This window comes from Lissotriton vulgaris, chromosome 4_1 (assembly GCF_964263255.1).
Source record: "Lissotriton vulgaris chromosome 4_1, aLisVul1.2, whole genome shotgun sequence".
Taxonomy (NCBI): Eukaryota; Metazoa; Chordata; class Amphibia; order Caudata; family Salamandridae; genus Lissotriton; species Lissotriton vulgaris.
The window spans coordinates 613,921,517-613,993,605 of NC_141691.1; positions in this window are offsets into that span (position 1 = coordinate 613,921,517).

The window sequence follows — 72,089 nt, forward strand, 5'->3', positions numbered from 1 at the left end:
CACATTTAAAATACTATGCCTCACCCACAAAGCATTATACAAAACAGGTCCAACCATCCTAAAAAACAGAATTAATTTCTATGTTCCACATAGAAATCTTCGCTCCCAACACACAGCAAGAGCGACAACCACTAGAATAAAGAAGGTTAGGGCGGGAGGCCGTACCTTCTCACACTTAGCAGCAAATCTGTGGAACAATTTACCAACAGATCTGAGACTCACAGTTGACCATCTTGTCTTCAGGAAAAAACTTAAAACAACACTGTTCCCTAAGACCCATTAAATCACAATATTCCCATCAACAACCACCAGTTACACGTACACTGTCAATTTTAGCGCCATGATATCCTTCCCGGATGAATGTTAGCGCTTTATAAATACTTTTACCATTACCATTACCAAATGCATAATAATTTTACAAACGGGATGTAGAGTTTATAGGGGATAAGGGTGGGTAGTATTTTAAAAAAAGTATAGTGTAATTATATAATAATACATTTTATTTAAAATCTAACATTCTAAAAATAGAAATTTCTACGAATTATTAATAAATTGCGAAATAGTATAGCAATTTATGGATTATGGTTTAATGTTTTAATTAAATGGTGATTGGAGTTGGATTAGTCATTTATTAAGGTTTACTGTCCAGCACTTACCCTAATTAAATGGTGATTGGAGTTGGAATAGTAAATTAAATAGGTTCTGTGTCCAGCACTTACCCTAATTAAATGGTGATTGGAGTTGGAATAGTAAATTATATAGGTTCTGTGTCCAGCACTTACCCTAATCAAATGGTGATTGGAGTTGGAATAGTAAATTATATAGGTTCTGTGTCCAGCACTTACCCTAATTAAATGGTGATTGGAGTTGGAATAGTTATTTATTAAGGTTTACTGTCCAGCACTTACCCTAATTAAATGGTGATTGGAGTTGGAATAGTAAATTAAATAGGTTGTGTCCAGCTGGAGTTGGAATAGTAAATTAAATAGGTTCTGTGTCCAGCACTTACCCTAATTAAATGCTGATTGGAGTTGGAATAGTAAATTAAATAGGTTCTGTGTCCAGCACTTACCCTAATTAAATGGTGATTGGAGTTGGACTAGTAAATTAAATAGGTTATTTGTCCAGCACTTACCCTAATTAAATGGTGATTGGAGTTGGAATAGTAAATTAAATAGGTTCTGTGTCCAGCAATTACCCTAATTAAATGGTTATTGGAGTTGGAATAGTAATTTATTAAGATTTAATGTCCAGCACTTACCCTAATTAAATGGTGATTGGAGTTTGAATAGTAACTTAAATAGGTTCTGTGTCCAGCACTTACCCTAATTAAATGGTGATTGGAGTTGGAATAGTAAATTAAATAGGTTCTGTGTCCAGCACTTACCCTAATTAAATGGGGATTGGAGTTGGAATAGTAAATTAAATAGGTTCTGTGTCCAGCACTTACCCTAATTAAATGGTGATTGGAGTTGGAATAGTAAATTAAATAGGTTCTGTGTCCAGCACTTATTCTAATTAAATGGTGATTGGAGTTGGAATAGTTATTTATTAAGGTTTACTGTCCAGCACTTATCATAATTAAATGGTGATTGGAATTGGAATAGTAAATTAAATAGGTTCTGTGTCCAGCACTTACCCTAATTAAATGGTGATTGGAGTTGGAATAGTAAATTAAATAGGTTCTGTGTCCAGCACTTACCCTAATTAAATGGTCATTGGAGTTGGAATAGTAAATTAAATAGGTTCTGTGTCCAGCACTTACCCTAATTAAATGGTGATTGGAGTTGGAATATTAAATTAGATAGGTTCTGTGTCCAGCAATTACCCTAATTAAATGGTGATTGGAGTTGGAATAGTAATTTATTAAGATTTAATGTCCAGTATTTACCCTAATTAAATGGTGATTGGAGTTGGAATAGTAAATTAAATAGGTTCTGTGTCCAGCACTTACCCTAATTAAATGGTGATTGGAGTTGGAATAGTAAATTAAATAGGTTCTGTGTCCAGCACTTGCCCTAATTAAATGGTGATTGGAGTTGGAATAGTAAATTAAATAGGTTCTGTGTCCAGCACTTACCCTAATTAAATGGTGATTGGAGTTGGAATAGTAAATTAAATAGGTTCTGTGTCCAGCACTTACCCTAACTAAATGGTGATTGGAGTTGGAATAGTAAATTAAATAGGTTCTGTGTCCAGCACTTACCCTAATTAAATGGTGATTGGAGTTGGAATAGTAAATTAAATAGGTTCTGTGTCCAGCACTTACCCTAATTAAATGGTGATTGGAGTTGGAATAGTAAATTAAATAGGTTCTGTGTCCAGCACTTACCCTAATTAAATGGTGATTGGAGTAGGAATAGTAAATTAAATAGGTTCTGTGTCCAGCAATTACCCTAATTAAATGGTGATTGGAGTTGGAATAGTAATTTATTAAGATTTAATGTCCAGCACTTACCCTAATTAAATGGTGATTGGAGTTTGAATAGTAAATTAAATAGGTTCTGTGTCCAGCACTTACCCTAATTAAATGGTGATTGGAGTTGGAATAGTAAATTAAATAGGTTCTGTGTCCAGCACTTACCCTAATTAAATGGTGATTGGAGTTGGAATAGTAAATTAAATAGGTTCTGTGTCCAGCACTTACCCTAATTAAATGGTGATTGGAGTTGGAATAGTAAATTAAATAGGTTCTGTGTCCAGCACTTACCCTAATTAAATGGTGATTGGAGTTGGAATAGTAAATTAAATAGGTTCTGTGTCCAGCACGTACCCTAATTAAATGGTGATTGGAGTTGGAATAGTAAATTAAATAGGTTCTGTGTCCAGCAGTTACCTTAATTAAATGGTGATTGGAGTTGTAATAGTAATTTATTAAGATTTAATGTCCAGCACTTACCCTAATTAAATGGTCATTGGAGTTTGAATAGTAAATTAAATAGGTTCTGTGTCCAGCACTTACCCTAATTAAATGGTGATTGGAGTTGGAATAGTAAATTAAATAGGTTCTGTGTCCAGCACTTACCCTAATTAAATGGTGATTGGAGTTGGAATAGTAAATTAAATAGGTTCTGTGTCCAGCACTTACCCTAATTAAATGGTGATTGGAGTTGGAATAGTATATAATTAAGGTTTAGTGTCCAGCACTTACCCTAATTAAATGGTTATTGGAGTTGGAATAGTAAATTAAATAGGTTCTGTGTCCAGCACTTACCCTAATCAAATGGTGATTGGAGTTGAAATATTAAATTATATAGGTTCTGTGTCCAGCACTTACCCTAATCAAATGGTGATTGGAGTTGGAATAGTAAATATATAGGTTCTGTGTCCAGCACTTACACTAATTAAATGGTGATTAGAGTTGGAATAGTAAATTAAATAGGTTCTGTGTCCAGCACTTACCCTAATTAAATGGTTATTGGAGTTGGAATAGTAAATTAAATAGGTTCTGTTTACAGCACGTACCCTAATTAAATGGTGATTTGAGTTGGAATAGTTATTTATTAAGGTTTACTGTCCAGCACTTACCCTAATTAAATGGTGATTGGAGTTGGAATAGTAAATTAAATAGGTTCTGTGTCCAGCACTTACCCTAATCAAATGGTGATTGGAGTTGGAATAGTAAATTATATAGGTTCTGTGTCCAGCACTTACACTAATTAAATGGTGATTAGAGTTGGAATAGTAAATTAAATAGGTTCTGTGTCCAGCACTTACCCTAATTAAATGGTTATTGGAGTTGGAATAGTAAATTAAATAGGTTCTGTTTACAGCACGTACCCTAATTAAATGGTGATTTGAGTTGGAATAGTTATTTATTAAGGTTTACTGTCCAGCACTTACCCTAATTAAATGGTGATTGGAGTTGGAATAGTAAATTAAATAGGTTCTGTGGTTAGCACTTACCATAATTAAATGGTGATTGGAGTTGTAATAGTAAATTATTAAGATTTTTTGTCAAGCAATTACCTAAAGTAAATGGTGATTGGAGTAGGAATATTAAATTAATTAATTCTGTGTCATTCACCTATTTATATTATATGTATATGGGTGTATGAATAATAACTTTTATAGGTTCAGTATATAGTATGTACTCTAATTACATGTGGTATATAGAAATAGATAGAACATTACATTTATAATACATTTGAAAAAGACATAAAAATGATTTTGCAATAGGTAATAGAAAATAATTACACAATTATTGTTGAAAACAATTTTATTTATTCAACATTTGAAAATTACGACCAGATATACATTTTATAAAGCAATGTTTGGTATAAATATTACAAAATAGAAGGACAATGTTCGTTGAACAATCACATTTTTGAGTAGTTGTTTCGAAAAGTACTTTTAATTTATAGAGAAAAAAGGGTTAGTTAACATTATGCAATTTATGATACTATACATACATAATAAAAATATTGTTTCTTAATAAAACATAAAACATGTGTAATGAAATACATAAATCACAAATTTAAAAAAAATATAGTGTTATACAGATGATGATATTAACATATGAACATCTTTAAAAGTATAATATAATATTAAGATCTTGATTAGAACATTTTGATCATAATCAATGATTTTTTTAAGTATACAATATTGTTATGTATAATTATTATTATTATTAAATAAGTTGTAATAATAATAATTTTCACATATTAGTCATATTGTAAAAAAGTTATTCACAAAAACAAATACAATATTACACATTTAGCAATATACTTATTTTAAGAAATATTACATTAAATATTTCCATATTTTAATACTTAGTGTAATAAATATTAAAAGTATGTAAAATATACAATAATATATCGAAAAATAAGATATTTATCTCACAATGTAGTATACAATTTTTAGTACATTATACATAATTTCTAACCATATATATAACAACAATGGACATTTATAGTAGTACTTTTCACAGTTAGACATAATTCGGTTCTTTTCTTTTGTAACCACTCTTTGTCTTTTTGCGTTTTTTTGGGAAAGGGAAAGTCGCGGTTGGAAGCATGTTCACGTTTGAGTAGGTACGATTCTAGTTTTATCTTTTTAAAGTATTGTAACTAAAAATTAAAGGTAGTCCTTTGTTATTTAGGGGTTGGTAATTTAAGTATGACTATTTACATATTATGGAGTGGACTCAATACGTATTTCCGTTATCGAGTTTTTGTGGCATTTGAAGTAGTTGGAGTTAGTGAGTCTGTTGTATGATTTAATTTAAAATTAAAAAAGTAGGGATGTTATGTTTATATATTATGCTATATTCGTTAGTGTTATGTCGGTGGGATTGTTTGGATTTTTTTTTCTCGTATTTTGAAACAGTTATTTCCGTTTCCGATTACTGATTTTTTTTGGGAAAGGAAGTGTGTTTCAGTTGTTAGAACGGAGATGTATACCATTCTCCCTTTATTTTTTGAGTTCACTGAAATCTTTATCATAGTTTAAGATTATAGTCGTCATTTTCAATGGCATTTCAAGAGTCGTTTTATTTGGATGATGGATATTTTTAGCACAGTTAATTGCAAAATATTTAATGATTTGTTGTATTAGGTCTTTGAGATTCACACACTAAATTGTCGGTAAAGGATTAATCGTTATGATGTTGTATTTAAAGGTAAGTTATTCATTTATATTATTTTATTTGGATGGAAACAGTATTTAAACAAAAATATTTTGATATAATGGCATATTTATTTAGTCTATTTATAATAGTGTTAAAAAATAAATTAGACTAAATAAATATTGAATTGTTATATTATAATATGTGTGGTATCATATTAAGGATATTGTCTGATGTTTATCCATTTATTTACTTATTACAATTAGTTTAATGTTTTGGCTATCATTTTTAGATATTCGAGTCCTCTTGTTGTAGGATAGAGTTGGACTTGCTGTTGAAGATATAGATACATTTGAGCAGTTTGTCTAGAGAGTTTTGGTTTTAGTTGTATGACAAGTTGCTCCATACGTAGTTCCTGAAAGCTTTGCTCTTTTTGTATAGCTGTGAGTAGCTTGTGTAATGTGGGTGTTGTACGTCCAGTAGAAGAGAGGAAGGCATTGTGCCAACCTTCAACAGCATTGTTCGTTTTAGCCTCTTGGTTCAGCGTTGGTAGATATACATTCCACCAGGGAATTAAAAATGTAGGCTGGCGTCTGTGGCCTGACCTATGTAGTCTCCCTACCCAGTTATCCTCAAAGTAATCTAAAAGTGGGGCAAGTCTTTGCTCATTTTGGGTGTAGAAAGGACTTTCAATTAATAGATTGTAATGTTCTGCCACGTCAGTTACTGGTACATATGTCAGAGCAATGAGATGTTTAATTTGGTATGCAAAAGTTATATTTGTTGCATACTCAACACTAAGGGCAGATTTTTGTAAATGTCTCCAGAGACATTGATTGAAATGAAAATAACATCCTTGAATGGATGTGTGTGGGTAAGTTTTCAAAATAGAATGAATCATAGCTTGTTCAAAGTCTATGATTATTTTCATTGGGAAGTAGTCAGAAGTTTGTTCTTTTATTTTTAGCAAAATTTCTGTATAAGTTGTGGCTTGTTTGTTCGGTAACAAACAGTATATGAATGGGATACAGGTATTATGATATTGCCCATGAATTGTGTATCATTGGTAGAAAGGTTTTGGGCATATAGAAAAAGTTCCATCCATCATCCAAGTAGCACTTTCTTTCAATTTTTTAATGTTGTTATTTGTTGCAAACATGATTATTCTTTTGTCTTTGCTATGATTATCATAAATGATAAATGGTTCGTCATTATGAGTGATTACAAGGTCAGGTAGAATTATGACTTCCTCAAAAGTTCTAGGAATTGGTATATTGGGTCTACTTGCTTTCTTTGTCCTTGCTATTGTTCTTTTAATGGAAGCAATAGATGGTAACTGACCTCTTGCTTCTCTGGGAACTTTAGGTAGTAATTCTTTCAGAATTACGCTGCAAGGTAGGTCTGATGTGCTACTTAATTCTTTGATATTCTCGAGAGTGGATCTCACTTCGATTTCCGAGATGTTTGGTGGGTGATTATGTTCAGTAGTATTAATAACACTTGTTTCCCTGGTTGTAGCACGCCCATAGCATTTATTGGAGTAATATTTCGTACATTTCCAATTCACTTTAAGGTCTTTTTGTTTCTCCTGAGTATGTGTAGCCCATATAGCATAATAAAAATGTGGCTTTCTGAGATATAATAAATCTTGCATCATCAGTCATTCTTGAGTTCTGGTATCTACAAAAGTTAATATAAAAATATTATGAAAATGTGTAATTTATAAAACATTATAAATTAAGCAGGTACTATTTCTAGTATCTTACTTACCAGCAGTAAAGTTGTATGTATCGAAAGTAGGTGTAGTTTCAGTCAGATGTTGTAGTCCTATTGCCACGGTCTGTTGAAAAAAAGTGAAGTATGTTATAGGATATGTTTAAATGTGTTTTTTGGTTACAGTTTTGGTAGTTTCTAACGTCACTAAAAAATACTTAACTTTATTTGGATTTTAAAGAGACATTTGCAAGAGAATAGTAACAGAAGCATAAAAAGAGTCAATTTTAGTTAGAGTATATTCTATAGAGTTTATAAAGACTTGTTATGTTTGATTTTTGTACTTACCAAGAGATTTAGAGTTGTAGCAGAATGTTTGTTCTTTGATGTGAATTATCTGTTTTCAGTTGCTTTGAGGTCTGTTTAGAGAGAAAGTTTCAGAAAATTACCAATGAGTTTATATGTTGCATAAAGAATAGACACTTGTTATAAAGCATTGTTATTTATTTGGTGAAAAGAACCTGGGAGGACAAATGTATTATGAGTTAAAGCAGAAGAAACATATTTCAGAACATGAATAGAATTTTTTTTATAAAGCATTGTAACTTATTTCGTCCTAAAAAACCTGGGATCACAATATGTATTATGAGTTACAGCAGAAGAAACACATTAGAGAGCATGATTTTAGGACACTACTTGTCTAATTACTTTAAGTAAATAATTAAAATATGTAGATACTTTTTTATAGTCAAAGTGTCGAATATCTTGAAGTAGAAGTAGAACTTGATTTGTTTGTAGAGTCTGTTTTAAGGAAAAGTACATAGAGAAACAACCTTTTAGTTTAAAAATCTTGGTATATAAGTAATAGTTAATAAAATATTAGAAATTATTAACAGAGCTATATGATTACTTACTTGTAGTATTAGGACGAAATTTCTGGCACAGAAGAATATAGATGTTGCTCCCAAAACTGGCAGTATGTGGTCACGAAGAATATTCCCTGCAAGTTATATGGCTGTTTGTGACTGGTTTATATAGGGTATGTGTAATTAGGTTTGCTATCTGATTGGTCACATATGTTAAGACGAGTTACTATTGGTTAGTTTGAATTTTTTTAAGTAAAAAAATTAAGATATATCGGATTATATTGTTTATATAGAGGAAGAGAAATGATGTATTTATGTAATAAAAAACCCTTGTAATAAATATAGTATATTTATAATGAGTACAATCTATAAAAAAATGTATGTTTACAATGAGTGTATATAAAAATATCTTAAGCGAGAGAAAAAAAAAGTTATTAAAAGTAAATGTTACTTAATAATAGTAAAATAGATTAAAAGTCAAAGCAACCCATAGCATATACTTTTTAAACATAACAAACATCTTTATAATGCGAAATCAAACGCACAGTAGATCAAATAGTTAATAAGAAAAAAAAGGTAAATAAGACGGGAAGCAAAAAGAAACACAGTATCAAAAAACATAATCAAATATTCAACACTTGGTTTCCACTTTCAATATTATACCACCTAGTAATAGGCTCCCACAGCTGTTTCCCTATTGCCCTCATTTTCCTACCTCTTGTGGCATAAATTGCAATTTCTTGTTTATAGATGGCAATAAAACGACTAAGCCACATATGAAAGGTAGGGGGCTCTGTATCTTTCCATCTAGCTGCCAAAATTATTCGAAGCACGGCATATCCCAGAAAGAGTGCCGCCTGTTCTTCGCTGTTGTGATCCAAGGAATCATCATGGCCTAATAGGAGCAATGTTATAGAGTCTTTTATTCGAGCCCAAAGATTTGGGCCCAGTATTCCAGTATCATAGCTTTGACTGTTGCCAATGCAGGGCATTCAGAAAACATATGCAAGAGATTTGCAAGTGGTTGATTACATCTAGGACAGTTATCATCAGTCCTGAGCCCCCAAGCAAACAATTTGGCTGGCGTATAGTATAGGTTATAAATGGTTCTGTAATATTGAGCCTTTAAGTTAGAGGCTATGAAATACTTTGCTGAGAGAGTTAGTGAGAGATCTATATCTACATTGGGGTTAACTAATTTCGAGGCCCAGGATTGTTCCGTGCGCTCAAGGTCATCAGGGGCATTGGCCATAAACAACTGATATAGGACCCTATAATATCCAGTAATGGTATATTATCTAGTAGAATTTTTGGTATAGTATTACAGATGCTGGATGAGATTTGATAGAATTTTAGAAAATCACGAGCGGGAATGTTGTATCTTTCTTGGAAAGACCCAAAGGATAGTGGAATACTGTTACCCAAAAAATCGCCTATTGTTCTAATACCTAGGAGCTCCCACCTCTAAAATTTAATGTCGTTAAGAATGGGAGAGAAAATTTTGCATTGCCATAATGGTGTATATTTCGTAAATGTAGGAATATCCAGATGTTTACAAATAGCTTTCCATACTACTCGAGCGTCTAAAACTGTCTTTAATTTAACTTTTTTGTACTATGATGATTCTACCTGCCTTAAAAACAGTCCCTTATGTTTCTCACCTAAGCTAAGCTCCTATAGTGATGGAATATATGGAGCTATAGAGGTTAAAACTCCAGGTTTAGCAGTCAGAAGAGGGTCCATATGTTGTATTAGTGTTGCCCAAAAATATAATCTCAAATTCGGTAGAGCTAATCCACCTCTATCTTGAGGGAGCGCTAACAGGGGAAGGGCCCGTCTTATTTTACCATAGCTCCACATAAACTTTGCAATAAGGGAATCTATAGACTTAATAAAGTGTTTTCCAGGCAGTAGAGGGATTGCTCTAAAAAGATATAAAACCCGTGGGAATATGTTCATTTTAACATAATTGGCCCTGCCTATTATCGAAAGATGCAAGCTGTCTATCCTTCTAAAATCACTTTTGATTTTATCAATTAGGGAAGAATAATTTAATTCGCTAATCTTGATTACCTCCGCAGAGAGGCATACTCCTAGATATGTAGCCTGTTTAACCCTAAGTATACTTTCATACTGGATGTTATTAGTGGCTAATACCACTGTTTTGTCTCTATTCAAAGAGTACCCTGAATACATCCCAAATGCCTGAGTGATTGTCTCAATTTCAGAAATTGCTTCAGACGGATTGGTGGTTATAACAGCGACATTGTCAGCGTATGCCATGACTTTAGTGGAGAGAGACCCAGTAATAACTGGTTGAATTGCGGGTGAGGTTAATAACTTCTGAATAAGGGGATCGATATATAGGGCGAATAGGACCGGGGAACATGGGCAGCCTTGCCTTGTGCCTCTTTGAACCTTAATAAACTCCGACTCATCACCAGCTATTGAGATTTTGGCCGTGGGGTTGATGTAAATGGCTTTAATGGCTTTAATAAAGTTGTTTCCAAAATTTTTACTTTCCAAGATATTCCAAAGAAACTGCCATGATACTCGATCGAATGCCTTTTCGGCATCGAGGAGGATCATCGATATCTCGCCCCCCGTGGCGCCCATGATGTCAAACAGGGTTATGGCTCTCCGAGTATGGTCTGTAGTACCCTTGCTGGGGATAAAGCCATGTTGCCACGGGGACACAAGATGTTCGACGACCCCGCTCAGTCGGTTTGCAAGTATTTTAGCATATAGTTTTGAGTCGGAGTTAATCAGGGATATGGGCCTATATGAAGAAGGAAGGTGAGGTGGTTTGCCCTTTTTATGAAAAATTATTATATTTGTTTGCTTCCATGACTCTGGAGGAGTTGTGTGGTATTGCACCCCAAGAAACAAATCAAGCAGGAAAGGGGTTATTTGATTACCAAGGATTTTATATAGATCCAATGGGATTTTATCCGGACCCGCCGCTTTACCATTGGCCAACTCGGCTAAAGCAATCTCCACTTCAGTAAGCGTAATTTCTCTATCCAGATTAGCCTTAGTCTCATCATCAATAGCTTTATGTAAAGCCTGATCTGGAAGCCAATTATTTAAGAATGTTAATATTTCGTTATTAGGATGTGAGATATCACTATCATAGAGTTTTTGATAATACTTTTGGAATACTTTAACAATCTCTTTAGGAGTTGTATGCTCATTACCCTCAAATTCGATCTTCTTAATACTACCCAGTGATTGTTTTTGTCGAGTACATAATGCTAACTGCTTCCCCACATTTTCTCCTGATTCATACAGTCTAGCCTTATTAGCCTGATAAGTTTCGGCAGCTTTTTGAATGAGCATACTATTGATCTCATTTTTTAGGATCATTATTTTGTTTAAAGTTTTCCCAGGATCTAAGGTAGAATCGACTTGCCCTCTTTGAGCCTGATTTATTTGGGAGGCATGATGGGTCTCGAGATTGGAGAGTTCTGCATCAGTTGTATATTAATATGCTTTTACTTCTTTTGTTTATTAGCTACAAATGAAATAGTTTCTCCCCTCAATGCTGCTTTAAAACAGTCCCATACTACTAAACGGGATGCACTAAACTGGTTACAATCAAAAAAAGACTGAGCCCATGATTTAATATAGGTTATATATTCCTGATTAACCAGTAACCTCCTGTCAAAAGTCCATTGGGTCGTTGGTTTAACCAAGTTGGCAGTATCGAAGATGAAGGTCAGCGCATTATGGTCGGATATTGTTTTCGAGGATTTAGTTATTTCTATAATGTCCCCCTCCTCTATAGATGACATAATATAATCGATTCGGACGTACTTATTGTGGGGGAAAGAAAAGTAAGTAAAACCATCTGCATTTGGCCCCCGGAGTAACCCCCAGACGTCCGCTAGATTAATAGTTTTCATCATCTGACCTAGTGCGCTGTATACCTTCGGTTTACGCCCTTTATAATTTAAAGATAGGTGATTCCCTATGGGCAGCCCTATATCAATATTAAAATCCCCGCAAAGAACCAGAGAGCCAGACCAAGAGGCCAATTCAATTTCGAGCTCCCGAAAAATATCAGGATCGTCTAGATTTGAGCCATAAATTGCACAGATAGTAATACCCACCTGTAGCTGAATTATGACCCATCTACCATGTTTGTCGGCCAATTTACGAATTGGGGAGCCTATTATAGGTTTAGCTAAGATGGCTACCCCTCTGGTTTTGGATGTTTCGGATGTAGTTACCATTAGATTATAACCAGGTAATTTGAGTAAATCTCTGTCAGCATACGCTTTATGTGTCTCTTGAAGGCATATTATGTCAACTGGGTTTTGACGTGTTAATTGAAATAACTGGGCCCTTTTATTTTTATGATTGAGTCCTGCCACATTCCACGTGCATAAACTTATTCTCCCCATTTATTAGCATGAGTATCTAACCCAGGTTTAATGTATTGAAACCGAAAACCTCAATTTTTCTTGAAATGCATAATACAGTTTTGCTTTTTACAGTTTTGTTTTTTGTTTAGACTATATTGGTTCACATCATACCATGATCTTTTTTTGCATCTTAACTTGCGACTGAATTTGCCAAATTATTTTTTTGCATTTCCTCACCCCCCTCTCCCCCCCTTACCCACCATACCCCTCCTCGAGCCCCTCCCCAAGCCCTTCCCCCCACACACCACCCTTTGAGGCATATAGACTCTAGCTAGAGTCTGTAGTGATGGAGAGACACCCCTGTGCCGGGCCATATTGTTACTTCCATGTTCACCTAATAACACATGTGCGGACTATCAGAGAGGTATAAAGCAGGAGACAGATAACTCTAGAATAGAATAATCAATCTAGGGCCCTATGGTACCCACTGAGCCGAAAAGAGAACCCATAAGTGCTAACCAATAAATCATTGGAGCAGTGATAGAAACAACATATTCATATTCTAGGTGACTATCAGAAGGAATAGGAGTTAGTATCAAGCTAAGGACTTCATAATTCTATTAAATGTACTTATTCCTCCTATGTCATTAAGCATAACCGACCGTCCGGGGGTTATATAGTAATCATAATAATCACTGTGATTAAAGTTCTTGATGAAAAGTACTATTATTATTTCATACTTAGGTCAGGCTATCTAAAAAGGCCTTCGCTTTGATTTCAGAGGTAAAGAATGTTACCCGACCATTATACAGAACTTTGAGTGTGGCAGGGTTGTTCAGATAAACCTTGGCCTTTTTGTCCAGAAAGGGTTTAATTAACTGTCGGAGCCGCCATCTCCGCTCCACAGTTGTGTGGCAAAAATCCAGCCTAACAAAGTATGAAATGTCGCCTCGAGACCGATGAGCATCAGGCCTCGCTTTCTCTGCAATAGCTTGACATAACAGAAAGTTACCGAAATAAACCAGTATCGCCCTAGGATATTTGCTTTGCGAGTTAATAGCCTGTAATGTAGCCGGGGTTCTGTGGACACGCTGAACTTCTAGCTACCAATTCCATGAGGATAACTCGGGAAATGTATCTTTAAAGAGTTGAATCACAAAAACGCGTATGTTGTCCCCTTCACTTTTCTCCGGAACCCCCAGTATTCGGAGGTTATTGCGGCGCATGCGATTTTCCATCTCCTCGAGCTTCCACCTTACATCAGTCAGTTCTGCGTCATGGGCATCAACCTGTTCTTTCACCACAGTTGCTTCAGCCTCGTTAACCACTATTCGATCTTCCATATCAGCCAGTCTTGCGTTGGAGGCCGCCACTGTTTTGGAGAGCTTACGTACCACGCCTTGTACTTTTTGTAGAGCTTGCTGAGCTTTCCGGCCATCTTTAGAGGTTTGTTCCCTGTGGGATGCGATCGCCTGCAGCACCGTGTCCATTACCGCAGTTAAGGTAGTGTTTTGCTCCTTCAAGAAAGAGGGCCCCTGAGAGCTGGAGGTTGTTGCAGGAGCACAATCCCGGTGGGGACCTGCCGCGCCGTGATGACTTCTTTTTTTTTTAATCACTGTATGCCTTCCCAATGTAGTTTCACCCAATAGTTCATCCGCATCACTATCCTGTGTGCTGGTGCTGGAACCTGTATGCAGATCGGATAGGGGATCTAAATCGGAATCTAAATCATGGTGCCATCCTAGGTCCTCGCTGCCTTCAGAAATAGTATAGAATTCTAATGGCTCCAAGTCCGTGTCAGAAGCGATCCCAGCTCCACCAATATAGTCTGGTATAAGCGATGTTGACCCTTCTTCATTTTCCTTCTCCATTAGTGTGGTTGATGCAGGAGTGCCTTGTGCCTGAACCAGTGTTTGTACTAGAGGGGGCGATGTTAAGTTGCCCCTCACGTTAGCCAGGTTAAGTAGTGCAAAATGCGTTTCAGAACGTGGCTGGTTGGGCATATTAGCTATGTTGCTTGTGCCAATTGTAGGGGCAAGTGTAGTTTCAGCCTGTGACTGTGATTGTGATTGTAGCTTCGGTTGTATAACCCCTGCTTGCAGAGACTCATTTATAGTAGGTGTAGGTGCTGTAGGCTCAGCTATTATTGAGCCTGGTTCTTGAATCAGCACATTTGCCCCCGCTACTATTGCTAAAGCTTGTGCTTGTGTTTGTGCCGGTATTGCCAAAGTTTTTTCCCCCGCCGCTGTCTCTACGGTGGAGCCCCCTGGGCCTTCTGTTACGGCTGCTAAGCATTGCGGCGGTATGGGCAGGTCAGCTGTAGCTGGAAGACTTACTGTGAAGCTTGCTCCCTCGAGTGGCTCAGAACGGGCTGCTGCTGACACCAACGAATCCGTGCTGGAAGGCGCCGCCGGGATTGCGAGCGGCGCTGCAATCAGCGGTCCGCTTGTTGCGTGATGAAGGGAGGGGGAGGGAGCAGCTCCAGCCGGCGTTTTTCGAAGCAGATCCACAACGGAGGGACCCGGACCCGGGGTATTGAGGATTCTTGCTGCCTTGTGCTGTTTCAGCTGGGGCTGAGCCTGTCCCCCATCGGAGCCGACGGCTTCATCCGTCAGGGAGCCAGCGCGCCTTGCTGCTAGTTTTTGGTCACAAAGCGCTTGCTTGGCTGCCCGGCTCTTTGAGGCGGCTGCCACCGCTGCAGCATTTTTCGGAGCCATCTGCGTATTCTGTAGTTTAAGGTCGTTAACAGGGGCACTTCTGGGCTTGTCTTGAACGCCAGAAGGTTCTGTGCTGGCACGAAGTTGGAAAAAGAGCCTTAACACCGTAAGGCCGAGGGCTGATGCGATACAGTGGAGTAGCGGCCGCGATTGCACCGGTGAGAATGACGAGTCTCCTGATGCTTCAAGGTAGGCGCCACTCATTCTTCATTCTTTAAACCTTGTATGCCACAGTAATCTCAGCTCGATTACTTTCTGATGTCGTTTGTCGCTGTAACCGCTTGTATTACTTTCATCGTGCCTCAGTAAGTGCAAAAAGGTCCTGACCCTTCTCCTAGCCCATTAGTTAGGCTCGGCATGAGAGAGTGTCTCACAGCGGTCTAGTGAGCCGCCGCCATCTTGCCCACCTCTCCATTGTTTAAAAAGTATATGCTATGGGTTGCTTTGACTTTTAATCCATTAAGATATCTTTAATTCATGGATGTTCTATATTCTTTAGGTATTATATTGGTTACTCACTTCAACATATTACATGTTCCTACGCTGTAATCCATACATATCGTACTTATCTGCATTGTTTATTTTTGTGTACTTGTTTTGTTTGTCTGAATTTGCCAATGAATAAATAAAAAAAAATAATAATAATAGTAAAATAAATTAGTGAAGTATTTTCAAATGTGTGTATTACTAAGAGAATAGATGTATTGGTGTTATATATCAAAAAAAGAGTATTTTTAAGCTATCGATATTTTCATGTAGACGAAAATAGTGCTATCGATATTTTAGTTTTCGATATTTTTGTAGTGTGCTATATGTAGTATTGAGTGTCGATATTATGGTAGTCGAAAATAATGTTAACGATATTTGTGTAGTCAATATTTTTGTGCATCGATATTGTTTGATCGATAATTTTGTAGTTTTCATGTTAAGTATAGGGTGTCGATATTAGTGATATCGATGTTTGAGATTCAATGTTATAGTAGGTCGATTTTTGTGAAATCGAAATTCTGTCAGTGATTCACTGGAAATATTATAGCCTTATAGCCCGCCGTAGAGGGCTTTACGGCTATTAAAGGCCCTCAACGAGGGCCATTAACACGCAAGAGGGACTTTAATAGCTGGTATAGCCCAGCTACGAAGGGCTATAAGGCTATTCGAACATTCTGCCACTTGAGGGCAGAATGTTCTAACAAAATGGAACAAAGCCTTATGGGAGCGTGAGGGGATTGGAATCCCCTTAGGCTCCCTGAAGCCTTTGCTCACAGCCAGAGCTATGAACAAAGAAACATTGGAATGTTGGAACTCCAGGCTTATACCAGCCATTATAAGCCCGGAGCACTCCATTGTTTTCAATGGAGCACCCAACATTCCAATGTTCTAATGTTTATTAAATGATGTAGCTGAGTAGGTGTTCAACCTTACTGAAAATATGGTTTGTTAAGTGATGTGGCAGAGCCCTGCGGTGTAAGGATTTACCGCTCCAATGCTGGTTCATTCTACAGAATCTTGTTAATACTCTGTCCATGCTAGTCTTCACATAAAACCATCACTGTCACAGAGATTCAAGGAGTTCCAAAAACTACTTTTTGTGGTATTAGGTCAGCTTCAAGTCAGTTGAACCTTTGTAAATAGCTGCAATGAATCCATTACACAATATCGTAGCAAATAATATCCTATACTTATAATGGTAAGTGTACAAATATCAGAAACAAATATTGTAGTGATTAATATTGTCCAAAAACATACATAATTTTGATTTTGTAATATATATATATATATATATATATATATATATATATATATATATATATATATATATACAGGTTAAAGTAAATAAAATAGATATCATAATATATATAATATATTTAATTAGTATAATATAAATTAAATATATTCCACTAATATTTAATAGTATATATACCTATGCACACACATGTATGTGTGTGTTTATGCAAATAATATCTATACATAATTAATAAAAATAGATATTTTACAAGATATATGTATTTAATATTTTCAATTTAATAATATAAAAAGTATATGAATATATATGTATATATGTGTATATATATGCATATAAAATGCACACATACTTTTTTTAAACTGTATTAATATAAGCAAATAATGAACACAATATAGATAGTTATTTAGAGAATAAATCCAATATAAAAAATTAAACCCCCCCAAAACACGGTTATTCAAAAGTTATGAACCTTTTTTTAAAATAAGATTAAACACAAATAAAATAAAATATCACAAACAATACTATAAAATCTATTTAACTAATGTTAGGAAAAATCTTGAAGTCTGAGAATATTACATTTAGTATTCCTACTCCAGTCTTAGGAACAGTAGGGACATTTAGAGAATAAATCAAATGTAAAAAATTAAACTCCCCAAAAACACGGTTATTCAAACTCTATGAATCTTTTTTTAAAATAAGATTTAAAACAAATAATATAAAATATCACAAATAATACTATAAAATCTATTTAACCAATGTTAGGAAAAATCTTGATGTCTGAGAATATTAAATTTAGTATTCCTCCTCCAGTCTTAGGAACAGTAGGGACAGTAATGGGCTTCGGAGGGGTTAGATCAGAGTTCTTCAAACTGTGGGGCGCGACACCATCTCAGGGGGGCGCACACTCCACCCTTAAATCTCACTTTAGATTGTTTCCTGCTGTACCAATCGATGGGGCACGACCTGCCCATACTTTTGTATTTTTGAAAGAAAACCGGGAGCAATTGTCTTTTGGTTTCACAGCATAGGAGGCTCCCAGCCTCTAACAACAGCTGAAACATTTCAGTTCTTGGAATTAACCATCCGGGAGGGTTCGTTTTTCAAAGAAAGGAGGCAAAATTTCTTTTAGAATTTCATAAATATGAGCATCCCATGCACTCACCATTTTATTTAAAAATTACAAAAGTGCATATGTAATGTAGCCATTGTTCAAGCTTGTTTAATACATCATGTACTCTGCAGGTTGGTTTGGCAACTTACTCCATAGTAATTCATATTTTGTACAGTTAATAACTTTTTCCTCCGAGCAGTTTGCTGTAAGCCATGGGTAAACAGCATTCAGTGGGCAGATGTTCAAATGGCTCAGAAATTATAATGAGGTGGGGGTGCACAACCTTACACTTCCTCAAATTAACATGGGTTTTTCATAGAAAAGATTTGCCGTGCATAATTCCAAAGCCACTAAATTAAAAGTCCAGCAAATTTTTATGGCAAAGCTGCATTTCGACCATTTAGTGTTCATTCAGTTCTTGGTTTGGTGAATTTTTACTTAGCTTTTTTGGAGTTGTAAGAAAAAATGTAATTCTCCACGGCATGTGCCCAAACTATGTTTAACATCTGATATGGTTCACCATCACTGGAAAAACAAGTTTAATGGGTCTCGCTTCCATGGTCTACAGCATATTGCTACTGATGAGGAGCAGCAGGCACCTCACTGTTTGCAATTTACACCTGGTTGCAGTGAAAGCTGGTAGTTCCACTTCTCTTTGGTTTGTAAAATCCTGTGTGCCCACTGGACCCGGGCACCTGGCAGCTCTCCAAGTGCCCTATTTGTAATTGTGATCTGGGCACTGGGTCCACTCACTCCTCCACAGTTCACAGCACATGGTGAAGAAAAATGTTAAGACATATACAGCCAGATTCATGAAGTAAAATTGCGATCGCAATAGCTGCGAAAAAGCTATTGCGAGCGCAATTGTCTAAAACGGTATTCTTGAAAATAAAAAGCGAATTCGCAAACACAGAATAGCGCATTCTCAAAACTATTCGCAGAATCCCGGCAGTAGCCCAATAGCGATTCTGAAATTGCGAGAAACCACGGATTCTGCTAATAAAATTGTGAAATCGCAATAAAATCGCAATCGCTATTCAAGAAAAATCGCAATTAGCGAAAAACCGGAAAATCGCATTTTGCGAGGCGCAATTTAAGGACAACCCAAAGCAGGTGGTAACCATCAAAGCAAAGCAATTTTTTTTAAAAAAAACGTTACCCAATCAGTAACAGGTGCTGGCCTGAGCAAACACACTGAAGGAGATGCAGCAGCAGCATTAGGAGTCTCACAATGCCAGGACTGTACATGGTGGTCAGGCGGCGAAGGCTACAGAGAACAGCACGGATCAGACGTAGGATCCAGGAGAGGATATTCCGCCAGCGGGTCACCCTGCTGGGCCAAACCAGAGAGCAAATATACGCAAAGTACCGCCTGAATGGGCCAATGATCATCAAGCTAATTCAGGACCTTGACCCTCTAATGCAGCACCCAACAAGGCGGACCAATGCCGTGCCCACACATGTCCAGGTATTGTGCAGCCTGCACCTTCTGGCCTCCGGGAGCTTACAGGGGATAGTTAGCGCTGCTGGGGGGATATCCCAACCCACCATGTCCCGCTGCCAAAGGAGTTTCCTAGATGCAATGCTGACCCAGCTACACCACCACATCAAATTTCCCACCAGCCAACAGGACTTGGATGAGACCTAGCATCAATTCTACAATGTAGCGCAATTTCCACATGTGATAGGATGCATTGACTGTACCCACATCCACATCTGCCCACCAGCTGAAACGGAGTACATGTACCGCAACCACAAGTCCTACCACTCCCTCAACATCCAGATGGTGTGCAATGCTAAGACATACATCACGGACATAGTGGCACAGTACCCGGGGAGCACACATGACTACTTCATATTCCGGCACTGCGGCCTCCCCACTTGACTGGCCAGGGGAGACTTTGTGAAGTACACCTACTTGGTAAGTACACTTGGCCCACAATGTTACACTGCGATGAAGTAGCTGCGCTGCACAGGCACTGACCCTCTGCTCCTCTCATTCAGGTGACAGTGGCTACGCCCTCCTTGAATACCTCCTCACCCCCTACACCACAGCAACGGCGTTACAATGTAGCACACATACGCACAAGGAATTGCATAGAGAGCACATTTGGGCTACTGAAGAGCAGATTCCGCATACTGCACAAGACTGGTGGGGCCATGTACTACAGTCCTGATGTGTGCTGCCGCATTGTGGCTGTGTGTGCAATACTACACAACATTGCTACCAAGCGCCGGATACCTGTAGAGATCTCTGGCAGTGAGTCGGAAGGGGACGACCGGCCACCTGCACATGTGCGTTATGCTCGCGGAGAACATCCTGCTGAAGGACATAGATGGCGCAGCAACATCACAATGAACTATTTCTAGTGCACCCACTCCCCTCACCCAACAAATCACAAATGCATGGCAATGGAAATAATGACAGGAGGCCGATGTACGATGCTTGAATAAATATTATTGTTGAAGGCACAATAATAATGGCATTTTGAAATTATTAACATGTGAGCAGTATTGCGCCATACTGCTCTAAGTCATAAGCACGACATGCTTCTGTCATCAGCATGTCCCTGCCAATGGATAGTAATGTCAAGTGCGCCTCCGGCGCGCGGCACCTAATCGCCTCTCAGGCTCATCCTCAGGGAGGGCACGTGAACCCGCAGTGGGCCTGCTGCTGCGGCGCAGGACACCGACCTGTGAGGCAGTCAGGCTGCTGACACTCAAGGTCCCCTCACTAGTGTCGTCCCCACCACCATTGGCTGGGGCAGTTGGATGTAGTGCCAGTACAGCACTGGTGACCTGCCCCAGTACACGCGCCACATCCTCGCAGCATTGCACCATCTGCTGCTGCATTGCCAGGTACCGACGTGACAGCTGGGAGGTGGCCTTACCAATCACGTAGTTCGAGCGCGTGTAGGCAGATAGGCGCGTAAGTAGCTGGCGGTGGCGGCGGCGGGCGATGTTGCGCTGCGAGATGATGGCCGCAGTGTTAGCCTCCATGGCAGTTGTCATCCGCTCTATCCTATCCGACACATTTGCTACATTTCTGCCAATGTTGTGGAGCTAGAGTTGGATTGCCCCTTGGCGTTGTGCCTGCAATTGATGGATGCGCAGCATCCAACGCTCTATGCTGAGCCCTGGCACACGCACAGCCATCCCCCTCCTGCCGCTGCGTGCTGTGCTCTGCTGCCGCTCACTGCCATGCCTGCTGTGCTCGCTGGCCACAGTGGGTGTGCGCAGTGTCGCCGGTCTAGCAGCACCAGATGTTGAGGGTGCCGCTGGTGGTGGTGTTGCGGTTGCCAATGGTGCAGCGCCTGATGGAGCTGGCGCTGATGGTGGTGGTCGAGCAGCTGCCAATGGAGCAGCGCCTGATGGAGCAGGTTGTGTGGCTGTTAGCACCTCCTCTGCATCCTCTGCTGCCTCGTCTATCAGCAGCCTATCGCTGTCGCTGTGGTTGTTGTCTGCACCACCTGTGAGGGAAAGTGGACGTAGATTAATTGCATGTATCTTTCACATGTGCAGTTGCTACATGCATGCTGGCTTCCATTCCCTGACTGGCTGTCGCATTGCGTACTTTGGGACATGTCTGGCTGCATTGGAGTTTTTGTACATTGTGGGCAGACTACATGTCCCACAATGCATTTGGGCATATCCTAATGTGCATGGGTTGCATGACTGGGGTTGATTATGGGAGGCTATAGGGTCATGGCCATTGTTAGGGGACAGGGTCGCAGTCGCATGCCACTTACCTTGGCTGTCTTGGGTGGGTCGGGATGAGTACAGAGTGACCCCTATACACGCCTCTCGCTGAAGTGTGTCCTCCACACGATCCTCCATGGGGGTGTTGGGAGGGACTGTTGGTTCTCCACCTCCAGTTGCCTGGCTCTCGCCCAGCCTCTCTGCCACCCTTTCCTTGGCACGACCTCGGAGGTCGTACCACCTCTTTTTTAGGTCGTCTATCGACCTGTGTGTCACCCCCACAGTGTTGACTCTGGCGCTGATCCCCAGCCACAGTCGGCGTTTCTCGGCCTCTGGCACCCTCCTGGAGTCCTTGCCGAATAGTTTGGTGTGGTTTTCACACACTCCATCTATTAGGTGCTCCAACTCCTGCTCGGAAAATTTCAGCTTGCGCTTGCGCCCGGTGTCACTGGGCCCTGCTGCTGCATCCTCTGCCATTGCTGCAGTCTCAAAAGTGAAAGATTTCAAAGTCTGGAGGTGTTCTGAGAGGTGCTCTGTGTGATGCAGCTTCGATCTCTGCCTCACTGTTCTAAATGGGGGTGGGAACTGCCTGCTTCCTGGTTGTGATGTCATCACTGGGCTCGAAATGCGACTTCCTGTTTTTGCGATCTCGCTATTTGCGAGATCGCATTTTGCGATCTCGCAAATTGCGAGATCGCTATTCCTACACGAATTTGGGCGGAATTTGCGATTTTTCTGCGATTTTGAAAAATCGCTATCGCCTTTTGCAGCCGCTTGCGATTCGCTTAATTTTATCACAGAATTTGATGAATGCCGTTCTGCGAATTCTAAATTGCGATTCGCTGTCAATCGCAATTTATAATTCGCAGAATTCGGTTTTTATGAATCAGGCTGTTATTTCTGTATAATAGGCTGAAAACAAATGACTTTGAGTTGGCTCAAGCTACTGTCCGGTTTCACAGCCTAGGTTCCCTCACATGACAGAGTGTAATCAATTAAGTGACTACCATTTTATTTTTACTAAGTGAATGGAATTAAAGTGGAAATGGTTCTGGGAGTCTCAGAAGGCAAATAAAAGAAAGTGAGAGCTATGAAGAAGGCCGTTCTTTCTCTTCAATGAGCATGTGGCCCCGAACTTAAGTATTTGATACAATATTTGTTTTGCATTTACATGTACAGATTGTGTCAGTTCGCTAAATTTGCTGCTGTCACATTTTGCTCCCAAATCAATGCTTCATTGTGATCCCGCAACAAAGGGCTTGGAAGGTTAGGTGTCTCCAGTCTTGCGAAAAGGTGGAAGAGAGCGTTTGATGATAGGAAATTTTGGCAGCCTTACAATGCCTGTGTTAAACGGAAGGCTTACTAGCAATGTACGTAACTAATGCGTAATATTTATGTCTTATTTTAGGACCTCTGTAAAGCGCCACTTGTCGCCTGACTGAATAATGCCTGCACCTTATGTGGCATACAGTTATATAGTAATACAATCGGAAGTATAAAGTCAATGGACACAAATGACAACATGATTAACATTATGACTCACCTATATCAGTAGAAACCTAGTAAAAATTATTTGCACACATTTTATCTTGGAAATTTTTGATTTGTACTCTGTAATAAGCTTCTGTCATTTAAACACATCCACTCATAAACCTGAAATTTACTAAACATTCTTACTGTATTTAACAATATTTGCCAAATATAGCTTCGGATATGCTAAATGCAGTCGATTATGTAGTGTACCAGAGTCAGGTAGTGGGGGGGGGGGGTCCCGACATCTAAAAAAATTCAGCTGCGGGGGCTCAACCGAAAAAAGTTTGAAGACCTCTGGGTTAGATTTACTATCCATACTCAAGTCATTGCAACAGTAGAGAAAGGGTTGGCCTTCGGACGGGTTAAATTTACTATTCCTACTCCAGCATAAGCAACAGTAGGAAAAGCATTGGACCTTGGGGGGGATAGATTTACTATTCCCACTACAGTCTAAGGAGCAGTAGGGAAAGTGTTTGACTTTGAAGGGGTTACATTTACTATTCCCACTGCACTCAACACAACAGCAGGGAATATGTGGCACTCAAAAAGGATAACATCTATAAATATATATCCTATTAAATGAGTGAAAACTTTGAACACTTACTATAAAACATTATCCTATTAGTATATACAGACATAAATATATATACATATACGGATACATATATATATATATATTCACTGAAAAAACCATAGGTTTCACACCAGTTATAGTTAGCTGGAAATTTTACTGATATAAAACCATTGAAATTCCCACGTTATAGTTAGTCGGACTCACTATAACTTGCGCGTGCAATGCACTGCTGATGACATCACATATTACATCACTCATGACATGGTCAGTGACATCACTCATGACACCATCCTTGTGACATAGTGACAGACCTCCTTTCACTATAATGTAACCCTTGAGACACATATTCAAAAATAGAAACTGAAATTTTTAATAAAATGGAGATACCTATATCAGTTACAACAAGCAATTCAGTAATTCCACTATCTATATACACATCCACTCATTCACCAACAGTTCTATATAGTCACTCATACATATACTCACTCATCATATGAAGTGATACACCTATACATCCTGTTACACACCGACATTCATCCAAAAGTTACTCACACACATATTCACACGTGCAAATAAACTATTGGACATCCATTTATTTGAATATAGAGTTATACACACACTTCCACCTTACTTCTATTTAAAATTACACATATTTATTCTCTTAAACAATCACTTATAGAAACACATACTTATTTAAACAGGAACTCTTACAATCTCTTACTCTCACATATACTCACTTATATACATCAATATTCATATATACTAGATTAAAACATATGTAGTTACTGATAAAGACACTAGTGAGACAGTCATTCACTCACTAACAAACACATATAGACACTCATCCACCCATACAGTCCTGTACATATGTTGTCTTCAAAACACATACAAACAAAGAGTCAGTCACTCATGCATCTATGTGCTAAGTAATACCCCCACCAAACCATATAGACACTCATACTGATACTAATAAAAATATCTAATAACCCATATACATACACATGAGTGGATGTGTATTAGATGGTGATATTACTGAATTGGTTGTTGTAACTGGTATGGGTATATCCACTTTTTTGAAAATATTAGTTTCTATTTTTGAATATGTGTTTCATGGGTTACATTACACTGAAAGGAGGTCTGTCACTGTGTCACAAGGATGGTGTCATCAGTGATGTCATGAGTGATGTCACTGACCATGTCATGAGTGATGTAATATGTGATGTCATCAGCAGTGCATTGCACGCGCAAGTTATAGTGAGTCCGACTAACTATAACGTGGGAATTTCAATGGTTTTATATCAGTAAAATTTCCAGCTAACTATAACTGGTGTGAAACCTATGGTTTTTTCAGTGAATTTAATAGGTTTTTTAAATGCTAATTCCTAACTATAACTGGTGTGAAACCTATGGTTTTTTCAGTGAATTTCATAGGTTTTTTAAATGCTAATTCCTAACTATAACTGGTGTGAAACCTATGGTTTTTTCAGTGAATTTCATAGGTTTTTTAAATGCTAATTCCTTTGTATATCGAGTTTCTAACCTTTTTTTTTTTTACAATTTGCTGTTTTTTTTTAAGTATTCATTTTTTCTTATAATTTTTTTCTTTTGCGCTCTGGGTGCGCGCTCCGGGAAGCTTTCAGCTAAGCTCTCCTGTAAGCTTCTCCGAGAGCTCATCTGAAAGCGCACCCAGAGCGCAACTGTCGTTCGTGAAAAAAAAATATGAATGAAAAGTTAATAATAATGCAAAACATTTCGTACCATACAAATAAAATTAGTTTTTTTTAATATGGAAAATGATTATGCATTTCTATAAAAGATTGATGACGTCACTTCGGCGCGCAACGTAAGTGCCCTCGGAAGCGCATACGTGCGCGGCGCATAAACGCACGGAAAAGCGCCTACGATCGCGCCACGTTTGCGCCCCGGAAGCGCCTACGATCGCGCTGCGTAAACGCACCCGGAAGTGCTCCGGAGCGCGCAGCGTAAACGCGTCGGGTCATGTGACCCTCAAATAACACTTTTCATTGGTTGCTAACAGTTTTTTTTTACAATGAATGAAATCCCCACCCATTTCCTTCACTTCTTCTTTCACTTTTGTGACTGAAAGACCTGCCTTTTTTGCTGCTCCATATTCCTGGATTCATCATGGCTGCCAGACCATCCAGCAGTGAAGATGACTTCATTGATGAAGAGCCTCCTACCCCAAAGGTGAAGGAACATTTCATTTGGAAATTTTTTAAGTTTCCAGAAGGCCAGAAGAAGGTGAATGCACCAAAAGTAGAGTGCAGGATCTGCAAACAGGTCCTGTCACGGGGTAACCCCCAAAAAAAATACTCTTTTGGGAACTTTACGATGATCCGACATGTGGAGAGGAGGCACCCCCAGAATTTTGCCCGGGAAAGTGTCAGGGCTCTGGCACAGGAGGTTCCCAGAGATGGGGCCTCTACATCAACAGGAGGAGCAACTTCTTCTGGAAGAGAACAATCTCAGGGGCAGGTAGCAAACATTCAACCTGCATTCAACCATGGGGTCGTCAAATGCAGATACTGCAATCAACTCCTCACCTATGGGGAGCAAAGTGTCCTGCTCATGGTTCGGGCATTGGAGAACCATCACTGCCCTTCCCACCCCTAATTTTTTTCTTTTCTTTTTGCTCCTGTTGAGCAGTTTCTATTCCCTGTTTTTGTTCCTCTTCAGTTAAAAGAAGAAAACCAAAAGTTCTTTTCAGAACTACCTCCAATTCTCATCAAAGAGCTATAATCTTAAAAAATGAAGAGTAAGTGAAATATAGTGCATTGATAATTGAAAGGAGAATGAGTAAGAAAGAACAGAAAGGTATGAGAGGTGAAAGGAAGTGAAGTAGGAGGAATGAAAGAAGGTGAGTGTTAGAAAAGAAAGTTATGACACAGTGAATAAACTGGAGTATTTCTGACATATCTGTAAACACAAAAGTAACGCATTGCAGGAGTGCGTCACAAAAGTGACGCAACTCCAGTAATGTGTCCTTTCACATGGAAAAAGCACCATGTGAAAGGTTTGCTGTGAAGCAGGCGCAAGATTTTGGCGCAACTGCATCCTAAAAGTGACGCACTGCGTCATTATTACCAAGCTTTTTGCAAGGAACACCCCCTCTGCATGCATTATACCTGACACTATTTTTTAAAAAGTGACGCATCTAGGTACATGGGTCACTTTTTAAAACTCTGCGCCATATTGTATCTGCATCAGGTATATTGTATGCAGAGGGGCAATCCCGCGCAAAAAGCTTGGTAATAACAACGTACTGAAATCTATGAGATTTCCCTGCGTCACTTTTAGGATGCTATTGCGTCAAAATTTTGCGCCGGCCTCGCATCACTTTTATGTTTACACATATGTCAGAAATACTGACGTATCTGTAGCTCCTTGCAACATGATTCGTCATACATTAAATATGACACATCTGGAATGTCATAAGGACTGTGGACAGAAAAGTGACGCATCACACCAGCAGTGTAATAAAATGTGCCTCGTTGCACTATATTTAAAGGATGCAACAGCATCCTAAAAGTGACGCAGTGAAATCTCAAACATTTCACTGCGTCGCTATTACAAAGCTTTTAGTGGGAGAACACCCCCTCTGCATGCATTATACCTCACGCAGATATAATGTGGCGCTTGATTTTAAAAAGTGACCCATCTACCTAGATACCTCACTTTTTAAATATAACGCAACGCGGCACATTTTTTTACACTACTGGTGCAATGCGTCACTTTTCTGTGCGCACTCCTTATGACATTCCAAGTAACGCATTGCTGGAGTGCGTCACAAAAGTGACGCAACTCCAGTAATGTGTCCTTTCAAATGGGGAAAGCAGCATATGAAAGGTCTTGCCTCAGTCTAACACCTGCTGTAAAGCAGGCACAAGATTTTGACGCAACAGCATCCTAAAACTGACGCAGTGAAATCTGAAAGATTTCACTGCGTCGCTATTACAAAGCTTTTTGCGGGAGAACACCCCCTCTGCATGCATTATACCTGACGCTATTTTTAAAAAGTGACGCATCTAGGTACATGGGTCACTTTTTAAAACTCTGCGCCATATTGTATCTGCAACATGATTCGTCATACATTAAATATGACACATCTGGAATGTCATAAGGAGTGCGCACAGAAAAGTGACGCATAACACCAGCAGTGTAATAAAATGTACCTCGTTGCACTATATTTAAAAAGTGACGCATCTAGATAGATGCGTCACTTTTTAAATATTGCATAACAATGCGCATTTTTTTACACCGCTGGTGCGTCACAAAAATTGACGCACAGGAAGCGCAAAACTAACAGCGCAAGGCCTTCATAAATATAATCCTGGATTTTCCCCGTGCTTCGCCGGTGCGCGTACCATGCGCTTCCCCCGCGCAAAACGAAAAAAAAATTTTAATGCCCTGCAGGACCCTATTTTAGTCCCTACATCAAACCTAGGGGGTCAGAGGGGGTCTACTCTTCCCCCTTATGGTCATTTGCCCCTTTTTTTTTCAAACCCCTTGTGTCTCGATTTTACCGAGACACAAGATGGCGGCCGCTCCGGACTGTTTAGAATGTTTACAGACAACTGAGAGCCAATCAGCTTCCTGCGCGCAAGTCGCGTGCCGCGCCTGGAGCGCACTCGGGTGCGCGCACGGGAGAGCGCCTATAGATATATATATTTTTTTGAACCTAAATTACTCAAAATCCACTGGAGCACATATCTTGAGACATAGCAAAGGCACATCGGGCTACCAGTCCCTACAATTTTGCCAAGTTTGGTGGAAATCCATTCAGCCGTTCGGGCTAAAAGTGAAATCGACCGCCCTATGGAAATTAACATGGGGAAAACGCGTTTTGGGACCCCCCTTTTATCTCGGCCCCCGCTTGACGAATCCCCCCCAAACTTTCAGGGAAGGACCGGACCGCCATGAGACCATTTTCCTGAAAATTTCAGGCAGATTCGTCAACCGGCGCCAAAGTTATTCAAAATAGAATGTTGAGATTTAACATTGAAAATTATCCTAACTATAACTACCTACTGGCGACCGCCAGTAGGTAATATATATATATATATATTTATATATATCACAAAAGTCTCTCTCTCACAGAGGAAGTATTGAGACGCACCTTTCCGTGTTCTTTTTCAAAAGGCTTTAATTAGCACAGTTTACAGCAAAAAGCACCTCCTGATGCATTTCGGTCTCTTCTAGACCTTTTTCAAAGGACATGGGTGCTGGCGGCGTGTGCAGGATGTAACCTTGTAACAGGTGGGCTGATTGTTTTAAAGGGGTCTGGCCCTCTGGTGGATGCCTCGGGAGGCTCACAGTCTCTCTAAGCCCGCTGGTATTTGTAGTCACTTAGTGTTACTCCTATGCTGTTTCAGCAGTGCCGGTTTCTTCATGCTGCTGCTTGTCACGGAATCCCCGCAGTCACTTTAAAACTGTGAGGACACATCCAAGGTCCAGTCCTTGGAGGGCGCTCGCTTCCCGGATTTGCTAACGCAGCACAAGTCTCAGTCCAAGTTCGGGCAATGCGGCGCTCACTTAATGGAGGTGCAGTCTCGAGGCAGGACCACGCCTCTACATAGCACAAAAGTCTCTCTCTCACAGAGGAAGTATTGAGACGCACCTTTCCGTGTTCTTTTTCAAAAGGCTTTAATTAGCACAGTTTACAGCAAAAAGCACCTCCTGATGCATTTCGGTCTCTTCTAGACCTTTTTCAAAGGACATGGGTGCTGGCGGCGTGTGCAGGATGTAACCTTGTAACAGGTGGCCTGATTGTTTTAAAGGGGTCTGGCCCTCTGGTGGATGCCTCGGGAGGCTCACAGTCTCTCTAAGCCCGCTGGTATTTGTAGTCACTTAGTGTTACTCCTATGCTGTTTCAGCAGTGCCGGTTTCTTCATGCTGCTGCTTGTCACGGAATCCCCGCAGTCACTTTAAAACTGTGAGGACACATCCAAGGTCCAGTCCTTGGAGGGCGCTCGCTTCCCGGATTTGCTAACGCAGCACAAGTCTCAGTCCAAGTTCGGGCAATGCGGCGCTCACTTAATGGAGGTGCAGTCTCGAGGCAGGACCACGCCTCTACATAGCACAAAAGTCTCTCTCTCACAGAGGAAGTATTGAGACGCACCTTTCCGTGTTCTTTTTCAAAAGGCTTTAATTAGCACAGTTTACAGCAAAAAGCACCTCCTGATGCATTTCGGTCTCTTCTAGACCTTTTTCAAAGGACATGGGTGCTGGCGGCGTGTGCAGGATGTAACCTTGTAACAGGTGGGCTGATTGTTTTAAAGGGGTCTGGCCCTCTGGTGGAAGCATTCAAGTAAATGTGTATGAACACTGAACCTACTTAATGGAACTACTTTCTCACCGTTTAAGTACCACAGTTACCATCATGCCTGACGGCATTACCTGTAAGCCACGCCCATTGTGGGCGTTTGTCAATAAATAAAAGTATTGTCACACTAAACGGCGATCTCTCAGTATCTACACACAGCAGCCCATGATTACGAGGCGGAGTGGCCTCGAAACGCGTCGGGCATGGAGTAAAACAAAGGAGACATGAAAGGCAAGTGGCTACGAGGCGCGCAAACCGGATGGTGAGGCCAGCTTTGAGAGCCCTCTGTAAGCTCAAGGGCATTTGCTAATTTGGAAACATATACACGGCAGCTCTGGCCGTGGCAGAGGGGCTCCATTTCCAGCAAGCTGTGAAGGCGGGGAAAGGCTGTGGAGGGAAACAGCTTCTCTCTGCGAAGCATCGCTGACCTGTGAGGAAATACTGCTGCCCTTCAAGAACTCCGACCTACTCAAGGTTTTAATGAAGCATTCAAGTAAATGTGTATGAACACTGAACCTACTTAATGGAACTACTTTCTCACCGTTTAAGGACCACAGTTACCATCATGCCTGACGGCATTACCTGTGAGACACGCCCATTGTCGGCGTTTGTCAATAAATAAAAGTATTGTCACACTAAACGGCGAGCTCTCAGTATCTACACACAGCAGCCCATGATTACGAGGCGGAGTGGCCTCGAAACGCGTCAGGCATAGAGTAAAACAAAGGAGACATGAAAGGCAAGTGGCTGCGAGGCGCGCAAACCGGATGGTGAGGCCAGCTTTGAGAGCCCTCTGTAAGCTCAAGGGCATTTGCTAGTTTGGATATATATATACTTATAAAACAAGTTTAACATATAACCCCAAAAACAAAGGCAGAAAAAATAAAATGATATATAATAATATCAACTTCACAATTACAAAAAAGCATAATAGTGAAATAATCACTCATACATTTATTTTCAATCAATACATTAAAAGAAATTAATTTTAAGTAGCAAGGATCATCTCAGAAACAAATTCTCACAACCACTATTGAGTAATGTTTTTTAAATAATAAATATAAAAACATGATACGTAATTAAGTTACAAATTAAGTTCAAATTAATAAAGTACATATAAATACAAAGGGGGCCATTTGGATAGCGGGCGATCGCCACCGCCCGTATGGCGGTGGCGATCTGCCTGCCAAAAACCACCGCCCGCATAGAAATTTCCCCAAGCCACATTACCATGGCGGGGGTGACCCCAGTGGATGGTCTTTTCGCCCGGTTGAAGAATCAACTGGGCGGAAAAGCTGTTAACATGGTGGCGGTGTCTGGGACACACTGCCATCCATATTAGCATATCTCCGGGGACATGCCTTTCCATGGCAGCGTTAAGGCAGGTGGTTCTTGCAATTGGGGGACTGTAGCGGACCCCCAGGGATTCTGCGGGGTGCACATAGGGGGTACCTATGCAGTTCCATGCACAACATGGCAGGCATCGCACGGGCCTGCCACGGTGTGCATGGAACTGCACGACATGCCTTCTTGGAATTGTGGCGGGCAGTGCTGAGAGCACCACCCGCTGCAATGTCAAGAATGCAGAATGCACCCGCCAGTGTAGCGAGCGCATCCTAATGTCACCAACGGGACCCCACACCAATGGCGGGTGGTCCCATTCCACGAAAGGATGGCGGGCGGACATCCTAATGATGCCCATAGATTTTTTCATTTACATTTTTGATATGCTTGGGAAGCAGCAGAAATATTCTGCTACAAACATTTCATTTGGCATTACAAAAAAGGAAAACAGTAGATAAAACCAACCATACTTTGAGCTTTCGCCTCCTTCCGAAAGTGCAATACAAGTGTACATTCAGAGTTATCTAAGACATAACATCTATTCTAGGTACATAGATAGTTTATCTAGACCAAAGTGCAGATGCAGAAAAGAAAAAAGTTCATATGCTGTTCAGAGCAATGCTCTCTATCTCAGCATTGTTAGCTACAAACCATTTACACACAATCGTTGTTACATATATCATAATAAAATAGGCCTCAGCATTCAAAGTCACCAGCAAAGGAGATGATTAGAACACAATATGTAGAACCCAAACCCTTCTCTTCAAGTAAATTGTGTTCTTGTACTTAAAACTATCTAAAAGAGACATAAACTTGAGCCAGATAAAAATTGATCCTAATACTATTAAAGTGCACTAATACCCGTCCAACAGAATTGAAAAGTGCTAGTGCCTACTTCAGCTGATGCTTCAAAGGTGAGCCCTTCATTCCTAAGGGGTTTCCACCAATGTAAACGTATCTCTTATTTGCCTGTAATGCTGAATTTGATTTACTCAGGCATGGTACCATTATTATCTCATGCTAACCTTCATCTTATTAAGTCATTCCCTCACTGTAGGATGTGCAGAACATTACCAATGCAGCATAATTATAGAGGAAACCACCATTATAGAAATATAAATACACTGTGCATCCCTTTACCTAAATTGTGATGGAATGGCCAACCCCAACCGGGCAATAGACAGTGAAAGCCTAATCGCACATCCTATTTCCAGCAAGGTCAGCTCCAAAACCTGCACCCAATACCCGGTAACGTTCATGTGTGACCAGAAAATATGCTCCCATTCTCCATTGAACCTGGGGTACCTTTGATCTGTAGTTCTAAATATTTTGTTTAACCTATCTAGGGTGTAATATAGCATCCATCCATTAAAAAACATCATTCAGTGAAAGTTAGCTCCTCTCAGTAATGAATAGCCATAATCAAAGTATCTGTACCAAACTTCTTTGTCAATTTCAACCCCCATACATCGCTGCCATTCCATGCCCATATCCTCAAATATTTTAGGACTATGTCTGCGTAATTCTTTATAGCAATATCTTAATTAATCGTTACTTTGTCCATCCTAAGCAATTTATGTACTAATTCAGTGGATGGATTTATAGCAGATAGACACCGGCTATTAAGAACAGAGAATATTTGTTTCGTGGAGAAGCTAAGTGAGACAACATACTGGGGATTTCTTGAGCTGATTTTTTGTGTCCTTTTTTCTTTAGTGCCTCTTTCTTCTTTTGGCCACTCTCTTTTTCTGTAAGGTTTCTATTTGTGCCTTTTTCCCTCATGTGCCTTACTGTTTAGTACAATTTTCTTTTTTCAGCATCTTTTCTGCTTACTTTTGTGCTGTTTCCCTCTTTCAGTTAATTCCCTCACTTCAGGATCCCTTATGCTCCCATCCCCTCATTCTCATTTTACACCTCCCGCCTCCTCCAGCTCCTTACCTGCTTCCTATGTCTCTGTCCTGCTTCTTCTTCCTGCTCCACCCCCTCCCAAGACCTTGGGGCTAAAGGCCTCCACTGCTACAGGACAGTAATCACCCACTCGAGCAATCCAGGTCATCGTTTCACCTGCTGCTTCCACACTACATCCCACAATATGGTCGGACACTTCACATGCACCCACTGCCACTTCGCCACGCCCACACACATCCTCCGTGCACCAACATCTTCTCCAAGCACACTGGCAAATTACTTATTACACACCAAACAAACATCTCAAGAACCACTCACATGCATGCTTCTCAACACCTGTTCACTCAGCAACCATGCAAGTGAGATCTCCTCAGCCACAGTGCATCCGACCTCCTCTCCCTCATGGAAACCTGGCTCAACCCCGCATCAGTATCTGACATTGCATGGCCATCTCAGGAGGCGACAAGATCACACACCAGGACTGCCTTAACAAGCCAGGAGGGGGAATTGCAATCATCCACTTGACACCATCAAATGCACCACATCCACAGACATCGACACCCCCTTCATGGAACACGTACATTTCTGTCTACACATAAACAACAGCTTCATTCTGAAAGGCACCATCGTATTTCGACCACCTGGATCCCTGAACCAACTTCAGCAACCTCATTACAGACTTCATCACTCCCTTCTCCATCAACTCCAAGGGCTTCATACTACTCAGCAACCTCAATCTCCACCTCGCAAATCCTATGGACCCCTATTCCACAGCCCTCTATGAAAGTCGGAGCAACATCAGACTCAACAATCACATCACATAACCCAACACACAATGCAGGACATGCTCTGGACCAAATCTTCTCCCCCGGCAACAGGATCACCTGCAACTCCTCTGCCTAGTTCACATGGACTGGCCACTCTATCATATATTTCCAAATCACCACACCATTAGTCTACGCACCCACCAGCATCAACCTATTCAGCCAGAATTGGAACATAGTAATAGAGGTTGACTGTCTCTATGCCCTCAAATCAGACCAACCCAACACCATCAACAAACTCAACAAAGACATTACCAACTTCAATGAATGGATCAAGAACTATGCAGACTCCATTGTGCCAACTAAAGCAACAAACAAAGCAAAACCAACAGGCCAGCTGGTATAGAGGCGACCTCTGGGCAACTAAATGCCACGGTAAGCAACTAGAATTAAACTGGTGATCCAAAAGTGATGCGGATGCCAGAACCATCTACATGACTGCACTCTTGCGCCACCTTCAACTCTTGAGAGATTCCAAAAGAAGGGCACTAAGAGAATGCATAGAAGCGAGCCCCAACAGCTGCAAGGAGATCTTCTCAATTGTCAAAGAATTCACCACCACGAGGCAGCAGCCAACATCATCACTCATCACAGGAACTCTGCGACAACTTATATACCTTCTTCCAAAACAAAATAGAAAAGATCTACCATAACTTCGAACAAGAAGCAGACTCCAAGCATCTCATCACCAGCCTGACGACCACCAACAAATACAAACATATGACCGAATGGAAAACACTATTTGAAGAAGACACCACAGCGATCAGGAAAACAGAGGCCCCAAAGGACCTGTGCCACCATACAACGTGGGCGAACTACCAATTAGCAACATTCTTACCCACATCATCACCACCTCCATCAAATTCTCCACCTTCCCAGAAGACTGGAAACATGCAGCAGTCAACGCCTTCCTCCAAAAAACATCAGCTGATCCCAGCAAACTGAGCATTGTCTAACCCATCTCTTTGTTCCCATATCTAGCCAAGTGATAGAGGAGACCATCAACAAACTTATCAACAACCTCGAAAGTCATGAGCTACTGGACCATACTCATTAGGTTCCCGTAACAACAGCACAGCACAGAAATAGCTCTCATCGTGGCCACAGATGACATCTGCACACACTGGATCATAGAGCACCGCAGCCCTCATCTTACTCGATCTCTACACCCCCTTCCATACAGTCTCCCACCACACACTCTTCAGAAGACTTCACTACACAGGAATGTAAGGGCTTGCCCTAAACTGGATAAGTTCCTACCTCAAAGGAAAAACACAGAAAGTCAGACTGCTATCCTACAACTCGGAACACAAGAATCTGACCTGTGGATTCCCCGGGGGTTCATTGCTCAACTCAACGCTGTTCAACATCTACATGACAGTACTCACGAACATCATCAGGTCACAAGGTATCTCTATCATATCATATCACACAGTGACAACACCCAGATCATCCTTTCTCTGACCAACAAATCAACCACCACCAGTACCAAATCTCCAACTGTGTGATCAACGTAGCAAACTAGATGAGTTCTAACTTCCTGCAACTCAACTCCGACAAAACGGAAGTACTGATCTTCAGGAACAAGAACTCTCCTTCGGACACCACCTGGTGGCCATCAGAGCTTGTACACACATCGACACCAACCAACCATGCCAGAAACCTGACAATCATTCAGGACAACAAGCTCAGCATGACAGCAGAGATCAATGTGGTCAGCTCCTCCTGCTTCCACATTCCCTGCAAGAGTTTCAAATTGCTAACCCGAACACCAGGTGCACAGCCACACAAGCCCTCATTACAAGCAGATTAGACTACGGTAAAACACTGTACGCCAGGATCTTCAATCATCTGCTCCACCAACTTCAATCCATCCAGAATGCCACAGCAAGACTCCTCCTTGGCCTCCTATGACGCACCACACATCGGAAAGCTCCACTGGAGCCCCATTCACAACAGCTGCAATTCAAACTCCTCACACATGCATACAAGGCACTGCACAACATTGGTCCAACAAACCTAAACAACCACCTTCACCTAGCATTCACCTACAATGCACCCAACTCCTGAAATGACCTCCCTCAACACATCAGGGCCTCCTCCTCACTTCTTGAATTCCGCAAGAAGTTGAAGACTTTGCTTTTTGACTAACTCGTCTGGACTGACACCCAACACCTTCAGTCCTATGCCTACAAGCCTAATCCAGTGCCTGGATACCCTCACCGGTGATTTGTTACACTAGGAAAATCCACATAACATAATGGCAGAGAACTGATCAGAATTACATGGTTTTGTGATATCATAATAAACTAACAATATGAAAGTGTGCTCCCTGAAGTCCTATAACAGGGGTTTCCAATTTATGTCTGGGTCAGGCAGAAAGGTATACCAGAATTTCAGGATCTGCACATAAGATAATATGCAATTATTCTAAATGCAACTCATTTACATAGCCAGTGTTTTTTTGTCCTTGACCCGGCTTTTATACTTGAACTGGAAGTCCCATCCTAGAACTCAAAAGATAAATATTAATGAACTAGCAACAATATACTTATAATACAGAAAAAGAACTGCAATAAATTGAGATGTCTTGCTGATAGCTACAGATTGTTAGTAATGTTCCCAGGATTTTGCTGTGACCTAACAGGGCACCTTTGGCTTGTGATGTTTGTTAAATATAGCAATTTCTGATCTCTGATCAATATTTTCCTATAGAACAAAATGTAGCCTAGACCAAAGGCGATTTCCCATGCCTTTTTAGGTAACTCTAATTGGCAATTCATGATGACAATTGTCCATTACAGTTCTTGCCCACTGCATATCCCACACAGCCCTCCGGTGTAATTTTGTTGTGGGAAATGAGAAGCACGGTTGATGGTGCGCAAAGTGGTTCTGTTCAGCATTAACCTATGAAAGGAATTCTAAAATTGTAGTAGCCTATTTACAAAGGTAAACATAGACTTCTAGATTTACTCATTTACATATTTTTTTACTGCATCTAGTTGTAGCTCTTAAACTTGTTTGTTTTTCAGCATTTCCGAGTGTTGAGTTACACCTAGATGTCGACATATATGTGTCCACCACCTCAGGCAGTTGGTGGAACCACTTGCGAGATGGTTTATGAGTCAAAAGTTACTACGAGTAACTTTGCGCATATTGGTGGAAATCTCTGAGACCTTGGTGGAGATCTCTCTATGGGAAAGTATGGGGAAAATTCTAAATGTTTAGTATTTGTTAAATATTTTTTTTTAACATATAGCATAAATGAAAAACAATTTTAAAGATGTATTTAAAACGATGATTCACAAAGGTAATCATATAATTTTATGAAAGTTTCCAATTTTTGCTATTCAAAAATTAATTTTACAAGTATTATCTTTAGGTCTGGGAAGTCTCAGCACTTGTGGTGTAGACTCTGTACATAGAAAGAAAGGACAGTCCAATATTTTTATGTCCAGACTCTCCATTACGAGTGTGGAGACTCAGAAGTCATGAACATACCATTCATCAAATTTGTTTGTGAATGGCAAAAAATAATAATCAAAAGTGTAGGTTTGCCTTTGTGAATGAAGCTTCAGTATAATACTGCATGTGAAGTCACTGCGTACTCTAGTGCCACATCAAATAGAATTCTTGATTTGGCCAGAACCAGGAGTAACCAGCCTGAAATACGAAGCTCTCGTAATGAGGGTTTAACTATGAAAAAGAATGCACAATTTTGCCTCGCACATGTTGTTGTAACAAAGGGAAATTCACTGTGTTGCTTCCAACTATGAACACCAAAATGTGAGTAGCTACACTCCTGGATATCCGTAATCTCACAGTTTAGCATTAACATTTAGCATAAATATTACAATGTTTAATTATACAAATAAGCTAACAAATAAACTGGTTAAAGTTACATTGATTGTAGGGTTATCTCTAGCTTGGAAAAAAAAGTGGCCACGCGTCTCTAAGAAAAAAAGCACATTTTTATAATGCTATTCTATTCACTATTTTTATCTATTTTTTTACTCTTCCTTACAGTTGCACGTTTGTATTTTGTAAAGCACCTTAAGACACCCTAAAATTTCAATTTCCACTAAATAAATGCTGCAAAAATGATAATATACACATAGTAAATGTGTGGAAACTTTGTTTCGCATTACATGCAGTGCTTCATTTTCAAAAACATATGTGCGGAGCTCCCGTCAGGAAGCCACTGCTTCTTGTGCCACATATTCCCCTGCCATGCTCCCAATGATAGTAACAGTTCAGGTGCTAACATTCACATTTGTACAGGTGTGAGGATTCGGACTATTTGAGGCCCCCAAAGATATAAGAAAGGCTTGGGCGGCAGGTAATATTCATTTTTTATGTATGTGTTAATAACTAACTGTTGTTGTGGTCATCTTTAAATTAGCCAGACAACGCCACCTTGTGGCAGACTGTCACATGCCCCAGTGCTGACAATTTAGTGCTGATGCCGAGCACCGGAAACCATTTGCTCAAATTAAGCACTTACTACATGCTTTCCTCTTCTGGGATGTGGAAGAATGTCACTAATGCTTTGGGTGGAAGTTTAACAGTTCCAAGTACTTAGTATTCAGCTGCTCTCCATTGTACACACAAAAGGCCGTTTTTAGAGTTTGGAGGACAGTATACTTCATACTTTATATATGGTGAAGTTCCCTATCTGCCAAACAGGTCACCCACTCATTTCGGGTAGTGGGATCTTCCATGTTTGCTTCGGAGGAGCATCAACTGGCTCTGCCAGCAGAATCCTTTTGACCGATGGCCTTATTGACATTTGCCTTCTGGTCAAAGTATCTCGGAAGATCTGATCTATTTGGGGTGGATGTTCAGATGTTTTTTTCATGTTTGGGACCCCACCAGGGGAAGCCTGGAAGCCCAGAACAGGAAAACAAATAAATTATCTCCACATGCAGGAATAAAACTCCTAGGGCCAGATTTACAAAGATAAACTTAGAGCTGATGTCTAACAAAACATGCTAGTGGGCCTGCAGTACTGATTGTGCCACCCACACAATCAGCCTTGCAAAAGGTTCTCAGACTTGCCACTGCAGTGTCTGCGCGCAGTTTCTACTGTCATGCCAACCTGGCAAGTGCACCCACTTGCCAGGCCCTATTCTTACCTGTTCTTACATGTAAGACACCCCCAAAGTAGGTCCAAGGTATCTCTGTGGGCAGGGAGCAGTACATGTTAAAGTTAGGACATTTACTGATGTGTGTGACATGTCCTGATAGTGAAATGCAGTGTATTTCGTTTTTCACTATTGAAAGGCTATCTGTCCCATAGGATAGAATTGGAGTTTATTTATAACATCTTATAAGTATAACTTCCCATTGGAACAAGATAGAAAGATGGAGTTTAGTAGGCCTGAACTAAGAGTATAAAAATGAATCTTTTAGTAAAGATGATTTTTATATTGTGTGATGGAAAATACAATTTTTAGAAAGCGGGTGTTTTCTTGCTTAGCCATCCTGTGTGCCTCCTATGCTTTGTGGACTGACTGTCTGGCTTTTGAGTGACATGGACTGGGGATGTGCAGTCACTGTAGACAGCCACTGGGGAGCGGGGGGTTGAGGTGTATCCTGCTTTTCCTGGATGAACTGGATGAGTCGGGGCTGGGCAGAATAGACTTGGACTGCATTTAGAGTAGGGGTAGATTTCCTTGCACCCAAATGGGCCTGGTTAGCCTTACACAATGCTGTCTCGACCTACGGTCCAGAAAGCACCCTCCCCAGCAGCTCCACTCACAGCGCTGCTCTGCCTCAGTGCCAGAAGCCCTCCTGCTTCCCAGGTTCGTACTGCCACTGTGCTGCCTCCCCACGATCTACACAGCGCCTCCTGGTCTCCTCCTCACTTGCTAGGAGACTCGCCTTCAATTATTTATTTTTATTTTGGGCACAAGTCAGTACCTATTTACTGCTCCTCACTTCTCCCGTTCTAATGCAGGCAGCCTTTTCCTGCTGCCCCTGTGGCCCCTCCCACTGATAGCCCTGCTCCTGCCTCCCCTCCTCCAGTCCCGCCCCACTCCCCTACTTAATGCCAGCCCCTGCGGGGGATTGTGGGTGACACCTAGACCTCCGGTCCCGGCAGCGCTCTCCCCAGCAGCTCCACTCTGCCTCAGCGCCAGAAGCCCTCCCGCCTCCCAGGTTCGCGTCGGCACTGTGCCGCCCTGTGATCTACACAGCGCCTCCTGGTCTCCTCCTCAGTTGCTAGGAGACTCGCCTTCAGTTATTTATTTTCATTTTGGGCACAAGTCAGTATCTGTTTACTGCTTCTGACTTCTCCTGTTCTACCGCAGGCAGCCTTTTTCCGCTGCTGCTGCCCCTGCGGCCCCTACCAACATCAGTCCCGCTCCTGCCCCCCCTCCTTCAGTCCCACTCCCCCTACTTAACTATGCCCGCTGCGCAGTCGCCCCTAAGGCAAGCCCGTCCGCGCCTGGACCACGCCCAGTGCCAGACACCCTGGCCCTCGCGAGAGCCATGACGCCTCCTTCCTCCACGGACTCAACACCGGCCGATCATCCAACTGCTTCCAGGCCACCCCAAAACTCACCCAAGGACCCTTCTCCTGTCAAAGCTGCAGCTACACCAGCTGCCGAGCACCTGCATGTTCCACCCCAGCCTTCAGGGCAGGCCGCAACCACCTCATATGTATACTACTCAACAACAGCTCCATCCAAAAGCACGCCGTTGTACTCAGGGACCTACTCGACTCAGCCTCCCCATATGTCGCCTTCCTAACAGAGACCTGGATGAATTCCTCCTCGGCGCCCAACATTGCCATAGCCATCCCAGATGTCTGCAAGATCACCAGAAGGGACCGCACCAACAGACCAGGAGGAGGAATTACCATTGTCTACAGGAGTACCCTCAGAATGTCGACCAGCACAGCAGACACCTTCAGCCAAACACCTGCACTTCAAGATCCACATCGACCCCAACACCACCCTCAGAGGAACACTTGTTTACAGACCCCCCAACCCCAGCCACAGTCCATTGACGCCATCTCCGACATTGTCAGCACACACACTCTTGCTTCCACAGACTACATCCTCCTCAGAGACCTAAATTTCCACCTCGAGTATGCCGACGACAGCAACTCCATCACGCTGCTCGATAACCTTGCCAACCTCGGACTCAAACAGCTTGCCACGACCCCCACCCATTCCGCCGGACACACGCTCGACCCCATCCTTTCCGGAACCAACCACGTCACCTTCAGCCACACCACCGAACACCAATAAAACCCACCACACACCACCACCCGCAACGGATCCCCCACCGCAGCTGGAACAAGATAACCAAAGACCAGCTCATCACCACCCTCGCCCGAAACCCACCAACCAACACCACCGACATGGACACAGCTGCCCGCAACCTCAGGCAATCGATCGATGACTGAGCCAACACTCTAGCCCCGATCAAAAAACCCTCAAACAGACGCATTGACAGAAAGGCCAGCTGGTTTACCACGACCTCCTGGAATCCAACCGGACTTGCCAAAGACTCGAGAAAAAGTGGCACCACGAACCGGCTCAGGACAACCATGCAGCCCTCAAGAACACCAGCTGCAAGCACCACCATCTCATCTGAGCCACCAAAATAACCTCCTTCAAGGGACACATCGACAGCAACGCACACAACAGCAAAGAGCTCTTCAACATGGTGAAGGAACTCTCCAACCCCAGCTCCTCCTCCAAGACCTATGCGACTACCTATCCACCTTCTTCCACCGCGAGATAGCAGACATCCACGACAGCTTCATCACCCAGTCCCTTCCGACAGCCGCCAGCACCGCAGACTCACCCCCCGCCTCACCAACCTCCTGGTCTCCTGGACCCACATCAACAACAACAACACCATCAAAACCATGAACACCATCCACTCCGGCTCACCATCCGACCCCTGCTGTCACCACATCTTCAACAAAGCAAACTGCACCCCAAATCCAGAAGATCATCAACAGTTCCTTCGAGACCGCCGCCTAACCGGAAAGATGGAAGCACGCTGAGATCAACGCACTACTCAAGAAACCCTCAAGAACTTCCGGCCCATCTCCCTGGTGAAAGTTATCGAAAAGATCGTCAACAGGCAACTGACCCACTTCCTCAAGGAGAACAACATCCTGGACCCATCCCAATCTGGATTCTGCAGCAATCACAGCACTGAAACCACCCTCATTGTTGCCACTGATGACATCAGGACCCTGCTGGACAACGGCGAAACTGCTGCGCTTATCCTCCTGGACCTCTCGGTCACCTTCGACATCTTCTGCCACCACACCCTAGGCACTTGCCTCCACAACACAGGAGTTTGTGACAAAGCTCTGGACTGGACCACCTCCCTCCTCACCGGCAGAACCCAGAGGGTCCACCTACCCCTATTCCGTTCCGAAGCCACTAAGATCACCTGTGGGGTGCCCCAAAGATCATCCCTCAGCCCTACCATTTTCAACATCTACATGGCACCACTCGCCAACATCGTCCGCTCGCACAACCTCAACATCGTCTCCCGGCTCCGACGACACCCAGCTAATACTCTCACTCACCAAGGACCCCGCCACTCTCAAAACCAACCTACACGAAGGAATGAAGACCATCGCCAACTGGATGAAGAACAGTCATCTGAAACTTAACTCAGACAAAACAGAGGTCCTTATCCTCGGCTCCACCCCCTCCGCCTGGGACGACTCCTGGTGGCCAGCTGCTCTGGGACCTGCACCAACACCCGCCGACCATGCAGGCAACCTGGGGTTCATCCTGGACTCATCTCTTTCAATGACCCAACAAGTCAACGCCGTCTCCTCCTCCTGCTTCAACACCCTCCGCATGCTTCGCAAATCTACAGATGGATCCCCACCGGAACCAGAAGGACGGTCACCCAGGCCCTTGTCAGCAGCAGACTGGACTACGGCAATGCCCTCTACGCAGGAAACAAGGCCAAACTTCAGAAAAGACGTCAACACATACAGAACGCCTCTGCATGCCCCATCCTCGACATTCCCCGCCACACCCACATCACTGCCCACTTGAAAGACCTGCACTGGCTCCCAGTCAACAAGAGGATCACCTTCAAGCTCCTCACCCACGCTCACAAAGCACTCCACAACGCCGGACCAGCATACCTCAACAAACGTCTCACTTTCTACACCCCAAATTGCCAGCTCCGCTCAACTGACCTTGCCTTTGCCACCGTCCCAGACAATGAACAGGACCACCACCAGCGGCAGACCCTTTTCCTACCTCGCCGCCAAGACATAGAACACCCTCGCCCCCATCTCGACCAGACCCAGGACCTGCTGACCTTCAGGAGACGTATCAAGGCCTGGCTGTTTGAGCAGTAACTGCACACACCCCCTCTCAGCGCCTTGAGATCCTCAAAGGTGATTAGTGCGCTCTACAAATGCTTGATTGATTGATTGACCTCCTGCCAGGAAGCTGGACCAGGGAGGACAGAACTAGTTTTGACTGAGTACAGAGCCTATCTGCCACAACAGAACTAAGAGAAATTGAGTATAAATATTGGGGCCCAGACACCTGAACTTAAGAATACTTCTGAACACAATAGGAGCCTCTGCCAAGGAGAAGAGCTAGGAAAGCTGAAGGAGAAGTACTGCCCCTTTGCTGTGTGCTGTCTGTGGTTGGCCTGCAATGGCTGTTTCTGCCAAGGAGAGGGCAAAGACGTTGCTGTGTGCTGCATATTCTGCTTGAAAAAGATCTCCAAGGGCTTGAAGTAGAGCTTGTCTCCTGTTCTGAATTCTCAGGGACACAAAGACTTCTCTACCAGCTCCCTTGTACTTCCTTGCTGGGGATTCTGACCTGCCAAGAGGTGCCTGTTCCTGTGTTGGGCCTCTAGAGGTTGTTCCTGCTATTAGAAAGAGAAGCAACTAAAGAAGTGTGACGCATCCACACCTGTTTTGGACATAACATCACTGTGCTGCTGAATAAATCTGTGGGACCACAGCTGGAGAAATCAATGCAGCGCTGTTGCCACCGCCGCCACATCAATTACCGACGCATCCCCAAATCCCCATGCATCGCACCAGGGTTCCAAGTCTACAACAATGCTGGGGCCGCAGTAATGAACTGACGCATTACCTCCCTGCACAGTAAGAAATCAACATATCACCTCATCTTCAGTAGGGAACCGACGCATCACCTTCCTGCGTAGCAGTAAGGAACCGACACATCACCTCCTCTGGAGCAAGGAACAGACATATCACCTTCCCTGCATGTAGGGAACCAATGCATCACCTTCCCTGCAGACATTTGTGTTTATGATTTTGATGAATCCAAGATACTTTGTGTTGAAAGTGTTGCATCTATAGTTTGTTATGGAAAGAACTGTTTTTACCTTTTAAAAGTCATACCTTGATAACTGTATTTTGGATTTCTGTAATTTTGGTCTTGCTTGGTTTAGATAAAGATTGTTTATTTTTCTAAACTAACGTGGTGTCCATTTGTTGTGTTTTCACTGTGTTACCTGTATGTGTGCACAAATGCATTACACACTGCCTCTGAGATAAGCCTGCCTGCTTATGCCAAGGTGCCAAGGGGGTGAGCAGAGGTTGTCTAAGGGCGTGACTCCCTTATCCTTGCTAGAAGCAGGGTCCCTACCTGGACAAAGGTGCAAACCACTGCCAACTAGAGACCCCCATTACTAACTCATAGTGACTTAGGAGTAGTATCTTTACTCCTGCAAAGATTCTGCACTCAGAGCAGAACCTTCTTAGCCATAAAGATGCTACTCGTAAGTCCCTTTGTGAATACTGAACTGATGGTCTGATTCCCAAAGGTACTTATATGTAGTAAAGTTATGATTGAGGAGTCACCGCACTTGAGCCGGAGTATCTGCACTCTCAGTGGAACATCCACATTTGGGGCAGAATCCCTGCACTGCAGTTCTCAGTGCAGAGATTCCGCCCCGAGTGAGGAGACTTCACATACGTAACTTTACTACACATAAGTACCTTCATGAATTGGGCCCTTCGACTTCAGGTCTAAAGTTAGACTTTAGGTTTAAACCTAGACTACAGGTCTTAGTTTACCTTTGTGATTAGGGCCCCCAGTGTGTCGGGCCATTTGAAAGTTTGTTTTTGAAAAACAAAAAACAAAGGAACTTGCCCACAAAGCAAATCTTAACTGCCCTCAGTGGAACTGCCGTGGCCGATGTTCTTTCAAAGGAGTGGGGATGTCAGCGTGCCTGACTGATATCTCTAAATATGCGGACTGTACCCCGCCAGAGTTGTGGGTATATGCCTCTGCTGTATATAACAACATGGAAAGGCGGTTCCCAAAAATATAAAGGACCAAAAGGTTCCAATGTTAGGACTGTGCTGAAGCTATTTATCTCCCTGACTCTGGTGACTGCATCGGTTTGAGTCTTTACCCCGATGTTTGATTATGGCCCGCCTTCCTTTATAAAAGAGAGTACATCACTCGAATACTTAACTTCCCGTTACATGAACCAGGAACGTTGGAAATTAATACATTCTTCGAACTCCTGCCCTTTCGAACATTCAGCACAGATTCTCCTGATATTTCCGCGCCTGAAACTATTTTGACCATCTCATATCGTGAGGCTGTCCGTTAACCTTTCCTATGGTCCAGGCTACGTGGAAACTTCTTTCCTGATATGCTGTTGTTTGCCCAGAACTTATGAATATGATCTAAATCTATCTACCCGGACATCTGGAAGACTGTGGTGTTCCTATGTACCCGAATGATTGGCGCCTTGATGAAGGAATCCCCCACTGCGGCATTGTTCCGAAACGCGCGTCGGCGCTTCTTTCTGTCTGGCTGTTGAGAGTTTTTTAGTTGCTTGAATCTACATGGATGTATCGGTGTGTAAATGAGTTTGTGACTGGTAGAATGAGTGAATGTTGTATGTGCTTTTTTTACTGTTCCTAGTGTTTCTGGGCTGACGCTATATGAATCATACATGCTGTTTCACTCATTGAAGTATGAATTTTGCTCTATGCATTTTTTTATTAATAAAAATGATAATAAAATTATTTGAATACAATCAGCTGTTCTGTGGGCAATCGTTACTATTGGAACCTTTTGGTCCTTTATATTATTGGGAACCGCCTTTCCATGTTGTTATATATATTTACTGCCCTGGTGGGTTGTTCCCCTTCCCTTATCCTTTTTAGGTTCACACTCCCTCTTTTGTTTTTTGTATATGCCTCTGCTGACCTTGCGGAATCAATTACAGTCCACCAAACTTCAAATAAGGACCAGTCTTAAAGAAACCCCCAAAATATGTGTTTATTGTCTGTAGAATACTTGCTGTATTGTATGTGTTTTCCAACTAAGGTTTCATCCTCTGGTAATGCCCCTATTACTCATTCGTAATCTTCATTGCTGTCCTTGCACAAACATACCCACTGAATCTACGACTTCTGATATACCATTAAGGTGCGCCTATTGATGCTTCCTGCTATTGAAAATGTCCAGAAAGGTATTCGAAGACAATAAAAGTAAACAGTTGCACCGGTCCGGGCTCTTAATGAACCTGGGACTGCCAACGGCATGCAATTCTCATTCTCTCATAAAAAGCAGATACTTTACTAAAAACCTGTTCCATGCTGTGCATTTGAAACCTCTGAGGATGCCGATCATAATTAGGAATCATTCTATCATTCATACTAATTGCAACTCGGTACATAAGTGCAAGAGTTTACTGCCTGTAGCTCTTCGAATAAAATGTTTATGCTTCAGAAATGTTATGCATCACTGTAATTGTTTCAGATATTTCAGAAGCAATATATATGCGTCAGTTTCCATAAACATTTCAATGTCGTCGATCCTCTCCTTACTGATGATGGGGTTCTGCTCTTGCGGTCCTAATCTAGATTGCATTGTCTACTGAAGGTTTTTTTGAGAATCCTGTGTTTCCAGATCTTTAATAACAAAAACCATCAACACTAAGGCCGTCTTGGAGAAGACCTGTGTTCCCTGTATAGGTTTACGGTACATGATTCTCCTATTGGCATCATGTGCCCTTTTGACTATCAAGATTTAGGGTGGCAGATATAAGTGCTAAAATCTTGACCCAAAACTCGGGGCCATTCATAAAATGTTTTGATAAATTCTCAATCCCTCGGTGTCTTAAACACTCCCGCTATATAGAGCTAAAGTTGTTTTGGTATCAATTCCCGAATTAAGGGGCAATGCAAAATGGTGGACTATATAGACCACCGAAAAGACATTTTTGCGGAGGTTTATGTGACTATCCCTAGGCACTCTTCTGAGGGTGTTGCAAATGGAACTGGATATATTCCTGGTAGAGCAGTTGGTTGCTCTAAAACCCTTGACATTTGTGCTCTATCAGGGATAGTGAGCATTTCTTGGCTTGTGCAAACAGGACAACAGTTTATGAAATCTTCCTTAGGCATGTCTGGGATCGAGTTTTTCAATCTCGTGAACTCATTGCAGTAAAAGAGGGTTTCACGTTGACAAGTCAAGATCAAGTTTCCAGTAGTTGTGTAACTCTCCCCTGATAATGTGCTACTTCCGGGCTAAACATGGTTATTGGAAGCATATTTAGATCTCATGCGATCCAGGAACATAGAAAATTATATTTAATGTTGGGGACTCTACTGCTCACAACAAAAATGTCCAGATGCAACAGAAGAAATTGCTCACTCATTCAGCTGTTTTGAGGAATCTAATATAATCTTCTCCCCTTGTTGGGGAAAGATCTAATATTTATAATCTGGAGTCTCAGCATACCCTCTGAGAGAGTCCACTACGCCAAGGGAGCCACTCACAGCTGAGGTATGGTATGGCACCCCTTGCCAAAGCACTCCCTTTCCCCTTTTTGGGGAAAGATCCAGTATGTAGGCCTTGGAGTCTCAGAGACCCTTCTGAGAGAGTCCACTGCGTAAAGGGAGCCTCCCGCAACAGAGATAGGGAAGCAATACCACTTCCCCTGGGATCACAGCTTACTGGACTTTGGATGTTGCTTTGACTTGTGTACCGGTTTGTGTCCCCATCACCCTTCCCCTCCTCTTTCTATGCAATGTCCTTCACCCTCCCCTCCTATTTCCCGCCTTCATTACCTGTCTACTTCCCCAGCTCCTTCCCCCCTCCCCTGAATCTTTCCCTTGCTTGCTTTTCCCCGTTCGTATTTGTGCTTATTGTTTATCTTGACCTTACAAGTAACTATGTTGCCTTGCTCTTATAACTGTGTAACCTTTGTAACGATGTAACCTGTAACTATGATCTGATGCTCATGTAAAGCGCTCTGATACCTCCGGGTCTAGCCAGCGCTATATAAAACCTTTAAAATAAAATTAAAATAAATAAATAGATATATGAATGCATTTTTATCTTGTGTTGTCTCTGATATAAGCCAATAGAAGAAAGTAGGTACTGAGGGTACTCAAAAACGAATATATTTGAGGTGTTAATGAATCCCTTCTTAACCATACAGCGCTCTCATACCCCAATCAATGTGCTGAGGCTCTAGGCCTCTGGATGGAAGGATTACGGATGCATAGGATGAATGCATAGGCATGAGTGGGAAGGGCAATTTAGCTTAGGCTACACTACTGTTAACGAATGTGAAGTATATCATTTAAAGCTGTTATAGTTACTGGAATTCGATGTGCATCCCTGTGGATTATCTTTACTGACTGCGAATTAATGGAGCTTTTACTTTTCTTTTTCTTTTCTGTAATACCCTGTTTTATATTTGGTTGATGCGGTTTATTTGTGTGAATGAGTGATTTTTTTTCCATTCTAGCGCAGAATCCTCAAATGAGAATGCTGGTGATGATGCAAGCATTTCCCACTGCGTTTAAAATATGACAAATATGAAATATGAACAGTCGTGTTGTACAGTTTTAGGCTATTAACAGTACAGAGTAAACTAGAAGTTCAACCGTTATATTTGTGTACAGTCTTGTCTTTTTAGCTTGTAGCTCCATTTTGTTGTTCTGTACCATGCCAGAAAGGACCGTTTCGGGCTATACATGTCCCTCTGCTCTAAAATATTAAGTTGCAGCCTGTTAAAATTACTCTTTAATATGGTAATCTGCTGCGGTCCAATTAGGCACCACACGCATTCTAAAATCACAAACTGACCCTTTCTTGCACCCCAAATTTACCTGTGCTCACATACACTATATGTCTACATGAGATAACATGCTTACGAAGTCATTAGATGCAGAATAACTCCTAAGTAATGTTTGCCTTTTGCTGGCTCTTTCATTTTTTGTTCAAGGATTTATGGACTGGTGGGGCTTTATCTGGACTTTGGCAAACAGCGCCAAGTGTGGGAACGAGTGTATATTTCGTGTAAACAGGGCTTTTATGGATGCTTCTATGCGGGCTGTGTTATGGCAACATGCAGTGAACTGAAACACACACGTGAACACCTTAATGTGTAAAGGAGGGGTTGGAGATCTCTAGAAATTGTCATTTTCAGCCTCTGTAAGAGCATGGGGTAGCCGTGCGAGTTCTCTGTCAATCATTGGTTACATGTATGCTTTGATTGTGCTTGCTCGCAAAAATTGCATACCAAAATCTTGCTCTGAGGCACAGGGTGTATGTGTGGGTAAGGATTCTGAGACCAGGAACACCTACATTACCAAAGAAAGATTCGAACTGTGGATTCCAGGGGTTTATTGGTACTGATCGGTAATTCTAAAGCAGCGAGGTATCTGGGAATCGAAACATTTACAGGACTGGTTATTACATTTAAGGAGTCGTCTATGACCAGAAGTGGTAGTTTTACCCACAGGTAAGAGTGGGAGTTTCGACAGCAGATTTTCCATCAGCCGATGCTGTATAATTCGCTCCTCTGCCAAAATGGTTAATAAAATGTGACACATTGACGGTTATCCATTGTGGCGCCAAGGTTTCTCCAACAAATTTAGCTGTATCTGCTTTGGGAGTAAAGCAATTTTAACGGAGAACGAAAGCAGTGGAAAATCAACTAATTTCTGTCACTGCTGGTGGAAACCTCAATCTCAAGCTATACGTTTTGAAACAGATTCCTAACCGTAACTAGTATTTTGTGGTGCCTCGTGTGATCTGAATAGTGATGCTTCTTACATGGTGGATCGTGCGTTGAATGCTGGGTTTGGAGTATTCCATACATGCAATGGTTCTACAGTTGAGATTTGAGGATCTTCGATGAAGGACTGAACTGACTAGATCTGGGACTATGTGATTTGAATGCTGCATATGAAACTACCTGCAATAGTTTGAAGATTAAATTAACTTGAGTGTGGTTTATCTGTCAGCTTAACATTGCTGACGATAAGAAGACTAGAAAAGGAAAGAAATAGAAAATTAAAAACAGGGAGTGCCAGAGAAGAAAAATGTATACACCAATTATACATAGCCGTGCAGCCCTGTCGCCTTTTTACTTTTCCAGTTAAGAGACAAGATGTCTCATGACATCTGACTGTGAATTGTGAGGAAAACCTGTTTTACTGAAGTGCTTTGTGGTCCATTGATTATAGCTTGTAGGGTGTCTTCGGTCAGATGGTTCTGCTATCTGTTTTGAGTGCAAGACAGGGTGTGAGCTCCAGACTCTGGGACTAGATGCCGAAAGGCTCATATAGGTTCACCTGGACAAAATGCCAACAGAAGGACAAAGAGACCAGGAGTCTCCTAAAATGATGTTCAGGAGAGAGATGTTCCAAGTTTCTAGCTGAGACCAGGTGCAAGCTCTCTGTGTTATATTTGACTTCAGTCCACCCAGGAGGGGGCTCTTGCCAAGGTGTGGTAAAGGCAAATAACTGTTGAAGTGTGAAGTCCATGAAGGACAGAAGGGCATGTTTAGTGAAAGAGGCTAAGGTGAAAGGCATCTTTTATTGTATGCAGTGTAGGACCAGAAGAGATCCATTGTGTTTTGGAGAAGGCGCAAGTCAGAGTGCTGCATTAACAAAAAGATGCAGAAGTGTGATGCCCGGGATAAACAAGGATTGTGTATCCAAGGAGGGAAGGAAAGGCAAAGAGCTCAATTTAAAAACTGTTCAGTAGAGAGCAAGAAGAAAAAGTTCAGCAATGAGATGTCTAGTGTTGTAGTGTAAACTGATCACCACCATGTGAAAGAGCTATGACATGTTCATTGCTCCAGGGTCCAAAAAAAGGGACATATATTGCCGTTTTCTGCTGTTTGTTGCATTCGAATTAGTAAATGTAATATTACGATTAATAAAACAGTAAGGAAGTACATTGGAATGTGATGTTGAATCAGTTATCTTTTCTATGTCGAAGAACTTGGAGTAAATTTGTTTTCCATATATTTAGATGTGAATGTGTATTGCCTTAATAACTCTGTATAGAGAAATCAGTGAACCAGAAAATATGATAAAGTCTGAGTTATTAATGAAAGACATGTATTATTTGTTTTCCAATGCAACAAACGTAACTGAAATAGCTTTTTTTAGGTAAGCAGAATACGGTATTACTTCTAAAGAGAAATTAAGAAGTTATACTGATCAGTGAAAATATTTTAGCAGTGTAACATATATAAAATATGATAAACTGTGAGGAATATCAAAATAAAATGACATGATTATGCTAGTGATTTTTTCTGTAATGGTCGACTCAAGTTCAAGTTCAAGTTCAGAAAGCTTTATTTGGTTTGTTTTATACAACCATATAAGCTGAACATATTTAAAAAGGCATATAATAAACTAACAATACATAATTCATCACAAGCTCAGGGGTATTATATTCTGTTTACAAGACAATTTACGAACCGTCACTCCTAAGGACTCCAGTGCCGGGGAAAAGGACATAATTATATAAATATTTAAAAAAATACTTATTACATTGAATACTCTATATAAAAGTGCATGGTGCTAGAAAGTGACTTATGCAAATTTTACCCTAAGGTAAAGGAGTATGTTTAAAGTGCATTGCTAATTAGCTTCTCCAACATGATCCTGCATTCTATTTGCGTCACAAAATAAAGTGACATATGCATAAGTGCAAAAATGCAAAACGTACAAAAGTGCAAGTATGAGAAGCAATATATACAATATCACAACATTATCGATTTTCTGGCTGCCCTACATTTCAACAAATAGAGTGCAACATGGAAACAAATATCTGGGCTCTCAAGAGAGTAGATCAAATTCATAGCAGAGTGTTATATTTTAAAAGGATAGGTTTCAGATAAAATTTCCTCAATGATACATAACATTTACAAAATAGTAGGAAATGACAAGGACTCTGCTTGGATATATTGTCGCAGGGGCATTTCATAATAGAACCTGCCCCTATCACGGGGAAGGACACAAGATGGTGAACAATGCCCAACCTTAAACGTATTAAAACGAATCGATGGGAGGGTCTGGACACGTCAGCCAAATATGCTTGGAACCCACTTTTAGGTTCAATTTTTCTATAAAAAACAGAAGTCTTTTGGGTCCTGATCAGCTTAGTTCGTTCTTCCCTCTTGTATAACAACAAAGATTCTTTTATTTCTTTCTTAGAAAAAGGTATTACAAAATCAGAATCCTTGTCAATTTTAAAATCAAACAGTATGTTATACCAATGAATTATATAACTTAGCCATGGGATGCTTGAACACTGATCTAGTTTAAAACAATCTCTGATAATGGACTGCATGAACACTGTTTCGCTCTTGTGCCAAATAGAACGCCACAGGAGTAGGGTGCGTAAGACTGCCAAATCGGATATATAATTAAGACCAGTTTCTTGGTGAATAAGATCAGTGGAAGCTGAGGCAGGAGCACACAGCAACCGTTTGAGGAAACTGTTCTCGTCCCTTTGAATTGAGGCCGTGGTTGGATAACCCCATAAACCAGCCCGATACAGAGCTGAAGAGACGCATCTTGCGTTGTATATGGCAACCATGTCCCTAATCCTACGATCTCCCAATTTAGTGGCGAAGCGAAAGATTCCATAATTACTCCTAATCCATTTATATATGATGTTTTCTTGCTCACCCACCCACTTACCATTACCTTGAAAAGTAATACCTTATTAACAAAAAGTACTAACATTCTGTATTGCGGTACCATCTAAAAAGAAAGACCTTGATTACTTCATTTTTTTCCGCATATCATGGTATATGTCTTTGTTTTATTTATTAAAAGTTTCCTAGCCTTAATAAAAACATTAAATTCATCAATGAGTTTTTGAAGGCCTATCGGGGTACGGGAAATTAAAACAGCATCATCGGCATAAAGTAATAGCGAAACAACTGCGCCACCAATTTTAGGGGCTTCTGCAGGAATGTTATTCAAAACTGTAGCTATTTGGTTAATAAAGAGGGAAAATAAGAGGGGGGCCAATACGCAGCCTTGCCTAATGCCTCTTTGTACAGCAAAAAAAGGGGTCCGCTCACCAGTTGGTCCGTATCGTACACTACACGATAATTTCTCATAAACCCGGGCTAAGAAAAACACTATCTCACTTGGGGGCCCGGATTCTAACAATACTGACCAAAGAAGGGAGTGAACCACTAGATCGAATGCGCTGCTCAGATCAGCGAAGCATAAAAACAGGTTACCCTCTTTAGCTACTGTATATTTGTTGATGAGAAGGTCCAGATTTATGCCCTGTTCTACAGTACCTAAACCTTTCCTGAATCCATATTGGACTGGGGTAGGATTTTAAAATCTGAGGCCCAGGTTTCTAGTCTTTTTAAAAGGACCCTACTCAACACTTTTATAGAAGAGTCCAGTAGTGATATTGGCCGATAATTGCAGGCTTCAGAGCACGAGCCCTTTTTGTATAGTGGCACGATTAATGATTGGGCCCATGATCTTGGGAAGTTCCCCATTGCTGCAGTGTTAAAAATCCTTGTTAGATGGGTGCCCATAGATCCATTAGATCCTTATAAAGATCAATGAGGACCCCATCTGGGCTGGGGGCCTTCCCCCCCTTACTGTTTGTGAGCCCTTCCTCCACCTCATCAACATTAATCAACAAAGGAATGATAGGCCATGTAAAATCATCAGTAAAAAGGGAAGTTAAACATAACCTATCCGGGTTAAAAATGTTAGAAAAATGTTCGATCCATTCAGCACAGTTCACATGAGACGTCAGTTCGGGTACACATTTGTCCTTTAAAAACGGGCTGTTAACAGTTTCCCAAAAGAGTTTGCTGTTATTAGTGTCAGCAGCCATGTTTAATCTCTCCCAGGCGGCTGATCTCAACTCTTTTTTATGTGTCAGAGTGGCTTGCTTGTATTCAACTCGAAGTTCACGAACTAACAGTTGGTTACGCGGCTTGGTCCCCAGTGCCAATTTTAATTTATGTAAGGCCTGGGTGCAATTAGACTCAAACCACCTTGTAGCAACCTGTTTCCTACCCTTAATATCCCTGGTTAAGACATTTTTAATTGTATTATTTACATCAGAAAAGGCAGTTAATAGAATATCAGGGGTAACCTCATCACTTAAACAATACTCAATGGCTTCCCTCCCTACAGTGACCACTTCTTTTTGGATCTTGGGGGGTCAACCCCACAACATTTTATTCTCATCCCGTTAGGCCTAACAGGGATGATATCTGAGATATTACTCACCATAATAATTAATTTCTTTCCCCAATCTAGTAGTGTCATAGAAATATTATTGTGGTCACTGACCACCTGTTCAGATACCCAAAGGTCAGAATAAAAGCTATCCTTTGAGATTAAAATATGATCTATGTTACTGTTGGCATTTCTCCCAGTGAAGATCGGACATTTGATATGGCCCTTTTTCATGGAGCAATCCAACAGATCAAGATCGTATTTGACCATTAATGCATTTAGGGCCATGCCATATCCACAATGTTGGAAATGTAAGAGTTCGTCATCAGTTCCCCTAGTAATAATGCCATCCCTCATATATCCGCACAAATTACTTAGGGTCGCTGGACAGACCCGAATATTAAAGTCCCCAGCCCACAGGATGACAGCAAGTGTACTGGATAGTTTTAGTACCCTATCTATTTCCTTTTCTAGGGGATCTAATGGTGAATCCCTATCCTTGTTAAAGTTATTATTATAATAATTGATTATGATTAAGTCCTTGCCCTTAGGGAGCGTCAACCTCAAGATTTGGCAATGATCGCCCATGGATGAATAGCTAGTAATTTTACACCCAATTAATTTGGTGGAAATAAATAGTAACAGTACACCCATTGCTCTACCAGATAGAGAAGGTATAGCGTTTAAGCAATAGGACGTATAGCCTTCTACTTCGACAGCATCTGTGCTCCAGGTTTCCTGCAGACAGATTATGTCTGTTCCATGAGTGATAAAATCCTGCCAAAAAGGTGTATCTAATTTTTTCCTGAGGCCTGCTACATTCCACGTTACTAAAGTGTAACCTTTCTGAATTGGGATTTCAGTTCCATTTGTAACAATTAAAGCTGAGTCGGATAAATCTACTGCATCAATTGGAGGTATAAATTTTTCTATAAATCGGTTATCCAGCTCATCACAATCTCCTGAACTTAAGTTTACCATATTAAATTCTATGACTTGTAATTGGGGGTTACTTACAATTGCACCCGTACTGGTTGGGTTATTAATCACCATATGCTCTAACTCATGTATAATGGGCACCCCTTGTGGTTTATTATGTCAATCATTCTCCTCTAGTCTAGACAGACACTAAAATCTATTATACAAAGGGATGGGTAATTGCAATGATCGTACTACTGATGGCACTGGTGCCCGGTTGGTATTAGGGTAGAAGGCCATGCGATCTGGGCCTAAATTGTTCGACAATAGATGTTTGTAAAAAAACCCCAGTGGCAATAAAGTTGTATTGAATTCAAAATTTAAAGGTGGTGGTGCACTGAATAGGGTTTCGCGTGCCCAGGTTGGTGACCTAAAATTAATTATCACACAGTCTCCATCAAATATTTTTGGTGCATCCCCTATCCATCCCACCCTTTGTGTGAGTATTATCTGGTCTGCACTTGATAAGGGATAACCACAATTTTTTGTTAACCAGTACAGGATTTTATTTTTTAAAAGGTCATGAGTTTCAATTTGCCCCTCCCGCAGCCTAGGTACGTTACATAGGACTGTGACATAAGCACCACATTCATGTGGTAAATTTATAATCGGTGGGATGTCATTAACTTTAGTAGTTACTGGGTGGCGTGAGCCCTTATTCTGTTCATTTATTGGTCCCCCTATTTTCTCGTTTCCTGCCAATGAATTTGTGCTATTATCCTTGGGTAATTTGTCTTGTTTCCCTGGTGTCACTACTTTACTATTGTTAGTCTGGTCTCTAATATTGGCTCGATTGTTTACAACAGTGCCCCCGGGATGTATAACGTCTAAATTATCCCTTGCCTGCCTGGTTTTAGGCTGGTTAGATTTAGGATACACCCCCTTTGAGCTGGAAGCAGAGGGGGGTACACTTGTCTCGCTACGAGATGTTATCGGCGGGTGGGTAATTTTTACTATTAAATCCTCAATTGAGCCTACCCTGGCTTCAATATTAGAGATTTTTAAATTGATGGGCCCCAGTAGCGTAGAAAATAAAGTCTCTAATCTTCCCCAGAAATCTGAAACCCCCCCTCGATCAGTCCCTCAGTAGGGTTTATGCTTGCTCCCTTTAATTTGTCCTCACACATATCCCCTCGGGGTCCTATAGAGTTATGTACCATGTTCCTATTTGAACGAACACCCCTACCCTTGTGTTTATATGCAGGTTGTTCTTTAGTAATATGATTTTGTTTGCTTTTGGCTTTTTGCCCTTGTGTTCTTACTTGGGGGCTTTCTTCGGTGACCATGTCTGATAAATACGACACAGCAGGTGGGGGCGGTATACACCTGTTACAACGCAACTTTTACAACTACCTACCATTACAACGCAACTTTTACAACGCATACCATTACAACGCATTGCGCTGGGGGCGCTCTAGGATAGGGAATAAGTTTAATTTACTATCCAACAGCTTCCCTACTATCCACGGGGACTGGAGTTGGAATAGTAAATTATACTTACCACTATCCAGCACCTCTAAGCGCTATGCGTTTTAATGGTATGCGTTGTAATGGTCGCGTTGTAATGGTAGGTAGTTGTAATGGTATGCGTTGTAACGTCATACATCCGGTGGGGGCACATCTGGTCCCTCCAAATCTGCTGAGCCATTAATTAGAAGAGGGGGCTCCTCACTTATATGTGGCAAAAGCATGGTAGGGGGACAGTTTTTCCATAGTAGAAATAATCTCTTGGCTTTCGGCACCAGGGAACCCTGCATATGAAGTCATAAGCATAGACTCGAAGGAGTTAGCAAGAGATACAGATGCATTTTCAGACTGTAGGGGCAGAAATGTACCTGGGGAAGCGAGAGGCGTCTCTCGGTGTTCTCGATGGCAGTAACAACTACTCCTATAGTTTTCTGCAGAATCTTGTCTATGGCAGTTAAGCTAGGGAGCGGTGTGGTGGAGGCTATTTTCTGCCTGCGAGTTTGTATTGGTGTATTTTTGCCCATTTTCCTAAATACAAATAAAGACACAGGGTACAGGGGATAGACCAAAATGCTCCAATGTATACCAGGAAGCAAGGCTAAAGCAGGAAGTTAGTTACTAGTAACCGTTGTTAACCCTGTTATTTAACGTTCATGTATGTCTTTGTGCAGATCTTGTAGTGTCCGGCCAAGAGGGGTGGCCCAGCCACGTCCTGCCCCGGACGGCCACAGACGGCCCGCCCTTTGCCCGGGCTTAGCCCGGCTGTGCCCGCGCGCGTCCCGCGATGCGGGACATCTGACCTCCTTTTAGAGCGCCGGCTGGCGCAGAATCCTTGTGGGCGGGGTCAGCCACGGGGAGCGCTGGGGGTTGTGGTCTCTCCCCTTGTTGGCCGAGCATAGATGGCAGGGTGCAGCAGCGGCGAGGGAGACCAGCAAAGACCCACCGAGTGTTTCCACGCGTCCCTCGCAGCCCTGTCGCTCCTCAAAAACACCACCACAGAGGCACCAGTCACAGGAAGGGTCCCAGGTAAGAAAAGGCTGGTCCGTCGGTAAGGGAGTTCTAGTTTTTAAAGTTCGCCCGCTCCTCAGCAGCTCTGACCTCCTTTTAGAGCGCCGGCTGGCGCGGAATCCTTGTGGGCGGGGTCGGCCGCGGGGAGTGCTGGGTGTTGTGGTCTCCCCCCTCGGCGGCCGCGCACGGATGGCAGTGTGCAGCAGCGGCGCGGGAGACCAGCAAAGACCCACTGAGTGTTTCCACGCATCCCTCGCAGCCCTGTCGCTCCGCAAAAACACCACCACAGAGGCACCAGTCACAGGAAGGGTCCCAGGTAAGAAAAGGCTGGTCCGTCGGTAAGGGAGTTCTATTTTTTAAAGTTCGCCCTCTATATGTAGTTGGCTTATAGTAAGAGATGATTAAAATAACTGTTGGTTATTGTCCAGTTTTAATATATCGATATTTTGGGGATCAGTGATTGTATTTTTCTGATGTTATTTTATACTTGAGAAAGCAGGTCTCAATGAAAAATGTCTCGAATGTGGCGTTGATGTATTAATATAATCTCACGAACTGAAATTAATCGTTTCTAAGAAACTTGTGAAAGAATGAAAAATGAGTCTTTATGGAAGGTTAAAAACAATGAAAAAGAAGAAAGGAAATTGTGTTTGAGTTGGTATTTGGACTTTGATTTACAGTGAAATAATTACCCCCCTCATTTTAGATTTTATAACTTTGATGGTAGTTAATACCTCAACCATTACTACTTGAGCTCCACTGATGCTATAGTGTCAGCTATCTCTATCCGCTTGCTTTTTAGTTATCTTCAAATTATGAGTGTTTTTCTTCACCTCTGCTTTTTGCACAGAATCAGAATATCCTCATTGTTTCACAAACCACATTTGGCAGAAGCTGATTATATAGATTTAGTCTCTGTGATATTTATGAGTCACGCTAAATATTTTTACGTATCAGAGTAATAAATAATCAATTGCTAAAACTTTGTTTAGTATTTGAAACACTTACTTTAGTCTGAGTGATTACTGAAGTTTGGAGTACTTTCAAATATATACTTATAAATATAATATTGCTGCCTATTTCAATTATACCTTTGTTTCACGGACATTCTATTATATCAACAACACAATTGTCTCTTACAGCATCACCATCAAACAGCAGCATCCATGGCAGAGCTACTTCACAATAGCAGGGCTCCTTCATATTTGGTTACTACTTGATGGGTCCAAACGGGTATGGGAAACAGTGAGTGTCTCATGTAGGAACATATGAACAATAACGTGGTGGAAATTACTGATGATTTTCACCAACAGACCTGTAAGATTCTCTTACATTCTAATGCTGCACCCCATTCGCAATAAAGCCCAATCCAGATGTGTTTGTTCCTTATCTCTCCCACTACTGGATGACCTCATGCTGACCATGATGGGTGCCAAATTGCAACTTCCACATCTGCACTGGAATAATTGTGGGATACCTTGTCTGCCGGTTTGGAGCCCACTCCAGTTTGTCCCTGCCACCAGTGTCATTGGCATCTGTTTTCTCAAGCAAAACTCAGCTGTTGGGATTGTCCTTTTACTCTTAATGCACAACACTCATTAAATGGGCTGAATCTTCTGCATTTAGTGTAATTATTAGACCCAGCAGATTTCTGGCCAGTTGGGATGCATTGAAGCCAGACAGAATCCCCCATCCTACATAGGAGGAGTACGATACACTTGTCCAATAATGTGTGCTCACCTTTGGGTAGCTTGGCACCGAGCAGTCAGTCTCATCCTCAGGGTCACAGTGTAACGTGTTGGCACAACACTACCCTTGCAACACACTGAATATGCCACAAAAAGACTCCACACTGTATGTATAAAACACTCACCTTTGTATTATACACACATTGAAATCAACTAGACAAACACATTGCATATTTACTTTACAGTTATATGTGATTGTAGAACTCTCCCATTAGCAGCAGAACAGCATCAACAAATCTGCACTGTTCAGAGGTATTAATAAAATTTGACATTCCCAATATTGCATACCCCATACAGTTGCAATGGTCAAGAAATCACAGGTTTTGACTACGCCTAGTAACCCAACCCATCAGCCTGCGCCAGTCAACAATACACGTTGGCCCTGCTGGTGACACTGTGATTAGAATATTGGTACCACCTAAAGCGGAAGAAAACATTTACTGGGTTTTGTCGCTCTAGATTAGGCCTTAAGGCACCCAGCGGCACCTTCACAATTGCGGAATCACTATTCTCCCATAGGTAAAAAAATATGACACCGGAAACTGGCGTGCTTCCCAATTGGAGAAATGTTTTCTCTCTGGTGGAGGTGCAAGCTGCAGTTGCTCCAGGATTCCAGCCTTGTGTGCCCACAAGACACAAATCCCCTCGGGTCCATTCACTTGTGGTGTGAGTCCAGGGTGTGGGAGCCAGCTATCTTGGACTGAGGCTGTGATGTCAGGCACTGTCGTCCTCCCGATCAGTAAGTCGGAGGCAGTCTAGGCTGCCATCTCAGGACCTGTGGACTTGTCAAACTTACCCAACACCCTTCAGACACCACACGCTACAGAGTGCAAGCTAGCACAGGTTTACGGTTGTAAGCACATGTCCCTCAGACTCGGCAAACTTCCCCCAACCTCTTCGAACTCCTCACGTTCTGGCACCCCAGGTGGGCCACTGATCTTTATGAGCACACTCCGCTGCACAGTGTGATTACAGCTTATGTCAGAAAGGTCCTTATCCCAACCTGCAATCACTTCCACCAGTTTCGACCTCACCCTGTGCGGTACTTACAATCTTGTAGAAATGGGGAGATCCTTTCTGACCCTGGGATCTCATGGACAGGAAGCTAACCGGCCCTTCGAAACTGCTTAGGGGCACGGTTGGCAATTAGCTGCAGTCCAGCAATAACCAGGCAAAATCCACCAAGTGATAATCCCCTTCTTAGAGCACGACAAGCCCCAGGCCACCACAAGTCTGCGGAAAATCCAGTTGCAGTCCCTCCTGCCCCAATACTTCCTCTTGTCGATATCCCAGCATAGAATCAGTGTAGTTTGGTTCCAATCTCAAATGTTTCACTCCCTCCAGAGGTCAGAACCCCAGTAGTTATAACCACAATGACCTTTACAGATGGGATCAGTTCAAAAGGCCACCTTTGAAATGCACATTCCTTCTCTAATTTCTGTCCTGTCTGCCATCCTACCCCGGGAGGCTAGATCAATAGCTTTAGTGGGGCCAAGACCCTGCCCCTTGGAAGGCATGTCCCAATACCACCCCCACCTATCTGTTCAGGATTGCCCCTCAGAGTCAGAGGTCTGCAGTTTCCGTTGAGCCCCTAGTTTATGGTTGTCTAAGAATGCACAGATGTAGCTGTCCCCCCCAGCATCCAGATATGGATTGGAGACAGGCTGACAGGCACACAAAGCTAGGATCACAGAAATGCCCACTTTCCTGAAGTGGTATTTCCACATTAGTAATGTCCCATCCACTCGCACCACCGGAGAAGATTTGCCATTATCAACTTATCAATATCAAACACTATACTGCCTCTATTCCGAGCATAGGAAATACAGCTACATAACCTTTCCACAAATCCTCATGTCAATCAAATGTGAGAAGAAGTCCCTAACGTACCAAACTTACCATCTGGGCCCATTCACTACCAGGGCATGTAGCGCACATGCCCAACCTCTTTCTGACAGCGCACACTGTCCCCAGGGAGTATTCCAATATAGCAAAAGACATGCAGAAACTTGGCAAGTAGCTTTTTAAATGTCAAGCCAAGTAACAGTAACCTGCACACACAGGCCGCGTCATGGTAAATGTGTGACAGGTTTGAAGAGCTACCTCCGTGGATGGCAGAACTAGTGCTGCAGGCCCTTTAAGGAGCATTTGAGTTAATGCCCTGGGTATATGTCTTACCCTTACACAAGAGACTTACAACTAACTTAAATCAGCCAATCATTTATTTACCAATAACCAGATTGTATATGTTAAGCACAGCGCTTTGGCACTGAATTGCAGTGTTTCAAGTGCTCAAAGTCCTACACAAGCAAAACAAGGTCCATACAGGAGGTCAGAAGCCAAAAGGGCCAGGAGAGACCATGTCAAAAGATGCCAGGTCGAACAGTAATGTTGGACCTTGCCTCATACCTTGCTTCTAAAGTTATACATAATAACCTGGTTGGATTTCCAGAAGTGACATCAGTGTAGTTCTTACAAGGTTTCAAGCATCCCGCTTAGGTTACCTTCAGTCAGGTATGCATTACAGTAATTGTGATGGTAGAATAGTGCAGGTCCATTGTAGACATCATCTCTGCACCTGACATGGACGGCGTCCCTCCCTCCTAGTGCCCCCTCAGTAGTGGGGTGGGTTGCACATGATATCACCTTACTCAGGAGGCCAGATGGATGACACCTATGGTGCAGTATAAGGTTGTATCCCACTAGGAAACCACAGGAAGACAGATGCCTTTGAGGCAACAGGATGTGGGGCGAGGGCAACAAATCAGTAGGACTGATAACAGTGAGGCCATGAAGGGAGATAGAAGAAGCTGACACAGAAGACTATGATATTCACTGACCTGACAAGTGCTGGTGCCTTGTAATCTTTAAACTTTGCTGTGCTGGGCTTCAATGGAGCTCTGCGTGGAGGTAGGCTACAGTGGGAGAATGCGGAGTTCGAGCAGGCTTGCCATTTGTGGCTGGATCAGGAGCAGGAGAATGAGAAAACACCTCTTCTGATGCTCTCACTCCTTTTATTCAGCCCAAAATAGGACTTCTCATTTTTTTTAAACTTTAAAATAATGAAGGAACTTTAAATAAAACAAGGAGATTTGTGTGTTCTTGCATATCAGAAGTGTGTGCTTGAGATGGTATTCTTTGGATGTAAGAGCAGTCATAAAATAGTGCTATTCTTTGAATTACAAATGCTAGATTGAAAACCCACAGGGGTCAGGTCTTGAAATCAAGTTGTGAGAATTTCCCTTTAGAGGACTACAGTGGACATTCTGAGCTGTACATTTTTTAGGTGTTGATCTGACATTAAGAAGGCCAAGCAGACACATTTTGCTGATGATCCCATTATCTCATTATCGCTAGTTCCTTGAAAATAGCCAACACTGATGACCACAAATTATGAATGTGAGCAATCCCATGTCCCATGTAGAAAGTTAGCTTCTAGTGTAGAGCATTACAGATAAATGCTTTGACAGTAGCTCATACTATTACATTTCCATTAGGAATATTATCCTGATTACCTACTGGTAATCTTCATTACTCCAAGTCCAGGTCTTCCCTGATACAGTCCAGCCCACCTTCCTGAAATTTGTTATTGATTATATTTTGTTGTGAACCTTTCTTTATTTAAGCTTGAGTTAGTAACAGGAAGTGATGATGATAGTTCCTCCCTTTTCTAGTGGTTTCTGGGTAGTGGCAGCCATATTTGGGGAACTATTTTTGTAAGCTGGGAACAGCTTCTGCAGGACGTAGATACTTTCTTGCATCTAAAGACTGGATCGGGGAAGGCGGACGAGGAGATAATAAATCATATATCAGATGAAGCAATAAAATATGCAGCAAATGTATGCCTTTATCTCGGGAAACAGCCCAAATATCGACTACAAAATATCAAATAGACATAATATCGAGTACAAAATATAGGCAGGACAGAATATAGAATGGACAGAATAGAGACATCAAAAATATCGTTTTGAAGGTAAGTAATGTAATATCGAATTTTAAAATATAGATAGTCAAAATATCGAAGTACATAACATAGGTTAATAAAAATATCGAACATTTAATAATATCGAATTTGTTATAGTGTTTTTTATGTGTTAAAAGTGTTTATTTATGTTATAATGTAATTTAATTAATGAATTTAATGTTATTTAAATTTTGCGTAATTTAATTCTGTAGCAGGTTTTGGGTTTATAGGGGAATAGGGTGGGAAGTAATTTAATTATAATTAATTAAATATGTAAATTTATTTATTGGTATTTGTTTATAATTAATTGTTAATTAATTTAAATGTTGTAATTAATTAAATTTTAATTGCCAATTAATTTTATTTAATTGATTAATTGATAATTATGTTAATTTAACTAATTTAATTTCTGTAGCGGGTTGTGGGTTAATAGGGGAGTAGGGTGGGAAGTAATTTAATTATAATTAATTAAATATGTTAATTTATGTAGTGTTATTTATTTATAATTAATTGTTAAATAATTGTTATTTGATAATTAATACATTTTAATTGCCAATTAATTTTATTTAATTGATTAATTGATAATTATGTTAATTTAACTTTTTTAATTTCTTTAGTGGGTTGTGGGGTTATAGGGGAATAGGGTGGGAAGTAATTTAATTATAATTAATTTAATATGTTATTTATGTAGTGTTATTTATTTATAATTAATTGTTAAATAATTGTTATTTTGTAATTAAATACATTTTAATTGAGAAATAATTTTATTAAATTGATTAATTGATAATTATGTAAATTTTACTAATTTATTTTCTGTGGTGGGTTGTGGGTTTATAGGGGAATAGGGTGGGAAGTAATTTATTTATAACTAATTTCATATGTTAATTTTTATTTGATATTTATTAGATTTTAATTGTTAAGTAACTTTTTAATTACTAATTAATTAATTGTTAATTTGTAATTAGTATTAATAGATATCTAATTGTAATGATTACATTAAATTAGTATTTGTACTTAATTAATTATTATATTATATTAAATTGGTAATTACTTTTAATTAATTTTTTTATAGATATTAATATATATATTTTTTTAAATATTATATGAAGTATTTACTTTCCCTACTGTTGCACTCACTGGAGTGGGAATAGTAATTTTTACCCCTACGCTATCCAACGCTTTCCCTACTGTTGCACTCTCTGGAGTGGGAATAGTAATTTTTACCCCTACGCTATCCAACGCTTTCCCTACTGTTGCACTCTCTGGAGTGGGAATAGTAATTTTTACCCCTACGCTATCCAACCCTTTCCCTACTGTTGCACTCTCTGGAGTGGGAATAGTAATTTTTACCTCTACGCTATCCAACGCCTTACCTACTGTTGCACTTTCTGGAGTGGGAATAGTAATGTTTACCCCTACGCAATCCAATGCTTTCCCTACTGTTGCACTCTTTGGAGTGGGAATAGTAATTTTTACCCCTATGCTATCCAACGCTTTCCCTACTGTTTCACTCTCTAGAGTGGGAATAGTAGTTTTTACCCCTACGCTATCCAACGCTTTCCCTACTGTTGCACTCTCTGGAGTGGGAATAGTAATTTTTACCCCTACGCTATCCAACGCTTTCCTTACTGTTGCACTCTCTGGAGTGGGAATAGTAATTTTTACCCCTACGCTATCCAACGCTTTCCCTACTGTTGCACTCTCTGGAGTGGGAATAGTAATTTTTACCCCTACGCTATCCAACGCTTTCCTTACTGTTGCACTCTCTGGAGTGGGAATAGTAATTTTTACCCCTACGCTATCCAACCCTCTCCCTACTGTTGCACTCCCTGGAGTGGGAATAGTAATTTTTACCCCTACTCTATCCAACGCTTTCCCTACTGTTGCACTCTCTGGACTGGGAATAGTAATTTTTACCCCTACGCTATCCAACCCTTTCCCTACTGTTGCACTCTCTGGAGTGGGAATAGTAATTTTTACCCCTACGCTATCCAACCCTTTCCCTACTGTTGCACTCTCTGGAGTGGGAATAGTAATGTTTACCCCTACGCTATCCAACCCTTTCTCTACTGTTGCACTCTCTGGAGTGGGAATATTAATTTGTACCCCTAAGCTATCCAACGCTTTCCCCACTGTTGCACTCTCTGGAGTGGGAATAGTAATTTTTACCTCTACGCTATCCAACGCCTTATCTACTGTTGCACTCCCTGGAGTGGGAATAGTAATTTTTACACTTCCGCTATCCTACGGTAATAATATTGGATATTTTTTAATTATATTATGTTACTATATATATATATCTTTTAACAAATATGATTGTAATTTTTTTAAATATTTTTTATAACTTTAATTAATTATTTAATTATTATGAGGTAATTGAAGTATTTTTAAGTATATTTTAGTAATTAATTTTTAATATTAATTTAATTTAACATTGTTTTTAATGAAGTCAATATTTTTACAAACTATATTTTTGTAAACGATATTTTTTACTCAATATTTTTGTACTTACCTGTTTGTAGATACAAAGTCGATATTCTGTCTGTCGATATTTTTTCGCCGATATTTTTGCTAGTCGATATTATGTCCCTCAATATTATGTCAGTGATCCCTTTATCTCAACGAAATGGCTATGTGCCTTTCATGGATCATCTAAAAGGGCATGGCAGGGTTTAGATTTGCATTGGAGCATCCGGTTGACAAGGAGATCCTTTCTAAGAGAAAGAGGAGATGTGTATATGAAAAGTATGTGTTCAGATTGTAAGGATAGTATTTATGGCATTTTAGTCACATTAGTTTCTCTTAAATTTTTCGGAAAATTGCCTTTTTGATGACCTAGTTTGTCACATTTCTGATGTTACTTTTCTGGCGATTTACTGAATCAGACGTGTTCCTAAAGCACATAAGTACAAGCACACAAAACCATATTTTGCAACCGCAGCATTCACCTGCTGTGTTGCCAGTTAATGTTCTCTACCCTGCTGTCATCAATACTATTTTAATATAATTCACTTTTTACGATGCATGAGCAACGGCATGTTGGGTGAATATTGTCATATAAAGTGTAGTTTAATTAAAATCCAAATGTAATTTGCATCTGCTAACCTCAGAGCATGATTAATCATATAATGCCAGTCTTACGAATAGCTTCTCTTCTGATTAATACAAACTAACTTACTATTGTCCAATCAGTTGTTTGAAAAAGGAGTGGGGCACAGGGACATTTTAAGGATTTGGGGGCCCTGGGCCAAACTTTTTTGGGAAGCCCCTGCTCAGAACAGGTTTGAATTTAAGATTCAATTTCAGCTCTTTCATACCCACTTTGGCCAGGTCAATGACAGTATACAGACGCAATTGTTCAAATTCTAAATGTGTTTGCATCTAATATTCAGGGATAGTGGGAGGGAAAACATGGCGGCAGTCGGCTGACTGCAGCAGTGCTCCGCTCCGTCTTGTCATAAGATGCCTGAAAATTAATTGAAGCTAACTCGCCGACACTGCTAGCTTGCAAGTAATTTGTAAGCTTTTTCCTTTGGATTCTTTTTGGCTGTAAACTGACCGGTGAAGGAAATACCTTTCCGGAAAATACCTCTCCGTTCATGAGCTGTGTCTTCATTACTCACTGCAGCGTTCTGGAAGGGCGCGGCAGTCTCAGCAGTCTCGGTAGTCCCGGCAGCGTTTTGGAAGGGCGCGGCGGTTCCACCAGCCTTGACAGCCTCGGCAGTTTCAGCTCCAGTGAACGCGGAAGTAAACGCCCTTCGTGTGGGGTGCTTCCAGCAGCTTGGTTGCAGCCGTGGAACCTAGCCGCTTCGGGGCTCCGAAAAATAAAACGAGTCCAGAGTCTGCTTGGCGTTATTAGCACAAAATATGTGAATGGAGTTTCTGCTGAACATGAGGTGAGATCCCGACTCTGCACTTCAGAAGGGAAAAAGATACACGGCGTTTTTTCTTTTCCACACGAGACTGATATACTGAAAGGCATACTGAAAGGCAGTTCCTTTTACTTTTTTGAGAATCCAAAAGTAAGTAATCTGACTATAAAAAAGTGTATAAATGTGTTGATAATCTATAAAGCTAACAGCGCCCCCCTTAGCCAAAGTCTGGCACACATGAGTGCTTCAGAGTCTGCTAGAAAGTTAAGGGGAAAAGGTACAGCAAAGAAGTTGGTGGTGGCTAGCGTTTCCCGAAAAAAGAAAGAAAAGCGCGCACTACAAGCTATCGAGGAGGAGACTGATAAAAGACCCTTTCAATCACCAAAAAGCCCCCAAGCAGATCAGGAATCATCATCTTCATACCTTTCCATTGAAGTGAAAACTAAAAGGGGTAGGAAACGTTCCAAAGCAAATCCCTCGACAGCTCTTCTCCCTAAAGTCACCCCTTCTTTGCGCTCATATTTTAAGGCAATCCCTCAAATTTTGAACCTAGGGAAGGAACAAACCCAGTCCAGTAATAGCAGTTCAGAGGTTTGTTCTGAGATTATGGAAGACAAAGAATCAGAGGATAATCAAGTGGCTAAGAAGGATATGCCCCATATTCAATATCCAGAGGAAACTACGCCAAGCATACTGAGTGAGTCCGGGTTGGAGGCCCATCAAGAGACAATAGAAGATGGGATTATAGGGGGTGAGTTGATATCAGCTATCCCTCCAACAGACGGTAGGAGTCTTCTCAAAGTGCCTGACGCCAACACTGATAACATCGAAGATAATTTTGAGGCTGATATATTTTCTGAAAGTCCTACAGAAACTCCTCAAGAGCCATGCGACGAGGTAGTTTCTAGTGTCGACACAATATCAGTCGCCTCAGTACAAAAAATGTTTGCTGCCCTGTCAGCAGAAATTAAACAAGGCTTCGCTGAGTCAGCCTCTAATCAGAAGGAGATAAGAACTTTTTGCGAATCCCTGGATGAGAGATTAGGTAATCTGACGTTGAGAACACAAGCCCTAGAAGAGACGGTGGGTCAAATGTCAATGAGAGCTGAGGGCACCACGGAGGACATCGTTAGATTAAGGAAAGAAGATCAAGCCCTCTCAGACAGAATGGAGACGTTAGAAAACAATGCGAGGCGGAGTAATATTCGCATTTTGAATATCCCTGATGGGTCTGAAGGGGCGGACATTAAGAGCTACATAACCACACTTCTGAAAGAGACTCTAAACCTCCCTCAATCAATTGAGGAGCTAGCAGTAGATATTCAGCGTATACACCGGGACCCTTTTAGACAAAATATCCAGCGGGCTAAGCCTAGAAAAATTCTTGTGAATTTCCACACCTATTCACTAAAAGAACACATTCTGAACCAAGCTCTTAAGCTTAAAACACAAACATATAAAGGATATAATTTTCAGATCCGCTCAGATTTGTCTCACTGTACCTTAGATAAACAATGGGAACTCGGTAAAAGGATGGACGCTTTTCGTAAGCTTGGCGCTACAGTACAAATGGGGTTCCCTGCATCCCTTAAAGTCATGTTTGACAATAAAATGCACAATATCAGATCAGTACAAGCAGCAGATGAACTCCTGTTAGCCCTGGGAAATAGGAAACAAAGGGAGTAACACCAAATTTTGTTGAAATTATCTTCAGTACAATTATAATTAGATGAAAGTCAAAGGGAATAAACTAAAGGGCATAAATGGAAAATGGGACAAAGGAAATAAGGTGAAGGATAAAGGGTAAAGGGAAAAAAAAAAAAAAAAAAAAATAAAAAATAAAGGGGGTATGTAAATAGAAAGGGAAAAAAAAATATATAATAACAATTTGATGAACTTAAAACAAACACAAACACAAACACATGGCTTACATAGTGATGCTACGGCGAGTCATTTTGTAGATACCAGGGGGCACAAGGTGTCGAGACGGGGAAGAGCTAGGGGCACTTACTTCCGGAAGGTTTCCGGTTGGTGAGTACGGGGTTTTCCCAGGGAGGGAGTTGGGGTGGGTTTGGGGGGGTAAGGGGGCAAAATCACTTTTTTAGTAAAGAGCTCCAATCTTTGTATGTAAATAGTTTTTTTTACAGCGCAATGTTTTTTTCTCATCTTAAGAAACAGAAATATAAATCGTCTGAATTGTTTATTTTCTGCCAGTCTCAGCCAGGTTTAGCAATTGTCTTAACCTCACCACTCAATGAGTAAATTAAATTTTTTGTCCTGGAACGTTAATGGTCTCCGCACAAAACCACGAGCAAATAAAATCATGCAGTATCTTCGAGATACTGAAGCGGGAATCATTATCCTCCAGGAGACTCACTTAATCGAGAGTGAGATACTCGATTTGGTCCGTAGGAACAGATGGATAAAGTCATCAATTTCCACAACACAAAGTTCTAACACTCGGGGGGTCTCGATCTTTTTCAAAAAACCTGTCATTTTCAAAATTAAACAGCAGAAAGTAGATACCGGAGGTAGATGGGTTATTGCGGCAATAGAATTAGGAGACACTAAGCTAACACTCGTGGGATATTACGGTCCTAATATCGATGATCCTTCAACACTGGAAACTCTATTTAGTCATTTGCTTAGCTTCCCAGACCCGGTGATCATAGCAGGGGACTTCAACATAACACTGAATCCACTTTTAGATAAAACCCCTAATAGTAGGCAGAAAACAACTTCTAAATCTAGGAACTGCCTGTTAGGTCTGATGCACCAATATGACTATTTAGATATTTGGCGATTCAAAGAGGGCCAAAGGCAAGAATTTTCATTTAGAAATCAGAAATATAGACACAAGTCTAGAATTGATTTTATTCTCACAAGTAGAGCGTTAGCTGAATACACTAGCTTAATACAATACACCCCGATACATCTCTCCGACCATTCTGCAATAGAATTGGTACTAAGATTGGCTATGACGCCTCCCACTAGAATATGGTCCTTCGATAGATCCCTTCTCTCTTCAAGAGAGGATATTGCTTTTTTACAATTAGATTCAAGTCTTTTTTTTAGTACGAATAAGGATACAGCTTCTATGGGGATAATTTGGGACGCTTTCAAGTGTACACTTAGAGGTCTAATTAAAAATAAAGTAGCTTACCGTAGCAGACAATATATAGATGAAATTATCTCCATTGAAAGAAATATTTCAATAGTACAAAATGATATAGACACTATTTATTCCATCAATCCCATAGGAAATCCTACCCTTCCTCTTAAACAAGCAGAATTGAATAGGCTCAAACTCTCATTGTCAGCAGTTTTGGAGAAGCGGGTTATGCAGAGGTGGGAGGCAAGCAAACTCTCGCATTTTCAATATGGGGAGGGGGCAGGTAAGCTACTTGCCTGGAAAATAAAATCTGACCGAGCACGTAATAACATCTGTTCAGTTACATCCACGGCAGGTACCTGTTTCAGAGATGAGGAAATTAGAGCAGTCTTTAGAAAATTCTTTGAAACCATATACCAAGACGATCTTAGGCCAAACCATTGCGACGTAACTAATTGGTTGAAGGGCATATCTCTTCCTTCTCTAACGACAGAACAGGCTAGCTATTTGGACGGGGAAATAACTATAGTGGAGGTGGAGGAGGCCATAAAGAAATCAAAAAATGGTAAGGCGGTCGGAACAGACGGGTTGCCTAGTGAGATTTATAAAAATCTTATCTTAGAGGTCTCACCAGTGCTGACCACACTGTTTAATCAAATTCTCAGAGAGGGTAAAACACCACCAGAGTCATGGAATAACGCTTCCATAACCCTAATTCTGAAACCCGGTAAGCCCGCCTCCGACTGTGGTTCATACAGGCCTATTTCTATATTAAATGCCGATTATAAAATTTTTACATCTATTTTAGCTAATCGGCTGGGTCGGGTGGCTCCGGATATTATAGCCCCGAATCAAAAGGGTTTTATAAAAGGGAGACAGCTCTGTGAACTTACATATGAACTGATTGGTTCAATTGACATCGCTATAAAGGAAGAAATTCCACTAGTTGTTCTCACTTTAGACGCCACCAAGGCCTTCGATAGGGTAAACTGGCTGTACTTATCGGAGGCTTTGAAGAGGTTTGGCATTGGGGAGGGCTTTCGGAGGACAATAGAACTTTTATATCGCAATCCCTCTGCCTCACTGCTAATTAATGGAGGTTTGACAGAACCTTTCAAGGTTATGAGAGGAACTAGACAGGGT